At 42.7% G+C, this 72,089-nt stretch overlaps 2 protein-coding genes across 11 annotated transcripts; one reads left to right on the top strand and one right to left on the bottom strand.

Moving 5' to 3' along the window:
* Positions 1 to 13,031: 13,031 nt before the first annotated feature.
* Positions 13,032 to 39,175, top strand: phactr4a (phosphatase and actin regulator 4a). 9 transcript variants are annotated; one of them, XM_083680465.1, is made up of 15 exons: positions 13,045 to 13,062; positions 19,095 to 19,139; positions 23,521 to 23,643; positions 28,821 to 28,991; positions 29,096 to 29,176; positions 29,346 to 30,611; positions 30,932 to 31,297; positions 33,792 to 34,365; positions 34,508 to 34,758; positions 34,964 to 35,138; positions 35,752 to 35,807; positions 36,454 to 36,515; positions 36,793 to 36,930; positions 37,155 to 37,231; positions 37,485 to 39,175. In XM_083680465.1, exons 2-15 carry the CDS (start codon positions 19,127 to 19,129, stop codon positions 37,498 to 37,500), a joined length of 3,369 nt encoding a protein of 1,122 aa, XP_083536591.1. In that variant the 5' UTR covers positions 13,045 to 13,062; positions 19,095 to 19,126; the 3' UTR covers positions 37,501 to 39,175. The 9 variants fall into 9 exon arrangements, with proteins under 9 accessions (XP_083536596.1, XP_083536591.1, XP_083536595.1 ...); XM_083680464.1 differs by lacking the exon at positions 13,045 to 13,062 and adding an exon at positions 13,124 to 13,163; XM_083680463.1 differs by lacking the exon at positions 13,045 to 13,062 and adding an exon at positions 13,171 to 13,391.
* A 16,331-nt stretch (positions 39,176 to 55,506) lies between these two features.
* On the bottom strand, positions 55,507 to 63,638 carry oprd1a (opioid receptor, delta 1a; the record flags this gene model as incomplete). 2 transcript variants are annotated; one of them, XM_083679893.1, is made up of 3 exons in its annotated part: positions 55,507 to 56,036; positions 56,370 to 56,728; positions 63,406 to 63,638. In XM_083679893.1, the coding sequence occupies 3 exons, from the start codon at positions 63,636 to 63,638 to the stop codon at positions 55,507 to 55,509; spliced, it is 1,122 nt and encodes a 373-aa protein (XP_083536019.1). The 2 variants fall into 2 exon arrangements, with proteins under 2 accessions (XP_083536019.1, XP_083536020.1); XM_083679894.1 differs by having other exon boundaries at positions 56,373 to 56,728.
* Positions 63,639 to 72,089: the final 8,451 nt, after the last annotated feature.

Raw genomic sequence — 72,089 nt, 5'->3', positions numbered from 1 at the left:
GGGTAGCTGAGAGGGTAGCTGAGAGGGTAGCTGAGTTCAGAGATGGGATGATGGCATAGAGTCCCTTGCTCAATGACTGCCTTATGAACAACTTGTTTCTTAACACTTTACATGAATTTGCCTATTTGCCAATTTTTTTTTATTCCAACCTTTAGATGCCCACAGGTTAACCCATCTTTCCCAGTAAATGACCATTTTACATCCTGACACCCTTATCCTTATTTCCTTTTGCAATCCATCCTTCTATTTTACTGTGATGTTTTACAAAGGACTTGAACCTCTCTATTTGTTTAATTTCTGCTGCAATTTCCCTAAAAATACATATATTTCCTAAGAGTATAATAATATTTCCCAATGAATGAGCCTGGTCTATTGCAGGTCTATCTGCACACTGATATTACGCCTTAACAACCATTCCTGGACCTGAATCCACTTAGCTCTCTTCAATTCATATTTTTAACAGTAAGACACAACAAATTGTGGAATCTTGCATGCAACCTTCTGCATACTTCATAAATTCACCCAGCTGAGACCTATCTGCCATTAGGAACTGTGGATCAAAACAATAGACCTTTCAGTGCTGTCCTTCCGGGGCTTTGTGAGGTGAGGGTTCCATTGGGACAAACAATGAGTCGCACTGCACCTGGGTCGACACATTAGCAGTTTATTAAGTCATCTCCGTCCAAACATATTTACATGGACGTCATTAAGGATAAACAGACCATCGCACCAAGCACTAGTGCAGTAAATGGCTGACTAAGTGTACGAAATGAAAACAGGATGCTTTTTCACATTCCAGACACATTCCTATTGAACAGGGGAGAACAGGGGGGAAAAAACACTGGAAAAATGGGCGCATGTCTCCTCCCTGTGAGGGGAACTGATATGGAGTGGGTTGGAGACTGATTGTGGGCTGGTTAATCGTGCCGTTGTCATAACATTGCTCTATTGTTTAGTTTTATTTCTCACTCCCCTCTCTGTTTACCCTCTTTTTCTCTCTGCATGCTGTTGGTAAATTTTGATTAAGGCAAGTGTTCGTTATGTGATTATACTGTCGAAGCAATTATGTGTGCATGCATGCTTGTGTCTTTTCAGTGTGCGTGCGTGCGTGCGTGCGTGCGTGCGTGCGTGCGTGCGTGCGTGCGTACATACGCGCGTCTGAATGTTTGTATTTGCTGTTACTTGGTTCCAGTCAGAGGGTCCTACAGAGCTCAGAGGGCAGACTGAGATTACAGTAAAGACCGGTATCTGGACATTCCTGCTCTTCCTGGTTTTGTTTGCTGAGGTCTGTAGGTGGCTGTTGGGGACAGAGGAGCGGGACTATTGGGGACTGTCAGACAGGGCTACCGATGCTGTTTGAACTAGACACCGGCTCTCCTGATACTATGCAGTTGTGTGTCTGTGCTTACTTGAGAGGAACAGCAAGGAAGCAATGGTTAAGAATCAGGGGTTAAAGGTCAAGTTGGTTTAATGGATAAAAAAACCACCGCTATGTTGCGGGAAGAGCTTGCAGTACATTAGTGTTTAGAAATCCACCATGCAGTAGAATAAATAAACACTGTCAAATGTTGTTATGAATAAGGTCATGCTTTCCTGTATGTATACCTCAAAAGGGGACTCTCATTTACTGGCAGTTCGATCATTCCAAGCTCTCCATGTTTACCCATTCTTTGTTTGATTATTTAACTTTGCATATCTCTCCATAATGAAATTACCCAGATGATCATTGTAATTCCATGTAATGCTGGGCATGCACTTCACGATTTTGCCATGGTTTTGCTGTCCCAGACAAATGTTCATGATTGGGGTGAAATCCTATGTTCTGTTCTCCTGACACGGTTCGGAGGTGCCGATTCTGCCAATTATGTAAAAATGTTGGTTGTTGCTCATGTAGTGTGAGAGGGCCAACAAGGCGATTTCCATAGGAATACAGCCAAAGGCAATATAAACACATGACCAGCGGATAAATTGATGACAAAATACCGGGGGGGGGGGGGGGGATTTAGCTATAGGTAGCTGTAGGTAGCTTCTCTTGCCAGCTGAGGGAAACCAGAGAAAATAAGAAAATAATCAATAGTGTCTTTCATGTGCTACACAAAATTAAATAGCACAATAGACAGCTATTTGTATACCTTGTTATTCTTACAAAAACACATGCCTGTCATATTTGCCAATATCTCAATCCTCTATTTAACCACCTTTTAAACGTTATTTCTGTCTGTCATCTCTTGCTACTGTGAAAACATTCACACCTGATGATGACAGAGATCTTGATGATCTTTATGATGGAGAGAGTGACAGCAAGACACAAGGATTTGGGCAAGGGTGATCGCAAGGAAGAGGTGCTCCGGCATTGATATTTTGGACATCGGGTAGTGTATGCCCGGCATAACTCAGACCACCAGACATTCCTTCATTCTGTAATAAACAAACACCAGATTTTTTTACACAATGTTGATGACATGTCTGTACTGGATGGCATGTTTTTGAAATGAACGTTGAGATCAGTTATCTGGTGTTTCTCATGTGCCTGGGCACACGTACACCAGATGAGGTGATAGCTGTGCTCTGAGACGGTGGGACACAGTGTTGCAGTGTAAACAACCTGACAGACTCTGTAAACAGCCACTGTCCTCCATTTAAAAAAAAGGCAGATGATTATCTTAATTTCCCATTCAAACATTTGATGATGACCATCTCCTGTCATACTGGAGGATTAGGTGCAGACGAGGTAGCTGAGGTTCTGGTGGCCACACCTGCATTCCTCACCATGTGAATACTGTGGGTGCGCACGTACACTGTGTCCAGATGGACAGAGAGTACATACACACGACTGTGATTGAAGACTACACATTACCTGGTTCTATGTGCACGTGTGGTTTACAATGTAGCCACCGTCATGCAAATGCATGGTTACTGACAGTAGGTTGAAGGTCAGTTTTGTCCGTGCTTGGCCCAACGATGTATGTTTTGGAGAGTTGTCAAAGCTCACATTGATTTGTAATTTCCTCCACCTTTATCACAGAGTCAATGAGGAAGGGATGTGAAACAGCATTTGCTTTCTTTGGAGGACATTGGAAAATCCCTCCAAGAAAAATGTGAAAGTCACACAAAGGCCATGACACGTGTTTACGACTTTGATACCAACGTGCATTTTGCAGGACATAGCTGACTTTAGAGGACAGGGTTGGCATGGGAGACTTCATTTGTTCCTGTTTTGTGAGGACTACACTACCATCTGTAGAGCAGGAGCGGAAGAAGATGCTGCCAAGTACCAGGGATGTGAGCTGGACCTGCAACTCTTGACACTGTATTGCAGTCATAATCCACTTGATTGATATACTGCATTATTAAGTCACACTAAGCTTGGAGTTACATTTACGTAAAAAACGGGAAAGAAATACAAATGTTGAGTCAATTGTTATTGAAGGTCACACATACAGAACTATGTGTTCAGTATGAAGTGTTCATGTAGTCTTTGTTCAGCCATGTCTGTGGGGAACTGGAGCTCCCTCATAGGTCTACCATTCACTGGATCTATTGCAGGAAAAGGGCTGTTTCCTCACAGTGCCCAGACAAACAAGTAGCTCTCTCTCCCTCTCTTTCTTAATATCTCTCTCTCTCTCTCTCTCTCTCTCTCTCTCTCTCTCTCTCTCTCTCTCTCTCTCTCTCTCTCTCTCTCTCTCTCTCTCTTTCTCAATATCTTTCTCTCTGGCTAGGCGCAGGGCCAGGAGTTGGTTGTGTTTGTGTTGTGTCTGGAGGGCAAAAGAGCTGCTCCTGGCCTGGCACTCTGGAGGAAACGGATCAGAGGGGGAACATTCCATGTCCCCAGATGTTCGGAACACAGGGGAGATAGGTGCTATCAATAACAGGGTCAGGACAGGGGGGGACAAGTCTATTATAGTTCTTTCTCCACCGGGTATGTGATCATGATTTCTCTAATGTGAAATGTTTTGATTGGACGCTTCCAGTTAGCCAGAAACACTAAGACCACAATGCTTTAATGACACCTCAAATGAAGAGGTAATGGAGTCATGCCACTGTTGCAATTTCTCTACAGTAGTCAGTTACACTGTCAGCATTGCTAAGGCCCTATCTTACTCCCCAGGCTGCTGGGGGTCTTTACTAAGTAACGAATTAAGTATTTCTTCACCTTCTTCAGGCAGCAGGCAAGGGAATAAGCTCCTTAGAGTGAGAGAGGCATTCTCAGAATGTGTCCAACATTCATCATCTAAATTGTCTGCAGGCATGCAATCTGCCAAGCTTGTTTGATTTGCTAGGGAGAGTCACAGTTCTGAAGAACCTCTATGAAGTAGACAAGTCATGGCTGGCTCTTACAATATATGTTACAGTGTGTTGTTGCTTTCTTCAGTGGAAATAAACAACAACATTATTGATATAGCTGAAAATAACTGGCAAGTATATTCAAGTATACACATAACCGCAAAAAATCCCAAGAGGGATTCACCGAAAACATGCTTCTGGGAATCGCTGCTGGTTCAGGTAAAGACGATTTTGAAAGTAGAGGGAAACACATTTTTTGTAACAGAGATTGTGGGGATTTCCATGCTTGTCATAACTGCATTTAACTGCATTTAACTGAAGCCTGACTGGTTTCTGTATCTGCAAAATCAACTTTTCGACTATACAGTAGCTGGGTGTGCAAACCTTTTCTTGAACATGATAAAAATGCATTAAAGGACAAAGTGACAAACACAGAATGTAACATTACCAGAACTGTTACTGTACAGTACGTCATTTGTATTGTGTATTGTCACAGGGATATTATTTCTGAGAGTAGGCTTTGCTCACTGTCATATGTTAGCATACCATAACCTTTACACAGATACCCTGATTGTCTAAAGTTAATGGTGGACAACAAGCCTACCATGTATGAGAATTCATCACCTCTGACCACAGCTAATCCTAATAAAGGGGAAATGAGGGCAAAAGAGCCACGTTACATTAGCTGTCATCATTGGTGGCATTTTCCACTGAGGCCCAAAGGAATGTTTATGACTTGATGATTAACAGAGAGGTCAGACTCATTCTTTTTTTTATTTTGGCATTCCTGTGAAATACTGATGTTATGAATTGAAATCCAAATGGCATTTATGGCAGATGTACGTTGATTATCATGATTAACATAGTACAATTGTTATTGTTTGATAATCATTAGAGTAACTCATATACATTATCATAATGTTTGGATATGTGTTTATGTTGAAGGAATATTTCACGCTGGTAATCACCCTTGTTGTCTTGGTGAGGTCATTCAGCCCATGTTTGAAACTACTGACATTTCTGCAACTCTGTTCTCACCAAATCTCCCATCTCCCATGGGCTGAGGGCCTGGCTCTGGACACGTGACGTCAATGCTGGCAGCCTGATGGCACTATGCCCATGTCTTGGCAGGGCACAGTCTTCCTGCCCTGTCTCTCATCTCTGCCCAGCATTTAACCAGATCTAAGGGAATTTCTGAGCCTCAGCACAGACTCACCACTGTGTGCTAAGGTTTTTGATAACATCAGTGCTCGGCAACAAAGAAGATAGAGAGAAGTGAGTTCTACATGGATGCCTCATTAGATAGATTAGAACATCAACATGATTTGCATTCTAAGGACCCCTTTCATAGTGCCAACAAATCAAACAGGAGTCTTAGTAATTACACAGTTCATCTTCTTACATTAACATTGCTCTCATAAATGGCATTTTCATGACCTTCACCGTACCTGTGGCAAAGGTCTGCATCATTAGGGGCTAATCAAAGTCAAATCTCGGTCAGGGTTTCCTATGGGTTCTGTTTCCTGTTTCCTGATTGTGAAACACAAGTACGCACACACACGCACGCACACACACACACACACACACACACACACACACACATACACACACACACACACACTAGATAAGACGTATGATTGACATACTGTCATAAATCTTGATTTAGATTATGAGCGTTGGCATCTTGTTGTGCCACCTCTGTAAGGCCTGACCTGAAGACAAATTCCTGAAGGGATGATTAAATGTCACCATAACACTGAAATGTCATCATTGTGCATCAGGTTAAACTAATTTAATGCCTAAATGGAAAATCTTCATCCTCTTATTCACATTCCATTTACACACGTAGCACAGGATAAGTTAGACACTGGCCAAACTCCAAATTCAAACCCAAATGTAAATCAAGACTTAGCTGTGGCATTCACTGTGCACTCTGCTGGGTATCACCCAAATGCCAACAGCTTCAGACACATTGTTTTATTTTCCACTCTGAGTTTATCTGACATTTTCCAGGCATTTGGGTCTCCTAATTATAGGACTTTAGGACCTCAATTCAAAACAAAGACCCTTTCCTAAAATAGCCCTTTTATAATGGTTCCATGATGCTCAGGGGGGCACAGGATACATGTCCCCATCCCTCACATGCAGAGAAGAGGGAAAATGAGAACAGCGGCCATTGTTTATCACTGAATCGTGGGAGGGTGGTTGTGTAGCTATGGTGCCTTTTGGAGGGTTCGACCAGGTTTTGGGGTGAATGTTTAAAGGGGTATTCACCTCAAAATACAATTTCACATGATTTTAATTACTTGGCTGTAGTGGATTCACCCAGACAGCTTTTAGGTACAAAGAGTACAGCCCGCTACTGGGTGGTCTTATCTCCAGCAGTGGTGTCAGACTGAGGGTTCAGCTCCAAAGTAAGTGAGACCCTCCCCTGCCTGGCCCATGATGGTTGACAGAGAGCAGACCTATGGCGCTGGCAAGCTTGGGGGAGCAGGGCAAATAAATGCCCTCATCTCACAGCCAGACACCTACTGTATTGTAATGTCAAGGTAATGAGTCATCAATGACTGGGATGGGATTGATTACCTGAGAGCAGAAACTTGCCTGCCAGTCAGTCTGTCTGTGTTTGTGCAGAGTACGTCAGACCCACTCTCGTCTGTGACATGGGTGTAGTTGATCACATTCCGACCTGAGGTGTCTGGGACACGGGTCCATGAACAGACAATGTGTCATAATTACATATTAAATCATCACTGTCATAAGAAGCCATAACCATAGTCTCTACTTGTCTCTGGTTCTGATTGACATGCACTTAGTGTTACACGTTTTAAGATGAATAGATGTGGTGGGGTCTCATGTTTCATGAAACGTTTAAGATGTGTTGTAGATGGATAACAACAGTTGTACTGTTTTCAGGAAACATTTCTCACTGACACAGTCCACTGTTAGTCTGACAGAAAATGTGCTGGACTTTATTAAGGGAAAAAAAGCACACTGTAGTGTGTCCTCTGAAATAAGTTGTTAGGGCTTCATTGCAAACAGTTCCTGAGTTCAAAGAGAAGCAGCAATTCATTTGAACGTACTCATACACTTAGCCATAATGGACATAATATTACCCATACCCATACCCACAATATTATCCCTAGATCTTTAGGTAAGATTTTTAATCGATTGATATAGACAAATGTTCAGTGTTTTGCAGGGTTGAGGTTGTGTTCAATGCTACAGTGTGTGCTCTTTAATGTAATCCCAAGTCCCTTCTCTTACATCAGCAACATACTCTCAAAGAGCCATCTGATCCCTCAGTCAGAGCATACCACTATTACTAATGTCAAGTGGAGATAAAAACCTGCTCAGTGTTCCTGCTCAGGGATTCACCCTCTCTGCGTCTATGGTCATCTGGTAATCCTTCCTCATATGTCTATTCTTAGTGGTTCCAGCGGTTTGTCTTGGCAAATGATTAGGCGCCACTCTACGTAATACCTTGTTTGTGTGGGAGATAAAATTCCTGTTGATCTAACACTGAAGATAATGACTCAGAAGCGGATGTCCTCCATGGTACCACGTTCCATCGGCATTCCAAACCTGACATTTCCTGCTACTAAAATACTCAATGCAGTTATGCTATTATGGTGTCCCCCATTCGTACTTAGAGTAATCCTAATATTATTGTGTGTCATCATTGCTGATCTGGTTGATGGGTGGAATGACATAAAGGGTAATGATTCCATTAGACAAATGATGCCCAAATGATGCCCATAGGCCTATGAATCTCGAGTGGGGGCAACTGCCATTGATGGATCAGTAAAGAGTTTTGAATATGAAGCGGTGGACTGTAGCTCTATTGTTTATGATATCGCTCCAATCTGTCCTGACATGATGACATTGTCATGTGATTTTCTGAAGGACGGCCATTGTAGCCACAACTATGAGTCACTAAAGTCGTTTTTGGAGTACATAGTAATGGCTTATCTAAGGTTTCAAAGCCATCATATGTAAACATGCCCTGTTTCAACAATGATGGGTGTATTGTCTCTTGTCTATCTTAAGCTCGAGTTAAGGCATATTATCAGGACACTTGTTTCCCCCTCTCTAAATTTAACCTGTCCTAATCGTCTCATGAATTCATTTTTTCCACCCCTGTGTGGTCACAGTCCTTTGTGCGACAGTGAGTGGGCACTTGTTTGAGTTGAGGCTGATTTGAGCATTGTGGAACATGGTATCATCATTGACCTATAGGTGAAGGTCAACTGATCCAAGGGGCAGTCCCATTACGAAAAAATACTGTATGACAACTGTGATGAAAGACTTAAACTTAATCTAATTTGTTAAATAACACATGTGACATGAAATAACGTATTGTGTGTGTGTGTGTGTGTGTGTGTGTGCGTGTGTGTGTGTGTGTGTGTGTGTGTGTGTGTGTGTGTGTGTGTGTGTGTGCGTGTGCGCGTGCGTGTGTGTGAGTGTGCGTGTGTGTGCTAGATACAGTGACTGTGTACCTTGCAGTCTACATTCTGCAGTGAACGTAATGTGTATGTATTGTTGAAATGGTGAAATGGAGCACAGGGGGTTTGGAGAGTTTTGCGTTGAGGCGATTAACAATAACAATATCAGATAACGCCATTTAAGGTAAACAGCTAAATTCCTCTGTGTCACAATGTTCATAGTGACACAGAGGAATTTAGCTGTTTACCTTAAATGGCGTTATCTGATAAGACTGGTATGTTGCTCCAGCACTGTGACAGTAATGAGAAAGCATTTTCAATGTGCACTGATGGTGGAATATTGTAAACAGCATTGTTGTGGGTGTACTGTACTTGACCCTCTTGAGGTCAACAGCCTGTCTGGGATCCACTGGGTAAGCTGTTCATCATTAGTGTATTTCACTAATACAAATAGACCATATACAAATTAAAATCTAAAAAAGATTCAAACATCAGTATCTGAGTTCAAGAAAATACATACAAGATAAGAACATAATATACAGTAACATATACACTATATATGTAACTATACACTATACAGTATCTTGAAGAGGGTTTTAAGATCAATGTAGGTCAGCAAACAGATGTCAAGTTAGAAGAAAAAAAGAAAAGTGGCAGCACACAATGACAGCAGGGAGCCATGTATTAGGCAGGTGAACAGAATAGCTAATATGACCTCCTTTCTTGGCATATAGACAAATATCTCAGTAGAAAGTGACATATGAATAGCTTCAAGGTGTATATCAACAACGTTCTTGGACAACTCTGTGTATGCCTTAGGTTGCTGCCTGCTGATTGCGTGCTCTTGGGAGACATTTTACTGTGCTGGAAATATGATGAGATATTGGCCTGTTTGCTTTATGTTGCACAATGACACCTAGTGTATTGAAACAGGCTTGTCATTAAAAAAAGTGAGGACAAAAAAAGTCAATAGAGGAATCAGATAAAGGTCCTATTTGCCTTGGCCTGTAATTGTTTATTGGCTCCACGAGCGATGAACCGAAACTGATGGGACAACTCCATGGGAGAGGAAGACATGGCATCTCGCTAAACTAGAAAAATCCATATTAGGGCAATGTTTTTCTTCTAGACAGTTGTAGGTAAGTATCAGAAAAACTGATACTATGCATACTAGCGTCACTCATTCTTCCTCAAGCATAGCATGGCCAAATCATCCCAATTAGTTACAGGAAATGCATGTCTGTCCACATAAGACATGCCAACAGCTGTAATATAATCCCATAGACTATTTATAGTCTAAGACATTTGGCATACCCAGTCAAACATTACATGTATTGTGTTCACTCTAGGCACCGTGAAATGGGCTGAATATCAGACATATTTATAGTAAGTCTTTTTAAGGCCCGGTGGCAAAGATTTCCTCTGTTTGTTCACTGTTTCTAAATATGAGATTTGGTGGTTCTATACTTATTCACAATGCTGATTCACAAAATAAAAGTTTTTTAGAGGATTTAGCATGGTTCTTCACCCTCAAAGGACTGAATGGAAACATTCAGTTGGAAAAACACCACATAAAGTGTTATAGTTCATGGCTGTTGTGCAAAAGAGAGAGTCAAACATCTTTCCTGACTCATGTAAAGGTCTCTTTGGCCTTTTATGAGAGCAGTACAATTAGAATTAGGACAAATTAGGATTCCTATCATTGTTTTTTCTTTAGTAACAGGTTGTTTCAGGTTGACTTACAATGAAGAAAACAATGCTTTGTGTAATGTACAGTATCTGTGTTGTTTATGGTGTTCATTTGTATTATGATTATGTACAGTAAATTTCTTGTTATTATAAGTAAATTGTAAGTTGTACCTACAATTCAGTCTGTGGCTGCAATATGTACAATTACTTTGTGGACAATAACAAAACATTCTCATGATCTCCTTTCTCTCATGGTGAGAGGAATTTGAGGGGGGCAAAGGCAGACACAGCCATACAGTTGTAGTGTAGTGCACAGCTGTCAAAAATAGCGCAGCTGTCATCATAGCTGGTCTTGCTCAGTCCGCCCACCTGCAGGGTGCAACCACTGCCACTTCCCTTGGAATCCGAGCAGTTTATCAATAGGAGGCCAATCACGATTACACAGGGATGACCCTAACGTTTCTTAGCCCCCTCTGGCCATGGTCAAAGACCCTAAAAACACCCCCAGCTGACCAAGGGAGGGGATGCTTTTATTAGATCTGGGAACAAGAGGGCAACCAGGCTAAACTATGTCCACCTGAAGGTCAGAAATGTAAGTTCTCTTTGTGTGTCTCTTTGTATGTCTCTTTGTACCTTTTCATCCTGCTATTTAACAATCGAATTTAAAAGCAAAACTTGTAACTGGCAAGTCCTGCAAAGAGAAACACTTATGACTGGGAATGTCTGTGGCTGCCATTCTCACAACATGTTTTTTTGTCTTTACTTCCCTAATGCCAGTCAAACAAAGGGCACATAAATTGTATCACGGCTGGATGAATACAAACACTATTGCTCAACAACAGCCCTGCTATCAAGCTTGGCATCGATGCAGAATCAAATTTAAGATTACAGACATCAATCCAAAAGGGGAGTGTCTGGCAGAGGTCCACGTCACTGCCAAAGGAAAACAATGCGTTTTCATAAATTACTAGATGTCAAAGGCTAAAGCATTATTGTTATTGTTATACATTATATCATACAGTCAGTCTGCAGCTGTCAGTCTAGGGTCATCCTATAGAAAAGTATGACATTATATTGACAATCCCTTTGTTCCAAAGAAATGAAATGAAAACTATTCTCCCTTAGTAGAGACTATGGATACAGATAACGAGATGTGACTCATGCATTAACCTGGAAACTGGTTATCTTTAAGGCATGGATCTTTTCTTCAGATGCCCAGGGGAAACCCCTTAGGAGTTTATATTAGAATTATAAGTCATAATAATACTGATTAATTGGCTGGAATTGCTATACAATGAGTACACACAGTGAGTACACACAGTGTACACACACACGCACACGCACACACACACACGCACACACACACACACACACACACACACACACACACACACACACACACACACACACATACGTTATTTCATGTCACATATGTTATTTAACAAATTAGATGTAAAAGTCTTTCATCACAGTTGTCATACAGTATTAGCACTTATGAGCAAGACCATGAAAAAGTCTAATGCAATTTATTCTAATCATAACCAGAGCCCATAGTGCTGCAAAACAAGGTATGTTTCCAGCTGGCCAAGAGATGTGTTGTCTTGTGTCTATATTAAATATTCCAAAAAGTGTGGCCCTGCTGATATTATCAGACCTGCAGTTCAATATATGACCAGCAGAGATCACAGTACTCAAACTTTTGACACATAACAAAACACATTCAATTCTAGAGGGCAAATAAATCACATTCACTGCAGTGTTATATAGTGAAGGGTGCCGACTGTGCGGCCATCCCAGAAAAGCACTGACAGTGAATATCTGGTAGACCACAAACCCAGCAGAAAACACACATCTGTAGTAGGCATTTGTCCTGAGCAGTGAGGGACTTAACTTAGGCTTTTTAATTTGTACTATGTAGCAGTATGGTATGTACAGTAGTTTCAGCACAAGTGAATGCCAGAGTTGCCTACAGAATTGCATACTTACAGTACAATTACAATACAATTTGTATCATTATGTTTCCATGAGACAGTCTGGAGTTTGATCAAGATGTAATACAAATATATATACTTTACATTTACATTTTTGACATTTAGCAGACACCTTTATCCAAAGCGACTTACAACAAGTACATTTGTCTAAACGTAAGTGAATCATCTATAGATCAGTCGTCATAAGAATAGAAAAATCTATGCTAGGATCAGGGGCCTTTGGCAGTCACAATGCTAGAAGAAGGAAGGATTACTTTTTTTATTTTTTATTTTTTTTATTTACAGTAGAGGAACTGTACAGGGGGGTAGTGGGGGGTGAAAAGCTCTTTAGGAGGGACAGTCAAGATGTAGCCTGAAGAGATGGGTCTTCTTCAGTCTAGGGCAGAAGATCAGTAGTGACTCTGCAGTCCTGACAGCAGTGCTGTCACCGTTCCGCCACTGGGGCGCGAACATAGTGAAAAGCCGTGACCGAAATACTCTAGATTTGATATTACAGATCAGAGATCTCTGGCATTACTGAGTGTAGAAATTAACTTCAGTAATGTCCTTGGGAGAAGTGAATGCGTGTGCTAGCCTGGCGTTGTGACCAAGTTTCATTTAACTATTTTCTCTGTCAGATCCAAATGGTCAGATCCTGCCAGATCACTGCAAAGGTGAGGGGGAACGTTAGTGCGCATGCGCACACGTACTAATCTTCGTAACGTGAAGGTACACCTTTGACAGCAGCGAGTTAACCTGTCAGTATTTAAGAGAGGTACGTTATATGTTATCTATATGTAGCCTATTCACAAATTAAGAGAAATAGTTAATAGGAACTCCTCACTCGATTGAAGAAAGTGTTGTTTCTGTGGCACTACTGAGCTAAATTAGCTTGCTATCTGGTTAGCACAGCTAGTTCCGCGTTGAGTTTGCGGTGTTGTTTTGCACGGTGGAGGGGCCGGGTAGGTGACACGGGTCACCCATCTTTTGGAGCATATCAAATGTGAGTATTTTATAGCGTTCCCCGTTAATCGCTCAAGCGTTTTGACTATTTAATAGAATACTAGCTACATATACCAGGTTCAGAACTACTAAAACTACCTGTTGCTGCTAGAGTTAGCTTAGCTTGGCTAAGTTAGCTGACAGCTGAGCTTTGCAAATGATGTCTTTCGCCATCCGCGGGGTACCGGCCCGGTAGAGAGATGTCTGGTGACCAGACCAGAGCCAGACAAGACAGGTGCACAATGTAAGGGGCTTTTTGAAATCTGTTTTATTACATTTTTGATGGTTATCAGGGTGCCCTGTCTTGTCTTGTTGACTATACTTTTAGTTTTGTTGTACCCAGTCAGACAGTACCTCAAATGTAAATAGCCCAGCAGAAGCTCGCTACCCTGAAATCCAATACCTTTTGTAGCGACCCCCTGCTTTGACCCCCGTGGTTTGCCACAGAGAGCAACTTGCCAAGTACCTACCTAACCCTACCACAATGCATCTATCAATTAAAGGTAACTGAAGTCCATTCAAGCTCCCATTGCCCTGATAACTAGGTCCTTAAAATAGTTTTTAGTACATTGTGTGCCATTAATTCATTCAATGCGTCATCACTGTATCATGTCCCTCCACTAGCATATGTGGTAGGCGCAATATATTACATCTATTAGGGTTTATTCTTAGTTTCACTTGGTCTCTAGTTTCACCACATTGTACATAATTGGTAAACTTGGATTTACCCAGTTACAGGAGATGTTCAATACAGCAAACATAGTATGACCCTGGGCAGAATCACTGTGTTGCAATTTCTTAGATCTTGAGCAGTGTCTCAATCAGTGTAGAGACGTATAACACGTATAACACGTATCTTTCAAGTTTCATGCAGTCCATAGTGCTTTGAAAAGAGTGTGCAACTAAGCAATGTTATTGTTTCGATATAGGTTATGTTGACGTTGATAGTCATCTTGTTGGGTGTTTGTTTCCACTCCTTTAGAAAGCTACCTCTCTGGTATTTATCCAATGCATTCCTCTGCAGGCCCTTCTGCTTGTTTCAGCAAGTGCCCAATGCCTCTGGCACTGACAAAGTGGTAAAAGGGTATTTAGAATAGGACAGCCTAGGGTTTATTAGTATTGTCTAGAGAAGAAAAGGTGGGCTACTGCTCTATTGTGTTTTATCAGATCAAGCTATTCTGCATGCTATGCAAGTTAGTTGTTGTACGGTAAGGCTATTGTTGTTTTACTTTGGTTTGTGAGCAAATTGCCTCAACTCCCTGCTGCAAAAGGCCAAGATAGATGGGCTTCTGTTGTCTGTAGTGATGGATAAAGTGTAGACTTCTTCATCCACAATTAGAGAGGAGGTTAAAATATCCTTTCATTTATTTAACCAGGGAAAGTCTCACTGAGATTAAAATTCAGTTTTACAAGAGCGTCCTGGAACATTTTGTAGACTAAAAGACCCATGTCAAGAAAATTAACGTTAACAAAATGCCTTTGAAGTGATGGTACATTTGGCATGATTGGGCTATGATTAGTATTGTACCTCCAAATCACATTGTTCTAATGCCTCTTTTGGAGGTTTGGAGAAATTGTTATTAGCCGATTCCATTTGAATGGAGCATGAGCTGCAAGTGGTCTTGTTTTGTTTGGCTTTGAGCAGAAGTGATGTTTTGTGAACAGCAACCCCCTCCCCTTCTTCATGAAGCTAACCTTGCTATTGTTAGGCTATGAGAAGTGTATTCTAAAGTGTATACTGTTTGTGTAACTGGTTTTGTCAAGGAGCTCCCAACTGCACTTTAATTTCAGTGAAAGTAGGTAAATACTATGGCTGGATCATCTTACCAAACCTGAAAATCTGGCTTTATCTGTGTCATATTGTGTTGTGCTGTGGTTTTCTAATGCTGAGAGAGACCATGTGAGTTTTAAAACACACCAAAAACACACATATAGGCTTCTAGAGTAGCTAACTTATGCAAACGTAGCCTAAACATACAGTATACCCAGCGAGACAGAAGCATCAATAAAATGGCGTTAGAACAAGGTGTGCTTGAGTGCATTCTGTGTGCTTCTTGTTTGTTAACTTGTTGCCTTCAGGGCAGGACCCGTGTTGCATTGTGGGAGCTCTTTCTCCTGGCTATTCACTAGTTTACTCTGTGATCTGCACATAAAGCAGTGCACATTAACTCTAGAGGTCTGTTTGCTTTCCTGCCTGCCCATATCAGAAGTTTGTCGCTATTCAGTGCTAGGAGTAGAGATAGGCCTAGACTCTAATGCACAGCTAGGAAATTTGAGTACGAAACTGAGCAGCTAATGCGCTGATCTTCCTCTAGTGAATAATTTGTAGGAAGCCTCTCTTTGGTTTTACACCACTCATGGAAAGCTGGATAGCATTAAGAAAAACAGATGGGCATCGTCAAATTCGTTCTCTGCAATTCTCTTTCAACAAACTAGATTAGAGTACAAAAAAACGCTTGGTTTAATCGAAAATACCAGATCTCTCTAGAAGGGTTTTGCACTGTGAACCTAAAAAAGACTGGGTAAAACAAGATTCTAGACTACTTGATGGTGATGAATGCGGTGAGGAGATGTTTGGTAGGTTCCGCATAGTTTCATCAGATGCCAGTTACTGCTCTCACAATGTGAATTAGATAGGCCAATTAAAGTGGTGTTACAGCAGCTGTGGAGCATGACACAGCCTACAGTATGTGGGACTTACCAAACCAGTTGGACAAACAAAGCAAAGCTGAAGAGGTGTAAACTATGACTTCTGGCGTGATGTAAACACGACAGTTTAGAACTGGACTAACTGTACTATCAGGATTAATTGCATGAATGTGCTTGAATGAAATTATACATGTATGGGCCAGCAGCTCAATCTGTGTTTTTTATGTTGCTATATTCAGGGTTCTCCCCCAAAGAATGTAAGAGTGACACTGCACCACCTTGTTGACTTGGCTCTGCCACGACATAAACATTTCAGAGCAAATTAAACTGATATTAAGTAATGATAGAGTAATTATCTTTGTTAAAATCTAAAGTAAAAAGCGCCATCTTCCTCAGTGTTTTAGCAGTATTTTAGAGCATTGTGACATGAGTAAACACAAGTCTGTTTTGATATTGCAATCCAGCGCCACTGTGTACAAAAATCCTGAGGAGAAGCCTGATATTTATTAGGTCATTTAGTCTCTAATGATTGTTGTCTGTCTTTCTTGGCAAGGATATCGATCTGTATCAGTGCATTAGTGTTGTCAGCACTAAAGAAAGGAGTCTCTCTAGTACCACTTCACCTTAGCCAGGTCTGACTGTAGTAATAACACTACAAGAACATATGTGCTTTACCTTGGTTGTTGTTTTCAGAGGACTGTGTCTTTGTGTTGGTAATACCCATAAAGAGGGAGGAGAAAGAAACACAACCAGAAATCCAGCCTCAATTTAGTGGGCTGAACAACAACTATTGTTCTTTGACAGAGGAGTGAATACTTAATGAAGGCTATCTATCTATCTATCTATCTATCTATCTATCTATCTATCTATCAATTCATCCATCCAACCAACAAACAAACCAACCATTCACCCACCCAACCATCCAATCTATCTTTAACTTTTTCTGCTCCCATATTAAGACTCTCACTTTCAACTACTACCAAAATAAGACTTTGCAAGCCCACAATGTTTCTTTCAAACCCTTCTTCCATTATGACTCGACTGGTAGTTCTCACACTGCTCAGTCGAGCAAGATAGGCATAATGCCAAGGTTGCCTTGACTCATTTGATATATAGGTCAAAGGCTTCCATATTGAGCTTTGCTTTTTACTCTTCGCATGTTGGTCATATGGGCAAAGATCAACAAGCTTGTTTTGGTCAGGGGACTTTGATCAGAGTGAACATTACAACATTCAGGCCGATACTGTACCAGCTCCCCTCCCCTTTTGTGTCATGACACAGCCACACCTACTCCACATGGCCAATCACAAGCTGGGCTGCCTTCAAGTTGTTCCAGTTACCACTCAACTCACCAGCAATTGTGTAGGATTGCCTCTTTGTGGTGATTAACTTCGTCAGCCCTGATCCTGCCCTGGCTGCACCTCAGTGAACACTCCCTCCCTCCCTCCCTCTCTCTCTCTCTCAGTTCAAAGAGCACCTCTGAGCAGCTCTTGACACTCGCAAAGCTGTCTTTGATGTGACTAAGCTGCATTGGGAAGGCACCTGATAGCTCTACCTCTGCAGGAGACACAGTGAGCATACTTAAGATACAGTGCATTCGGAAAGTATTCAGACCTCTTAACGTTTTCAACGTTTTGTTACGTTACAGCCTTATTCTAAAATGGATTCAATTAATTGTTTCCCCATCAATCTACACACAATACCCCATAATGACAAAGCAAAAACACGTTTTTAAGAAATGTTTGCTAATTTATTAAAATTAAAAAACGGATATTACATTTGCATAAGTATTCAGACCCGTTGCTATGACACTCGAAACTGAGCTCAGGTGCACCCTGTTGCCATCTCACTGAAATAGACACTACGCAATTTCAGCCACAAATTTGCCACAACCTGAGTTCTCACGAATGTACATATGGGCTGTAAATGCGGGTCATCTGCGGTAAACTTGATGCCTGGACTTGAACATTTCAGGTTTTTCACACATTTTCTGTCCTAGACACGGATTTGATTAATGTACTGAACTGTAACGTCATAATAGCCCATTACAGAACAATACAGACATTTTGCTTATGCATCGATCCATTATTTGGACGAAGTCCAGGAATGAGGGAGTTGTCATAGGTACAGTATGTGGGACATGCATAGACTTGGATTTGCAATGGCTTGCAGGCTAATTAATGCTTAGTTATGTAATTGCTGGCACAGTCTTTCGAAGTCCTCCACCACCTCTATCTGCTTCTTTTTTTTCCTCATTTTCTCTTTTACTGATCTCAGCACTGGAGTGGTCTGGAAAGCTCAACATTGATTTACTGTGACCAGAGAGTCATTAACACAGTTCCACAGGTTGTGCTAAGTGCACACAAAGGATCAAGGGCCATGTGAGACTGCCGGAAAGAGATTGATTTCTAAGCTCCATGCTTTAGAGACGCTGATAAGCCATTTTGTATAGGCTAAAGCTATTCGTTTCACAAGAACTAATCTGCCTTATTTCCTCCTCCTGACACTGTTGGCCAGTGGGTTTAGGAAGGTCACATGAAGGCACTTTAGTACTCTCTTGTTGTCCTATTCCAGACTGTATGCCTGCTGAAACCTTTATCTAATGTTACGTGAATTCCTTACACCATGTTCTTCAACAGCGAAGGATAGGTTAGGTCTTCAGTGTTGATAGTCTACTGATCAGCATTTCTATTTTCTTTCAAATGTGATATAGGACCAGGTTAAAGCAAGAGAGCCTCCTACAGGTAGGGATGTTAATGATTAACCGTTAATCCGTTAACCGCAACTAATACTTTAACCGGTAATCCTTATTGGTTAAATGACTCATTTTGTGGAATTACATTGACTGATTTGTATTTTCGTGGTTAGAGAAAACATAACGGTTCTGGTTAATGTGGGTTGGTTAGTCGAAAGTGAAATTAACCAAAATGTCCCCACCTACAGTATAAGAAAATCTCATTTGTTTTAGTTAAGATGATGTCTAGTTTAATCAATTTCCATAGTAGTTTAAAATCTGCTAATCTTGTTTTGTCTCATCCTGTTTTGTCTCATTCAGAAGCTGCTGACTGCTGTGCTTTGGACACTGTGATGGAAAATCAGGGTAAGAGCAGAATTATTTTCCTTAAACTTTATTGTTTTATATTCAATTACATTACTCATTTATGCAATTGAATTGTCAAGGTTTTTTTGTTGTACAACTTTGGCATTCCCTCATGGAATAAGCTATTTATCAAATAATTAGAAAACCCACTCAAAACACTATTTTAGTTCTCATTTAGTTCTTTATATCAGTGTTTTTACTGTGGGGTTTTGTGCTTGGGAGAGTATCATCAGAAATAGTATCAGGAAATGCTCAATGAGTCAACAGTACTAATAGTGCTGAATTCTGGAGCTTTCCATTAAGCGTGAGCTATGTGACGCATGGTTGTGTTGACACGGGGGCTATCTGATTGGGCCTCTCCCAGAGGACACACCTGTAGGTTAGGGACAACACTGTTTCCCCTTCCACACTCGGCATTGAGTCTGGTTTCACTGCAGACCTCCCTCCATCTCTGTGGATTAGGAGACGGTGTCAGATACACACGTTCTGGCCAGTCCCGACTGATCTGTTGTCACTTTTTTGGAACTACTGATCTGTGAAAGACTGAAATGGCTGTACAGTCTGAACATATGTGTGAGTGTGCTCCTACTGTTAGTTATTTACTGGTTTATTTTAATTTTTTTGTGCGTAGATGTATTTTGTTCTGAAATCGGTGAAGGATCTGCTTTGTTGACATGACTTTATTTGTTTGTACTATGCCAATAGAAGCTATGCCTACATTACATGTATTTGTTAGGCTTTGGAAAGATTGAATTTGTGAATGGAATTGCATTGCTTGACTACTGCTCAGACATACTGTCCTGTGGGCCAAGATCATGTGTTAGGTGTGATGATTGACATGAGGCCATGACCTCCACTAGCGTTTCTAATGTACGTAGTGGAAGACATGGGTCTGGGGCTGGTCAGAACAGGCCAGTACAGTCCTTACTGCTCAACACAGAGGACCAAGGCTGGCCAGTGGCCACAGGCCAGAACAGATTAGATGGCTATATTTTCTCATCCCTGCCTGGCCTAGTGGCCCAGCTAAGTAAAAATAAACCTGACTTCCTCCCTGTCTGTCTTATTCTCTAAATGGTGGTGTTTGTCGTAGCGAGGAATGGCTGAGTCATTGACAGTGCTGTATTTGGCTGATGAGCTCTCTCTTTTTTTTTCCAGTCTCATGGACTGTGATTTGATCACAGATTGGTGTTGTGGAATTTGATTGAGTCATTTAGTATTTTCATTCAGTTTCTCATTTTCCCATTTTCCCAATCAAGCACAAGTGGTCTGTGGAAAAAGGGGACAAAGGAAAATAAATCTGATTATGAGAGAAGACTGATTCCTTTGACAATTGTCAGTTAGGGAAATATGGGAACAGTAGAGCAGCTGACAGCCAGCTACGGTTCCCAGGGTAGTAGTCCTAATTACTTTCCTTTTGTCAAAAAGCTGACCTATACCCTCACATTCCACAAATTCCTTTCTATCATGTTTTCAGTTTCCTGTCATTACTTGGTTTAGCCTCTAGAGGGAGATACAGTGTTGTGAACTGTGCCTTTTCATATTCAAATAGATCTCTGTTGTCCTGGAACCCATCAGTGTTGGGGAATCTAATCCGAAAATGTATTTAACTAAATTACCAATTCAAACTACACTAAAGCCACCCTTGAGAGAAATATAGCTTGTCAAACTAAAGCTACTTAAAAAAAAAAGTACTTAATCCAACACACAACAGTCAGTTACTTAATTTAACTGACTTAATATGTATAGACTCTGTCTATGTGACAGCAAGCGTGCCACGGAAATGATCCGAAATAACAGAGAGAAAAAAATGAGGTGGAGCGAAATAGGGAGACCGGAGGCAGTGAGTGAAGAAATAGTAGGGTCATTTGAAGTTCAAGAGTTGGAATAATAGTTAAATTATACCAAGGTTTCTTTTGGAAAATGTAGTGACAGTAGCTTACTACAGCTCTACATGGCAAAATAAGTAGTTAACTAATGGAAACACTACTAGCATTTGAATTTAGTTTAACTACCACCACTCTGATGCAAAATGTAGTTATACTGATAGTTGAAGTACATGTAGTGGAACGACTCCCCAACACTGGAACCCATTGAATTGTGTAACATTTAGAAAAGCTCACAGTACACTATCTTTTATTCAACAGAGTAAACTTAGTGTTCACATTCCTTATCTCAAGGTCACTCAGTGCAGCCATTCACACTGCCTGCTTCCCTCAGACTTTGTTTAGAGCGGTTGGCTACTGTCATGGCATTCAAACTTCTGTGCTTGAACCTAAATGTCACACTAAAATGGGCAGGTTAGTGAACCAAGAACCAAGGATCAGCCAGCAACTGAACAGTTGTAGGCACAGTTAACCTGATTGGCTAAGTGCTGTTGAGTCTCTTCACAGTGTAAACAAACCAGCACATTCCTACAGCCAATTTGTCTGCAACTCATTCATTGAGCTTTATTCACCTACAGTAGGGTAGCCTAGACGTGGGAAACTACTGTGTTAGTATTTTGGTTTTGTGGTTATGTCGTCATCATCTTCTCACATACTTGGAATATAGTCATCTCTAGACTCTAGTAAATGCATTTCTGTAACTAAGATAAAAAGCAGTTTCACATTGACTTACTGCACCTCTCTATTGGCATTGGTTAAAAACATTAAAAAAAAAAAGAAAAAGAAAAAAGGATTCCAGAGCCCATAGCTCTAGTAGAGTTTACCATCTTGGAAGGCTAATCCGATATTTATGTATTGGAACAGACTGGAATTGGGTGAAGACTTTCATGCAGCAGGTTTTCCTGTCCGGAATAATTTAAAAATCAAGCTGGTTTGTTTCATTGACAATTAGCCTAACAGTCAACCAGCCAAAGCTGGTCTGGCAACTGTCAAATCTGTAGGCTACTTGATAAAAATTCTCTGTAATGGAATGCATGGTGACTACTGTATCTGGACAGTGTCTTTCTTCAATCAAGCTTGGGGGTGTTGTTTTCCCCCCAGAAGACACCCATCCCAGTTAGGATTTAGGATTTCTTCAATGAATTAGGTTGGGTTTCCTGGCTTCGCCTGGCCTGGCCCATGCCTACAGTAGCCACCTACAATGTTCAGGCTAATGCTTCTGTCACTAAGGTCTCAGATCAGGTTGAATCTCTCCCAAGTCTAACAGCCCTGTTGTCTTTGGACTTGGCTGTGTGTATCAGTAGTGTGCAGCCCACTCTCCCTGTCTGGCAGTAGGAAAGACTTGCCTTCTCCTCTCCCCCTCTCTCCCTCCCTCCCTCCCTCCCTCCCTCCACTCCTACTACCTCCTTATCTCTCTCATCCCCCCACACGCTGATTACATGTAACCACTGCTCCGTAAAGTAGGACTGAAGAAAATGTCCACGCACAGGCAAGCTGCTAGTTCTCTCTGCCCCGGAGGGATTTATGGAAGATTGAACACTCGCTGAGATGTGTTGTTCTTTGTCAGTTCAGTTTCCATTATTCCCTGGGTGAAATAAGGAAAGAAAGAAAGCACAAACACCTCAGAGGGGGGAAATGTGTGCTCAGGTGGAGAATTCACTGTGCCTTGAAATAATGTGGTATTCATGATACTGGGTTGTGTTGATTTTGAGGCCTGTCATGTGAGCTCCTTGGCTCGAGGGTGTTCTCTCTCCTGTCCCCTCAAGTTAGACAGATGGATCTTACATTTTTGAGACTTCATGCTTTTTTCTTTTTGAAAATTGTACTTCGTTCTGTCTAAATGGAGTACAAAGAAAGAACATGTTTTTTTTGTTGTAAGCTCCTCTTACAACTATGGCAGAGCGCAACATTACATGCTAACATGGCGTTACTCATGCATGCACGTATATGGTTGACTCCCAGAGTGTTATTGAACACCTCTGTGATGTCACTTCCTCTTTCCCGGGGCTGAGCTCCACCTAGGCCCGGCTCACCTTGCACTTCTCGTGTTACCTCTCCCTGGTGAGCCCTCCCCTTGCCCTTGGGGGAGCGGTGTTGTGTCAGCCTGGGGCAGGGTGCTGGAGGGGGCCCACCGAAATCCCTCAGTGCTTCACGACTGCACTGGCTTACCCCCCCTGCTTGCCTCCTGTGAACTTTGCCCCCGAGAAATCTGCTCTCAGGAATGACAGGCATCTGAGGCTGCTGGTATGCCTCATTGGCGTACCTTATTTATGAAGTTAGAGATCCAGGAAGGGAGGGAGGGAGAGAGAGGGAGGGAGAGAGAGAGACCAAAACACACCGAGCGAAGGGAGGGGAGGGCGGAGAGTGAGTGAGTGAGTGAGAGAGAGAGAGAGAGAGACGACGCAAGCGAGCAGGAGAGTCTTGGGTTTCAGGAGCGCTAAGGCTGGTTAAAGAAGAGCAAAGCTAGCCGGGTCTATTTTTCCTTGTACTCCCTGTAGCCCTCCCTGCTGCGGGCCCCAGGAGAGGCAGGGGTCGGCAGGCCAGCAGGGACGGGAGCGGTAGCATGGGACAGAGTGCCAGCGCTGAGACAGTGGCCCAGCAACCAGCTCAACACAACACCGGTGAGTCCGAGGGCAGGCAGGGGCCCCTTAGTGGCTAGCCCACAGGATCTCAGGACCTGGGCTTGTTTGTGTGAGTTTGTTTGTGAAGTATGTTGGAGAGACGGGTACGTTAATGTTTGTACGTATGCAACAGAGAAACTACAGATGTGGGTTTGTGCAGATATTGTTGTGAACAGGAGAGACAGGGGAGAGTTGGGCAGGCACAGACAGGTGTGAGGGTTGCAGATGGAATGTGGTGATTGTGAAATTCACAAACCTCACCGACCCTGCTGTCTGTCTACGCTTCTCTCTCCCTCACCCTTTTTCTTTTTTTTTACCATGGAACATGGGAGTCTTTATTAAAAACAGAGGAGCAGGGAGTGCTAGGCACCAGCTGTCTCCTTATCTGTGCCTGTCTGTGTGTCTTGAAGGCTTGTACTGTCTGAATCCTACAATATCTCATTTGTACGTTGTAAAACACAGAATAAACAACAGAACCTGTTTTAGCAGTCTTGAGGCAGGAACGTCCTAACCCTGTAAACTCTACAGAAAGAGAGATTACCATTTTGCTGGAATAGTAGTGACTCAGACTAGCTTCAGTCTCCATTATGAGCTTGGACTCTGAATTCTAATCCAACAGTTCTATAATGTAGCCCCCCCCCCCCCACCATTTGTTTGCTGGATGGATAGTTGGAACCACATGACCTGGTCAGGTTTTGCTGTGTAATGTTGTGGACTTTGACTTGTATTGTTTTTTTGTGTTGGACTTTGTCTGCTGCCTGTTCTTTTTAAGTAGAATCATAGCTGTTTTAACTATGACTGAAATCTGGGTGTTAGCCTAGGCCTTGGCCTATACGGTTCATATGAGAGCCTTAGTTAGTAGCTATCATAATATACTGTAGTTATAGTGTACTTGAACCTGCCACATGGTGATCCACATGGTGATACATACCCCTCCTATGTATGTGTGGTATTTTACCAACTCGGAGCCACTCCATGCAGTTGTCAGAGAGGCTCTGTTGACTCACTGTGTGTTGTTCCATTGGCATGTGTGGCTCCTCATGATACTCTTGCTGCATTGCTACTCATTGTATCAGAGCAGGCAAAGAATCACTCCAGTTCTCAGTGCTCTGCTCGTCATGTTAATGGTAATGACAGTGGATGAATGAGCCTGGAAACAGTGGGTACATTGACTTTACTGTTAAAGTTCTCTCTGTAGACAGCCGTGTGAGTGAGTATGGGTGTTGTAATATAGGCTAGGCTTGTAGTCTGCATGTCTATGTTCAGCCAATGGCTCAATGTCAAGCTCTCTCTCTCTGGTAGCCTTGCCCCCCCCCCCCCCCCCCTCTCTCTCTCTCATGTCCCATCTCTCGCCTTTTCGGTGAGGGGTTGGTGCCTTTATTCTCCTGCTGTACTCTGATACTCGCATTGTCCCGTTCTATTGTAACACAACAAGGTCGCCGTGTCGTAGCAATCAACTGCACAGCTCCCCCCCCCCCCCCCCCCCATGACTCCCACCACCCATTGGTGTCTGGGGTAAGTGTCAGGAACAGCTGTGAGGCCAGTGTGTTTCACAGACAGCTCAATGCCCCCAGAGAGCTCAACACCCCCTGCATCACTGCCTTACAGTACACAACCCTCTGTGGTCAACAACAGGAGGATCTCATGGATAGGAGCAGAGAGGGCCAGACAGATCCAGTTATTCTAAAGAGATGAATGAAACCTCAGGGTCCTCCGCCAGATTTTCGAACAAGGTGGCGCCGGATCAAAACCGACTTGAATTTTATTCATGTCAAATGCGCCAACATACTGTTTCAAACACTGAATTAACTGAGGAACATAATGCTTTCACTATCGCTTTTAACAACAATGTCATTGGCGATCGAAGGTAATTACTCTGTCATTACTTAATTTCTGTTTAATTTGCTATGAAATGTTTACATAGTGGCAGAACCAAGTCGACAAGGTGGTGCAACGCCCCTCTTAAATTTTCTGAGGAGAACCCTGAACCTTAGTCAGGGGAATGGGGAGGAACACCCAAAAGAGCTTTAGTTTGTAGCAGTGTTGCACGATGTACCAGTTCTCAAAAGTATCACTAATACCCTGCCTTGAAAATGGTTCCATACGAAGAAAATTTAGAAAAGTTCCCTGATGCAGTATTTACTTTGAGCTGTGCGGAATATTATCTTAGAAGTGTAATTTGTCTACATGCTCATGGGGGGGGCCTGGGGGCTACAATCAATAGTTGAGACATGGCACTGTACAGTATGGGGATTGGGGATTGCTTATATGTTGCTTTTATTGACAGCTCCAGTGATGATGGACTGTATTATTATTATTATTGTTCCATTAAAGTGAGTAAGAACTGTCTGTTCCCGTATAAAGTATGATGATGTCCTGAGCTTTGTTGCTGACACTGGCTACATTCACTGTTGAATAGAGGGGAACTTCAATATCTTACTCCCAGATTGTGACTGTTTCCAACACCAGTGTAGGCCATTTTAGATATTGCACTATTTACAATTATGACAATTGCGTGCTTCAGGATACGCAAACATTTTCTAAAAGTTAAACACAGCTTCAAAGACTCTGGCTCTGAAGTGAGTTCCTGTTTTTTTTTTGCTGGCACTGGCTGGCCCCTTCTCTGTCAAATTGTGTTTAGTGGAAATGAGGTGCCCCTGGCGCCTGCCTGCCAAAGGGATATCAGCACTTCCATCTTTATGGCCCCGTCTCGCACGACTTGCCATGTCTTGTGTCTACTAACTTGTTCTACACACACACACACACACACACACACACACACACACCTAGTCCACCTCAAGCCCATGTATGAGCCTCTAGTCCAGCAGCACTCTGTGACCACTAGGACTGTGAGGAGATGGACACAGGAGGCTAATGAGGCTCTGTTTTGAGACAACGGACTGGGAAGTTCTCTGTGAGTCACAAGGGGAGGATATTGATGGTCTTTCACATTGCATCTCGGACTACATGAACTTTTGTGTGGAGAACACCGTACCTACTAGGAGGGTGCGGTGCTTCCCCAACAACAAGCCATGGATTACTCCTCAACGACAAGAAGAGCCTTCAGGTCTGATGACAAGGAAAAACAGAAGCAGGTGCAGAGGAGGCTCAAGGAGGAGCCGAAAGAGAGCAGGGACACCTACAGGCAGAAGATGGAGGACAGTCTGCAGGACACAAGAGGTGTGGAGCAGATTGAGGAAGATCACTGGCTACAAGGAGGCTAACGACCCGCAAGTGGCTGGAGATCTGGTCAGGGTCAATGAATTGAACCAGTTCTTCAACAGGTTTGACTCGGGCTCCTCCCCCCAGCTCCTCCAGCCCTGCTCAGCTACATGGATAGACTAGCTACACATGAGACCCCTGGTGAAGACATCCTAGGACCCCCTGCAGTTTGCCTACCAGGCAGACATTGAGCTCACTCCCATTTAGATAAGGCTGGCAGCACTGTGAGGGTCATGTTCTTTGACTTCTCCAGTGCATTTAACACCATACAGCCCTTACTACTTGCGGATAAGCAGCTGAGGATGCAGGTGGACTCCCCCATTGTTTCCTGGATTGTACGCCTGCTGTGTCGGACTGGGGGGGTGACAATAAAGTACCTATCTATCTATCACACTTTCACACACACACTCATACTCTCTCCTTTTATGGCGTTATGAATCCCTTCAGCAGACGCCCTATGCCACAGTGAATTGCACTGGTTATAATTGTTGACCTCTTTGCATTTCATGCAACTAGGCAAGGAGGAGTTCTTCATAATATGCCCTTTCTTTGTTCGTCTCTCTCCCTTGCTCACTCTCTCTTTCTTTTGCATCTGTCAAATCACCAGTGTGAAATCGATCTACAGCTTTCATTGCAGTTACAGCCTTTGCTTTCTGTCGTCCCTGTCTTCTTCACGCCACGAGAGCCAGTGCAAAGTGTGACCTCAGCAATCAGGAGGATGACTGTAGCATGTGTCGGGTGTTTAATATAGAGCTCCGGGTGGCTCAGAGTTAATGTGCGCCTCTTTAGGAAGTGCAAACCCATCGCTATTAAAATGGCTAGGCTGATTTAGGTAGTGCATCTATTCAATCAACCTGCTGACCAATAATGGACCGGAATGGGATCTGCATGGATTTGAGACATGCTGATTTTAATCCTGACACCCCTCTACTATGGAGGAGTAAAGTCCCCTCACTGGGGATTTCCTTTGCCGCCGGAGTGTTCATCCTGATACATTCCCCATGGAGACATACTACCCAAGCCTAATGTAACAGCTCAAATTAGATTTGTGAATAGCATCTCTCTCTGTCTCTCTCTTGCTCGCTCTCCCTTCCTCTCTCTCCCTCCATTGCAATTAAAAACGGACAGGTTGGGTCAGCTGGCTGGTGTTCTTAAACCCCAACCTCACAGAGAAGCATAGGTGTGGGGCAGCTCCTTTGGCCTTCACAGCAGCGTGTTGTGCAACAGGAGTGTGCGACTCATCACCTAAGAATTGATGGGTTTCACACCCAGCGTTGCCTCACTTAAATTGTTTGCAGCAACATAGAATTCCATCTGCTGATATAGTGAGTCACGGTTTCTGTTAAACTAATCTGATTGCTTGTTTTGCTCCTCTTTTGTCTATAGTTTCTTTGGGATTATTTGTTTGCACCATGTGATTGTAATGGTAGACTTATGATTCACCAGTAAGGAGAATATTCTACTCTGCCTCATTCTGGTGGGATAACCTAGTCTTCCTCAGCAAATGAAACATGTGAAAATGTACTTGAACATGTTGGCTACATAGTAGTACACAAACAAAACTATAGTATTTGAAACTATTGTTGATGTTGTTGGAGGAACACTAGTGCCTACAGATTGCCATGTCTTTTCATGTCTGACAGCTGGGACAACTCAGCAGGCAATAAGAGTGGAATTTCGCCCAGCCTTCACTCTGGCTCGCAGGGCCTGTACCCTAGTATGACAGAGGAATTTAGCACCAGCTCCAGCTTAGATTTAATTCCTACAGTACGCGTGGACATGTAGACTCCTGGAGTGTTGGTGTTAGTGTAACCCCATACCGTACTGTAGCACTGACTTGGCCTAGTCATCCATGGAGAGATTCCATGCTGTTTTCTCTCCATGCATGCTTCAATCAAATGACACTCTTTCCTTTTTTCTCTCATTCTCTCCCTCCCTCCCTCTATCTCTTCCAGACGATGAGGTTGACCTGCAGCGCAGCACGACGGGGAGTGAGGGGGGGAACTCTGGGGACGGCACCCCACCCTCCAAACGCAAGGGGAAGTTCTCCAGCTTCGGCAAAATCTTCAAGCCCTGGAAATGGAGGAAGAAGAAGACCAGTGAGAAGTTTACAGAAACTTCAATAGGTACACTTGATGTATAGGTTTTAGAAGCACAACATGTAGGAATGGTTGATGGTCATTGTTAATTTTTCTATGGGGAATGAACACATCTTTCTTTCCAATTTAAGTCTTGGAGAGGAAGATCTCCATGAGGAGACCCCGACAGGAACTCATCGAAAGAGGGGTGCTGAAAGAAATCCCTGAGAATGGTGGGTAGATTTAGACTTGCAATTTTTTAAGTATCATAGCACTAAACAGTAGGCAAAGAACTGGCACAGTTGATTTTATCAAGGGGAAAATGCACACGGTCAGTCAAAGTGTCACAAATATGCCTCAGATTACCTCTAATTCATTGTTTGTTTCTTCCCTGTGATGCAGAGACAAATGATGTGAATCGCTCCAAAGGGCCCCCAGTGAAGAATGGCCACCCAGTGCCCATGGATGTGGACAGGGTGTCAGAGTCTGGTGTCAGGGTTTCTCGAGGGGAGTCTGACGTCAGGGTGAACCCTTCCTGGCTGCCGCAGGGGGATGACCAGAGAAACAGCTTACTTCCTGACCCCGACCGGAGGAGCAGGGTACCGTCCGACGCCTCGCGTAGCAGCCGAGCCCCGTTGGATGTTGACTCTCATGCCCGCCTCTCAGTTGACATAGACCGGCGGAGCCGCCTGCCATCAGACGTAGAGAAGAGAGGAGGCTCACTCCCCAGAGGACCTGCCCCAGAGGAGGGCAGGCACAGGAGAGACGAGAGGAGAGATGGAAAAGAAGAGAGGAGAAATGGAAAAGAAGAGAGGAGAGATGGAAAAGACGAGAGGAGAGATGGGAAAGACGAGAGGAGAGATCAGCGCGATGAGAAGAGAGACCAGCGTGATGAGAGGGAGGACCGAGGCAGGAGGGATGAGAGGGAGGACCGAGGCAGGAGGGATGAGAGGGAGGACCGTGGCAGGAGGGATGAGAGGGAGGACCGTGGCAGGAGGGATGAGAGGGAGGACCGTGGCAGGAGGGATGAAAGAGAAGACAGAGAAAGAAGGGACCGGAGAGAGGAAAAGGAGAGGGAGGGAGGGGACCGGAGGGAGGAGAAAGAGACTAGAGAAAGGAGAGACATGGGGGATGAAAGGATAGAGAGAGAGGAGAGGGAGAAGAGAGAGGAAAGGGAGAGGAAAGATGGGAGAAGTGACAGAGATGACCGGCGAGAAGATCGAGAGAAAAGAGATGATCGAGACCGGAGAGATGACAGGCGAGAGGAGAGGGAGAAAAGAGATGATAGGGACCGGAGAGATGACAGGCGAGAGGAGAGGGAGAAAAGAGATGATAGGGACAGGAGAGACGAGAAGAGAGATGACAGAAAAAAGCGGGACGACCGTGACAGACGAGATGACCGGGACAAGAGAGAAGAGAGGGACAGGAGGAACGATCGGGAGGACAGGGACAGGGACAGGAGAGAGGGTCGGGATGGAAAGCCAGAGCCACAGAGGGCGGTTGAGGACAGTCGGCCCGTGGTCAGGCCCCACTCTGAGACGGAGTTCAAGCCCAGCCTGCAGAAGAGCTCCTCAGAGGACAGCTCCAAGGTCCGCCCTGCCTCCGAGGCTGACCGGAGGAGCACCCTGCCCAGATACACCCCACCTGAAGAGACCCGGGGACGCACAGGTAATACACCCTTCCTCAGGCCTTGTCTTCTACTGTACCTCTGCTTACTCAATGTCTGCTGGGTGTATATCTGCAAACTCTGTCAGAATCCCCTTGTTCTCAACGCAATGAAATACAATGGAGTCCTTCTCATTTCCGACTAAGCTCTTAACAAGCTCCTAAACAACGTTGAGTAACAGCTTAGCTCAGCTTTATGCTTTATGTGGTCAGCACTGTCAGGTTAGTTATGGTTGCACTTTGAGCTCCACAGTGATCAGGAGTGCTTATTGTCCTGACCCCCCCCCCCGTGTTTGTGTCCATGTCTCCTGTCCCTGTTGTAGAATCTACTGGTGTCCGCTTCGCCCCTGACCCTGACGCAGCACGTGACTCCCTGAGGGAGCCTCCTCCACCCAAACAGGCTATGCTACCCCCCAAGTGGCTCACAGCCCCCTCCACTGAGTCTGGAAGGACGTCCACCACCCCCTCTTCTTCTTCCTCCTCCTCTTCCTCTTCCTCCTCCACCTCCTCTGCTATTGCAGTAGCCAAGCCTCCAAGGACTGTGTCCCTGATCAGCGACGACCCTCCCCGCTCTAGCGCGCCCTCCTCGGGTGACGCAGACGCCCCGCCTCCCATCCCTCCACATGCCAAGCAGCCGCCCGTCCCCCCACCCAAGCCCACCAACCGCAACAGCAACCCCGCTCTGCTTGGTGAGTTCAGCTTGCTCTGCTTTAAAAAAAAATAATAATAATGTTTCACTGTTGTTAATTTCATCACATTTCACTTTTTTTTATCCCAAACCTAAAGCAAATGGTTCTTCGGTGGCCCCTGCTCCTAAGCCCAACATGATGTGTCCCCATAGAATGATAAACCGCAAAGAGGGAAACTTCTTTTAAGTGTCTACGGTCATGATAAAGGTGTTCAGTAGTATTTTTTTTTTAACAGAATATTCATTAACTACATATGTAGCTAATGTTTTATACAACCCATGACTGCCATTGCCATCCAACTCCCCAACCCCTCTCTTGTCAGCTCAGTCACCTTTGGTCACTTTCGATGCGTATTTAAATGCAGGGTGTTTTTTCTAAACCCTGTCTGCAATTTCAGTGCACAGTGAGCCGTCCCCCAGAGAGAGAAGGCAGGTACTGGCTTGTCTGTGCTCCGTTTGTGCAGCACAGTTTATTAACGCAACGCTGCGTGCTGGCACTCCTCGTACAGACCGGGAGTCACTCTAGAGCATATAGACCCTGATTGGCTGTCGCAGTGTTCCGTGTCCTTTGCGCCAGCATGCCCAAGCTGCCATAGTTTCGAGCCCCACCCAAATCACAAGGCACTGTGAGAACATGCACACACAAGCACACACACACACATAGCAGTTGTTGTGACAGAATTGCACATTCCTAAATCATTCTGAAACTGTGGTTCCCATCCATATGTTTCTCTGTTTCACAATCACACAGCCCTCATATAAACAGCTGAGCTCAACATTATTTTGTCCTCTGTGGTGTAGTAATAGCACCCAACACTGAGCTAACTTTCACATGCACCGTCTGCTCTGTCCTATGGCCCGTATCATATGTAAAAAGAGATGTTTCTGTTCTCTGTATCAGAGGGCGTGGTAATAGAGCGCCTCCCTGATTGGCTTACTGAGGCTGTATTATGATTGGCTATGCCGTTCCCAGACGGCCCTAGGGAGATGGGGGTTGTTGTGTTTTTCCACACTGTTTGTTAGTCTCTGTGCTGGTACACACACACACACACACACACACACACACACACACACACACAACGAGAACACTTCTACGTAGTCAGCAAGCCCCAAAGCCTGCATCTGCTGTTGTTTCCCCTCCATTTCTCCTGGCCCATCCCATCAGATACCTCTGTCATAATACTGTAGCATATAAACCATGGGCTCCTTTCATTCCACTTACTAGGATTCAAGAAATGACAAGGACAATATGAATGCCCTTGCTCTGCAAGAGAGCATTTGAATTATGAATGCTGATGCGATTCTTTTTGCATTTTCTATCTGCTGGTGGACTGTTCTTTTTGTTTTGAGCAGGACAAAAATAGGACTCTATGCATTTCCTCTTTGTATTTCCTCTTTGTATAGCACCATACTCACCTAAACAAGTGTCATTTGTAAAGGTGAAGTCTAGATTAAATAGTCGAGGTGAGCCAGACCTGGCCAAGTATAAACTATAGTCCAATCCAGGTTCCTCACATCACATCACACACAGCACAGCCCTGTTCAGGCTCAGACAGAACCTGCACCAGAACACCAGAGGGTGTGGAACTAGAGCCATGAGCCCAGCACCTGTCTGCCGAAGGCCTTGACGTCTCCACTCATTTCTGACAGCTTCCACATTGCACAGGGGCTCTAACGTCCAGCACCTCCCACGCTATTGGACCAGCTGGAGACGCCAGGGCGAGCTGGGGCTCTATCTGTCCCTGCCCATCTACCTGCGCCGTCGGGCCGGCGAACCCTCCTCAGGTACCCAGGGGGGTATCCAGTCTCGCCTGACGCCAAGCGGCGTCCCCAGCCACAGCACAGAATAGCCTTCTCCCCCCCATAGCACGTGATGCATCTCCATCTCCGTCCCCCCACTACCGCATTGCATGTCAGAATGTGACGCCGCTGAACTGACTAACTCAACAGGGCCGCCGAGATTCACAGTGCATGGAAGTTAACAGCCGCTGCGCCAGAGCTTATTGATCGTGTGTTGACCTCAACGCTTTTCAGGTTGTTCTCATGTGATGATTGCCTTGATTCTACACGGTTGTCCATGAGGTAGGGTCAGTATTAAGGAAAGTCAATCACAGGGTATATCTGGCGAAAGAGATCAGTTGCCTAATACCATGTCTGTCACCCTCATCTGCCTCAGTGCTATACAGAACAATAGTCTAATCCATTTGCTATTGAGCAATTGACCTGGCCTGATATTGCTCTTCCGCTTTGTTTGTTGTTTTTTGTCATTCCCATCCATTCCCAGGTTGACAGTGCATTGTGCCTTTAATTTAAATTGAACAACTCATAACCTTTTAACCCATTTGCTTGCAAGTCTAGAGATGAGTGTGAATTTGATGCTTGATGTATTTCATGTTTCAGATTATAAGGCTATACTTCTCCCTATTCCCTATCCATGCTTCTACATGACTTCATGTAATTTTTGGTCTTTTGTATGTTTGGTCTTTGTTCCGCAGCGGAGCTCTCTCAGGCAGGAGCTGGGGTCATCGTGGTGCCTGCACCTGCCAAGCGCTCTCCACCCACACCACCCAAGAGGATGACTCCCGTCACAAAACGCCATTCCGTAGACCCGTCCCCACCCGACCAGACCTCGGAGTCCCAAACCTCTGGCCCTACCTCGATCGCCGCCCCAGTACCCCCACCTGCTGCTCTCCCTGCATTGCCCAGCGCAGAAGACAACAGGGCCCCAGGGGTCCAGCCTCCCTCCTCTGACCCTGTATCTCCACCTCCATCTCACATACCCCCGTCCCCTACCTGTGCTCCAAACCTGTCCAACCCTGCCTCTGCCACGCTGCCCCTCCCTGTCCAGAAGGCTGACCCCCCCAGCCCCACTACAGAGCCGCCCAGTCACCTTCCAGCCATCCCCCTGCACATCCTTATTCAGCGGGCCCTGGCCAGCCCAGGGCCAACCCAGCCCAAAGCAGACAGCTCCCAGAGGGCCCACTCCCTGCTCTTTGAGTCCCCGCCAGAGTACCTCACTGAGGCAGGGGGCCGCCGCTCTCTCCCAGTCACCATCGAACCCCTAAGGCTGTGAGTGCGCTACTTCTGCAGTTCACTCACACATGCTCAAGTACATACTTACTTACATGAGTTGCAATTTACATGTCCTAAGTATGCACATCCCAATCATTGCCCGTCACTTTAAAAAGTGTCTCCTGCTCTCTCTCTCCAGGCCCGAGGATGATGACTTTGACATGGAGGAGGAGTTGCAGAAGCTGCACCCCAAGCCAAGGCTAACCTTCCTACAGCCTGAGCTGGAGCCCCGTAGCAGGAGGGGTCTGGTGGGAGACCCCCGCGTCTCTGTCATCCCCGAGGGGAGAGGACCAGGGGACAGTGAGGAAGATGACGACGAGGAGACCGACTCCGACGGACCCATCCTCTACAGAGATGACGATGAAGATGAGGATGAGGAAGGCCCGCTAAGTGAGTAGCTTGAAAGTCTATGCTCATATGTCTAGCAGGTTTTTCATCTGTAAACTACCAGCAGCTTTATTTTTAGTGTTACTTTATGACCAATACACTTGTTCTGGCAGAGGCTTTAGATTAGAATATGTAAACTGAATTTATCAGGCAAATGTATGGCCTCAGGTTAAACAGTATTGCTTGTGTGTTTGTCTGTTTGACTCAGGTGCTCTGGCTAACCGCGTGAAGAGGAAAGACACGTTGGCCCTGAAGCTGGAGAGACAGGAGCGGGAGGAGAGGGAGGAGCAGGAGGCAGAGGGAGAGAGCCAGGATGGGGTGGCCTGGCAGAGCAGGGAACAGTGGGAGGCACTGAGGTCGAAGATTGGCACCCAACTCAACCGGTAAATCACATGTGGAGCTCCTCTCCTTCCCTGGGTGTGTGTGTACAGTGGCTTCGAAAAGCATTCAGACCCCTTCACTTTTTCCACATGTTGTTGTGTTATAGACTCAATTTAAAATGGATTAATTTGTTTTGCCATCAATCCACACACAATACCCCATAATGACAAGGTGAAAACACGTTTGTAAATGTGTAATTGACTCCTATTCAAACCGGAGACTATAAAAACAAAACATATTCATTCTGAAATCACAAACTATTATCCTTGCACTCAGATGGACTCAGTTGGACAGAGTATCATAGCAAAGGTTCTGAATACGTATGTAAGTTAGGTATTTAAATTTTAATACATTTGCAAACATATCTAAACGTGTTTTCGCTTTGTCATTATGGGGTATTGTGTGTGGATTGATGGCAAAAAAATACATTTAATTCATTTTAAATTGAGTCTATAACACAACAAAATGTGTAAAAAGTTAAGGGGTCTCAATACTTTCTGAAGCCACTGTGTGGGTGGGTGTGCGCGTGAGTGTGGGTGGGTGTGCGCGTGAGTGTGTGTGCACGTGCGTGCGCGCACTTGTGCTTGAACATGTGTATTGTGTCTCTCTAATCAGGAGGTTGAGTCAAAGACCCTCAGCAGAGGAGTTGGAACAGAGGAACATCCTTCCAGGTAAGACTCTTTCTCTATCCCGCCTCCACCCCTCAGCTTTCTTTTACAGATCTCAGCAAGGTCAAATCTACACTCTTCAAACCAAAAGCTTAAAGCAGTATGTCATCCATTTCCCCCCCAAACTTGCTTTTGGCCATTCTAGGCAACCTTGTCTCTCTCATTCGTTCTTTCTGCTGTTCTACCACTATAACTAACGTTTTCTAATGCAGTCTGAGATGTACAGAACTGTCATACTCTGTCTGTTTTGTAGACGCCACCTTGTGGGCTGTTTAATACTTTTAAATTAGTATTTAATGAATACTATTGCCCTGTTTAGTATGTTATTTACATTCATTACATTTGAGTTTACCAGTGGGTAGCAACAGTTTAAGAATAAAGTGATCTGATTGCGCTTGCTATAAGAAATTCTTATCAGTTATCCGAAATGCATGTGTTGCAGATATATTGTGTACAGCTTGTCCTCAGACAGAGGACTGAGAAGTCCACAGTGCAGAGTGTCTCTAAACAAAGCGGTGCCTTGTGCAGAGGGAGGCTGTGATTAAAAAGACTCCTGTTACCCCTGTGTGCCAGCAGAGGCTCAGCTCAAGTCTACCTTTGACTAGCAGCAGTGTTTTTCCCTCTGATGGAATGTCTTTTCCTATTCTAGCCAAGACTGAATCGGATCGACGGTTCGAGAGGAGCGAGATCAAACGAAGACTCACCAGAAAGGTTAGGCTGAAAAACACACACAAACACACACACACACATGCATGCACATGCATGCACACACACACTTACCTGTTACATAACAAGTGCACGCACACACACATTTACCTGGTATATAACAAGCACACACACACACACACACTCATAGACAAATTCTTGCAATGTGCGCAAACTCACACACTCATCTAGGACGTTGCTTACTTGCAACACAGATACAAAACCATAACCCTCAAACAAATGAATTTGAATGAATTTGTGTGTTTTCTCTTTCTGCCCTCAGCTGTCACAGAGACCCACAGTGGCAGAGCTTCAGGCCAGGAAGATCCTGCGCTTCCATGAGTATGTGGAGTGTACTCACGCCCATGATTACGACCGCCGTGCAGACAAGCCCTGGACCAAGCTCACTCCGGCTGACAAGGTGAGACTTGACGCTCACCCTTATGGTGCTTTAACTACTCCAGTGTCTTTTGGGGTCTAAGCATTGTTGTTTTTTTGGGGGAAGGTTGTATTTATCGAGTCTGTTTTGTCAGTCGTTCAATCTATTCCCGCTTCTGACCATAGTGTAGATTTTCTGGAGGATTTTTATGCTACAGTGGTAAAAGTGTCTAACAACTTTCTGAATCGATCTTCCCACTTCCACAGGCTGCCATCCGTAAGGAACTCAACGAGTTCAAGAGCTCTGAAATGGAGGTTCACGAGGAGAGCAGGATCTATACCAGGTCAGTGTCAAGAGCATCAATTATTCAACATGGTCCCCCAGATGTTACTCAGCAATTCAAGAGAGAATATTCAATTTCTCAACTTTATGATGAATATTTCATTTGATACTGTGCAAGGAAAGCAAAGTTCCTCACTCAACCAGATAGGGAATATCTTGTAATGTGTAGGAGATGTGAATACTGTGTGTTTGCACCCACCAAGTCAGTGCACTGACTCTTAACATCCATGTTCTTTCCATTCTCCGTCTCTCAGATTCCACCGGCCTTAGCTGTCTGGAGAAGCTTGGGCTGGAGAAGAAGCACTTAGAACAATGGCAGGGGGAAATGTAAGACTGCAGTACGGAACACAGCCAAGCCCCCTGGAACGAGCCTATTCCTCTCCCCCAAGGCACCCACGCTACTGACGACCACAACTGTAACCATGGACTAGGGTTGTGGCCCATCGAAGGTCCAACCACTCACTGCCTTCAGTGCTACTCCACCGTAGGGCTACTACGCTACTGATGGCCACATATGGAACTATGGATGTGGCCCATTGGACCATCCACTGACAGCCCACAGTGCAACTCCAGCTTGAGTCTGGCGAGTCGCAGGGGAGGTGGAGTAGAAGCGCGAGCTGTTGGTGGGATGTTATTATTTCACTTGGGCCATTTTGGAGGTTCCCTGTGCCAACACTGTGAGGGGGGGGGGGGGGGGGGGGGGGGGGGATTCCATGGCCAGTTGCCCATGCTCTTCAGAAGGTCCTGTTGTGACAGAAGAAGACACATTCAGAGGACAGTTGTGAAAGGACAGAGACAGAGATTGAGTGTGATGGTTGTCCTGTCCTGTTTATTGCAGCATCTCCTTTCTTTTCTCTCCCTCTCTCTCCCTCTCTCTCCCTCTCTCCCTCTCTCCCTCCCCCTCAGGGAAGACTGTTCCGATGAGGCCTTTACCTGCTTTAGAGTTGGTTAACACTTTACTACTCTCTCTAATTTGAGATCAGGAAGATTATTTACAGAATTTGATCATGATAACCCTTCAAATTATATTAGTTATGGTGGAACTAATGACGATTGTCAAACTAAATGTGATAGAGTAAAAAACAGAGCTTCATTAGACCCCATGACATTTACAGTATGAAGTCCTCCAATGCGTGCACATGACCTCTCAAGGGTGACCACTGTTATCAGCCTTATTTCTGATGTGACCATATATGTGCATATCATTTATTTTAAGGTGTACTACAGTATGTGTTAAGCCTCCATAAGGGGTGTGGTACATAACGAAATGTGAAGTGGCTAGCTACATACAGGAACAGGGTTTATTTTTCTTTCAACCACGAAATGGAAAACTCAAATGTAGCCTGTTCTACTGGTACACCACCAGAGCTTGTTCATAAGTACCATTTTCCTCATACAGGTACATGCATTTTTTTACTGTATTTTTTTGATTATTTAAGTAATTCTCTCACAGCAGATAAATTGAATAATCTCAAATAAGGCACCTTACTATTAACATGGGAATTAAAAGAAAAATTGTACAATGTAAAGGGTTTCGCAAATAAACTTAAGAACCCAATCTTAAGCTTAAACAATACAGTTCTTTCATGGTTGGCATAGAACAACAGCGGCAGGAATATGGATGTTGTTTTATGGTACTTTGTGTATGTCGGCCAGTGGTTGGCCTCTACTGTATAGATTTATCCTGTAGATTTAATTGACTTTATATTATATATGTCTTCCTAATGTTAACAAATAAGTTTTAAATGTAATTAAAGTATTATACAGTGCTATTTTCTAAGCAGTATAAACTAATGATGTTACAGAAATTGGTACAGAAAAGAGTTCCCTTATTTTACAAATGTATAGTTTTGTTTTTTATAAAGAGATCTTTAAAGCTGACTTGCAACCTACTGTATGAATGAATCGTCAACTCACTCAAATTAAAAGTAATATTTGTTTGTTATCTTGAAGTATGTTGTCATTATTCCAACCACTTGAACTAAAAGTCTGTTCATCATTCAGGACTTGGACAATTTCAAAACCTGTATTCTTCTTTTGTATTTTTCTTTTGTTCTCTACTTTGGGATGTAAAGCCACTTGGTGGATATTGACAGGAACACATTCTTGGCTCCCACCACTTACCACTTGCATTGTCTGTTCTACACTGAAAATCGTTCCACCAAACAGCCTCCATTTCCATTATACTGAATATTGGTGTTGGATTAGTTTTGTTTTCGTTAGCTCACATAACTTTCTACTTTTTTATATAGTTTGTTTATTTTCTCATGACATTTCACTGAATATACAGTTTTTGTTTTAAATCAAACAGTCCAGCTGAGGGCAGTGTTGTACAATGTTGTTGGGCCATGTCTTGCAATTCTGATAAGTGGAAAACAAAGGCAATTGAGTTTTGAGGCTAACGATAACCTTGGAACAATTATGAATCTTCACTATTTTCATACAGTATACACCAATCAGAAGTGCACTGTTGCTGCCTGAAAAAAATACCTTGTCGGTTGCATCAGACAAGGGTCATTTCATACATCAGTGCCAAGCCCCAAGTTAAATCTGGTCATATTTGATCCCCTTCGCAGCCTTTGAAATGCTAATTAACAAGGCACATAATAGAAATGCATTTATTTTGTCTCCTCTCCTTGTGTTATTTTTTTCTAAACCAATTAGCCATGGCATATTGAAGTAATTGTTAGCAAAGTAAATGGATGGCAAATGCCCAACTCTGCCTTAGTTCCTTGCCTTTCATCTTTGCTCATTAATTCTGGTTTTATTAGAGGTGTAAGCAGTGAAGCTGCGCAGAACACGATTGTAATTGTTGTTGTCTAAGCAAATCATCTGAATTTGAAAATGGTACACAATAGCCATTTTCCCCACAATAGCCATTTGTGTGTCTTCCACAAAATTTATCAAGTCAATCAAGGCACTTCACTTGGAGAGAGAAGTGCTCAAATCATGAGATACTGTAAGTCAGCAACTTGACTTAGGATTCCATCCCTAGTCAATGGACTGTCAGACAAGAGATCTGTGTAAACTGAGCAGTCTAATCAAGATGTCAAATGAAGATGGAGTCTGACAAACAAATGTTCTGGAGACTGATGACAGTTATTCTGTAGTGTCTTTCAAACTGTATTCCAGTAGTCACATGATCACACAACACCCACTTGAGTGATTTTCAAATGTCTTCCTACTGTATCTGATTTTTGATCAAACCACACAGGGAAATACAAAGGTCCAGTTTTGGGGAGAATACTTTCTTGTTTTTTGTCAGATAACAATTGAGTTACTGAGCTGAAGCATTGTACTTACCTTAAGAGATATGAACATTGAATATTTATAATTATGCTGAAGAAATTTGATATAATATTTGTCTTTATCCTTCATTCAACACGACTCAACAGGGCTCAGTTTATTCACTTGAGCCACAACCTCAGACCACAGTCCTATAATTCTTATTTTGCCATACAATTGTAATTATTTTGCCCCCTGAGGTTTAAGTCTGGGCTATTTATCCAAGGAGAGATTGAATTGCCGACTGTTGATTTATGGCTCGGCTCCAGGGTTACAATAGCGGAATTTCAGGCTTCCAAGATTTGTGCCCAACGTCCAACAGGCAGCTCATACTGCTGTCCATGCATTTAATGAAGACATTGCTGCAATCCTGCCTCCAATAAGACCTGCCCATGGGATATGGAAGCCACTGTTTAGGAGGGGAACAGATGGATCGTAGAGAAGAGGACGTTCTTCATTGGATCATCGGGGAGGCTGGGACACTCAAACAATGCCTCCCTTAGGAGAAGTTCTGGGATTGGGTCACTGATGCAAGACAGTAATTACAATGTGTGGGGCCTAACAGGGCACTCTCTCTCTCTCTCTCTCCCAGGCATGGCTGTCTAATGGTGGCTGCTGCTCTCCCCTCGTGGTGCCTGTGTGTTCCAGACTGGGCTCAAGAGGAGGCTGTGGGGACATATCTCTTGAAAGGGTATAATGAACAATACGCCACTAAAAAGAAAAATATTCTGTTTGCCCACATGCCTCCAAAGAGAATTGTAATATATTTTGCAGGAGCATGGGGAATAAGGGATTTGAATGGGTCCTCCACACCACCAGTTATTTCCAATGTGGCATAACTTATTTCATGATTCTGAGCACACTTCAACTCTTTTCCTGAACTGCCTCAACTATAAACCTTGCTTTAAGTGCTCTTATGGATTTATTCTGAGTGTGTTGAGGACAGCCCTGACCTGGATTCTGGATCTCACAGTGACAGACCAGAAGCGTACAGTAGGCATCACTCAGAGAAGACCCTGCAGTAAAAATAAACATGATGGTAAAATTGGAAAAAAGATACAGAGATAATTATTTAATCTCAGAATAAAGATTTAAATGTAAATGACCAACGGGTGGTGATTGTATCCTGCTAACAGGGAAGGAAGGCCTCAGGCATCCCTCTGATCTCCAATGTCAGAGAGCCACCAGAACCAACCACACATTTTAAGCATTCTATTTTCCGTCTTCGTGAAAGGTCCATTCGCCCCAGTGTCTGAAAAACTCCCTCCCTAAAGTGCACCAGGGCTGATTCAGTCCTCTACGTACTCAAGAGCCGAGGTGAAGAAATGACTGTATAATACGGATAATGAGAACTGTGCTGAACGGGAGAGGGGGAGAGAGGGGAGGCATAAATATAAGGCTTCCTCCCAGGAAATGGTAAAATGCATTGGAAGCATATTGAAGGTCATTGCGTTTAGATTAATTCCGTCCCCAAAAGGCTTGTTATGGCTTTGCCTGATGAGAACACGATGGATCTCCCAAGTCCTTCCTTCAGCTTCTAAATGAAGGGAGAGATGTTGTGGGTTTTATTCACAGCACACATTTATTGCATCAGAGAGAACAAGAGATGATTCTTTTTTTTCGCCACTAGTACAAGATAAATTCAAGGAACATTGCATTTTGCCTGTGTAAATAAAGGGAAAATATTCACTATCCACCATTGACAGTGACAGATTAGGCTAATTGAGAATTTTCCCTTTTTTCTTATAGCTCTTGGCTTAAATACAACAGTTACCTTTTTTATGCTAATGTTTTTATGATTACTCCTCACATTCAAAATATTTTACCCCTGACACCTCCTGTGTCTGCTAATTGGTGGTGCCACTTCTACTTTGCCATTGTTGACAAGCCCCTGGTCCCCCTTCTGGTACTTGTGGGAATCTCCAGTGATGTGTCATGCCACACTCCAACAGGCGCCATCATGCTTGGCAATCTAGGGCTAATTAACAGATCTGCGTCGAGTTCCCTATTCACAACAACCCCATCACGCCCAGTCAATCCTGTAGTCTGTTAGTTTGAGAAATTGTGGTTAGCCAAAAAGCTACTTGTTGCTTCTTTTTGACCATTTTCATTGTAAACAATTAAAGTAGCTAACCTAACATGTACCCCGAAATTATTTGATATGGATATCAAAGTCACTTTAGTGGGATTTTAAAGCTGTTAATTTACTGTCATTATTAGGACTGGGGGTGCTGGTGCCTCTGGAGTGGAGCCGGGGTAAAATAACAGAAGAAATGTAGCTGGCACCATACTGTGAAAATAGCACACTGTGGTGACATCTACACTGTAGTTCTTCTAAAACTGTGTTCTGTGATCTGTATAGTGATACTGAAGCATTGATATGACATAATAAAACACTGTGTTTGTAGTCAGGCTGGATTCCATCCTTTCCCTCTTTAGTTACTATGAACCTGTATCTGGTGACAGTCCTGAAACCAGACTCTGAAAACCAATCTATCAACAAGACAATACCTTTCCACAAAATCCCATCTAGACAAATAGATTTTTTCAACATACACAAATGTATTTCATGCTATCTAACGTCACTCTGAGCTGTATGTGCATATTTTATTTGTCAGGAACCGACCACTCTGAGCCTCTTCTAGCCTAAATGTATTGATGTCTTGCAGAATGGCGTTATAGCTGGTATTGGCAGGATCTGAGAAGAAAAATAAACTTTGAAGACACCATGTTTGGTGTGTGAAATTATAGGTCACATAACATGCCAACCTGTATAATGCACCTCTATCAACCACAAGATGGTAGAAATCTTGAGATTACCCCTTTCTCTGACTTTTTCTCCCAGCAATTGCCACAGATCTACCTAAAGTAGCCATTCAGTGATAAAACTACATGTATGTGTCACCATAAAAAATATGTTATTTTCTATTTACCTTCCCTTTTCAGTACCCAGCTCAATATGGGAATATTGAGCGCTTCACAGTATATGGTAGCAGGCAGAAAAATCACCAATTACAAGCACTCAAGCAGTGAGAGAAAGAGGCTTGCAGATTTTCCAATTACCACTTAGAAAATTGACCTAGAAGAAAAACGTTCATGCCTTACACAACCCATCACATGTATAAAAAAAAGAAATAAGAAAAAAAAATGTTTTCAGATTGTTCGGAAGTTATTTTGAATTGTGATCTTTTAGTGCGTTACCCTCTAGTATATATTGGACACTAGCCTACGCAGAGAGGCGTCACAGGCTCGTTGGTCTGTTGCATTATTATTCTGCTGCAGCCAGCTTGTTTGGGTTGGGTTGCTTATTGTCTGTGTTGTTGGCTACAAAGAAGTATGTGTGCCAATATATTGCTTTAGGGCCGTTGTGCAAGCTTTGTATCTTCAGGGTTAGTGTTTATCTGAAGTCTTGTTTTCTGAAGGTTCAGAGGTGGTATTGGGGTGAAAGGAGAAAAACAATTTAGTGGGAAATTGTTCCATTCTGACACTGGTTGAATGGGTCCAAACCTCTGGGATAGGCACACAGAAAACGCTGGTTATGTGTGCTGTGAATGTCCTTCCTGCGTCCCGCAAAAATGCATGACTTCTACCTGAGTCACTGCACTTTCATCAAGCCATTCTGATGATCTCTACTATCTGCCTCTTCCCCATGATGTGAGATGGAAAATAGACAGACAAAAGTGAGAGAGAGAGAGAGAGAGAGAGAGAGATTTCCAAGTTGTCATAAGACTAGTCAATGATTAGCATAATTCCCCTCTCTGAGGTCATCTGTATCAACAGACCACAGTCCTATAATCCTAAATGGGAACATGTGTGACAACACTGGCAGCCATCCTTTTCTAACAGGAAGGACACAGAAACTCTTCCTCAAGTTCAGCTGAGTCCATAATCCACACCATTTGTTATGTAGATCCCCCTGCATTATGGGCTAAATCCTAACTGAGAAAAAATTGTATGTATATTCAAGTTTTTGTAATATAATCTTCTGATATCATCAACGGGAGATTTTTTTTCTCTGTCATATTTCTCTACAGTGTGGCAAGTTTCTGGAGTCTTGACATCTGTTAAGCCGATGGCAGGAGAGGGGGAGCTGTGGATTGTCTTGAAGTATTATCACATATGTGACAGACTCTAGCAAGGCAGGGGATGGATGAGACTAAGCAGATCCCTGGTGTAAGTGTTTGTCTCCTCACAGCAGAGATCGATCATCACCCCGCCTAGCACTATATGCCACTCCACCCGTCCCAAACGCATCTCCACAGCTCCCAATCAATTCCCTAAGCAGCCACCTTAAGGTCTTCATTATCAATCCTATCACACAGTTTACCTGACAGGAGACAGGGGACACCGGTAATGAACAGCAACGCCAGACATCTGACATGTAATTAAAAACTGCCTGCCAGAAACAACGTCAACCACGGGAGGCCCAGACCGTCAGCCCTCTAGTGAACCTCTGGTCAGCATAATGAGAACTGCAGACAAGCCTCTTTCTCAGTGATCAGTTATTTTGCCACGTCATTATGTTTTGCTGCCCTCAGATGTTGCTGAGGGAGGAATATTTACCCCCTGCAGCCTGTGTTGATTGGCCAGGGAGCCTGCAGACAGGTCACTTTCTCCCCTGCCTCATTCAGCTCGCATCTTTGTCTCCTGAGACATTTCTCATCGCTTCATTGGAACCTTCCATCTCCTATCATACAGAAAAAATGTCAGTGGATGAGACTGAGCGCATCATATGTTTCGAAAAATCATATTTGGATTAAATTTTTTGGGAGAATGAGTGATATTTGATTTTGAGTTAAAGGTGCATTGTTTGTGTGGCTACAGTGCATATGCATGACATAGTGGTAAATACTCTCTTTTAGGTGTGTTTGCAAGGAAAAGGAGGAGGAGGTTGTAAGATGGAGGGGTGGAACTGGAGCTGAGAGATTGATTAAGGCATCAGAAACCTTTTAAAGTTCAGAGGTTTTTGTACGAAAACTCATTTCATATCCAGTATTTACAGTCATAAAGAGAGATATTGTAGTCTGCATTTAATTACCCTGAGTCATGAAAATAATTTGTGTCTCTTTGAAGGGGTCCATTAACTCCTCTTTTCAGAAGCTGGAGGGAGGGGAGAATAATCAGATATCCTGCCAAGCTAATGCTAATTTGATGTCAACGAATGAGGGGCTTTCAGGTAGAGTGCTTTGAAGTACACCAGCATCTATTAAGTCTTTGGTTTAGGGCATACATCATGGCTGATAATAGCACTGAAATGTAAACAAACAGAAAACAACAAATTCTCAGAAAATTGGTAGGGAGAGAATTGTAGGCCTAATTGGTTGGCTGGAAATCGAACCCATAGTCATTATGAACTCTCTACATAGAGTACTCTCTTTCCTTCATTGCTTTTACAGTTGCCCATCAATGCAGAGCAACCACCCAATATACCTGGTGTTGCACGGTTGTTATAGTGGCATATGAAATTGCGATTTTGCTTTCAATACAAGATTTGCCAAACGTGTGCTACCATTCACATATGAATCTTACAGTATTCGTGTTTTAGGTGAATATGATGCCCCACGGTCATTAATATTGAACACATCTAATGTGTTGTACATTATGATTGTATGGTTGAATGCAGTCCAGCAGATATGGCATGCCAAAGGTTTGACCTAAAAAATATGTAAATAATATAAAAATAAATTGATGAGATCACTATTTATGGTTTTTATTTATGTTAATTACAAGCCCCTCAATTACTACCACTTGACATGTGTTAATGTGTACACAAGTTTAATAAGTGTTAGATGATATGCATATGCTATATATAAATCTGACATACATTTGACATGCATGTAGAGAGTCATGCTGTTGTAACAAGCAGACTAATTAGGATCCTTGTCCTGACGAGATTCAGCTGGGGTCAAAGCAGTAGCTCACGCTGCCATCCATTTACATTCACCAGGTGTTTGCAAGTAAGCCATGGGTTATTAGTTGCATTAGTTGCCAGGAGCAACACACCTTTTAATTAGTCTCAGTAATAAGTGTGATCTTTATGGAGGCATGTGCCCCTCTTTTTAATGCACTGGACGGATATGATTTGGAATGGCCATCAACTTTGGTGCATTTAATTCTGTGTCAGAGGATATTATGTAGGGGCATATGTTTGAATACTGTTATGGGCAATCTAAAGCTAATTGCATTTCCTGCATTTCAACTCAATTTAACAAGACTCATAGCAGCCCTAGCAGATCATTTAGAGGACAGCAAAAACAATCCAATAATTGGTCAGTCATTTTTTATCTGACATGAAAGGTATGAATTCCAGATGATGTGGGGTAGCAAGAGTGATAACACATAGAAATCTATGAGTGCTGCAATGCTCACACACATAACACATTTTCCAACTATAGGGGCATAGACCTTTCAAAAAATCACTATGCATCGTACCTCCAAATGCTACCGACTGAGCCCCTGGGCCGCTTGGAGTAAGATTACAATCAAATTGATAAGGTGATGCATACTTTGCGGCACTTAAATGGGGCATATCTGTCTGCCAGAGAAATAAATAAAGAAGAGAAAAATTCTAGAGCCACTTCAGAGTCGGGTATGCAGAGTCAGGTATTCTCAATACAGAAATACAAATGACGGAGAAACGCGATGAGAAATGGTGAGAAATGTTTAAAATGTCTTCATGATGATAAGAAGATCAGTATTTATTTGTTTGGTGTTTGTAATACAAGCAGTAGGGCGGTGATCATTGATGTAATTTGCAAAGACCTCACGCTAAGTACTTATAGTGGCTGTTTGTCACAATTAGGTCAATCAGCAAGGAGTTGGCCATTTTTTACATTAAGGTTTAGTGATTAGCTGAGTCAGCTTGAAGCTTTTAGGTTTAACATTCCCAAAATAATCAGAGATTAGACAATCAAGGTTAAAATCCCCTTCGGACCACCAATTCAGATGACAAAAAAGGTATTAGACATTCAGAAATATTATCAACATAAAAGTGTGGGGGACAAAAATGCCATTTTCAAAAAGTGAGTGGGACATCCGCTCATGCTTAATGAAACCTACGGCCCTGATAGGAACTATAAAATGAGTCAACATTGCATAACAAAGACGGTGCCAGCTGAGAGTCTTTAAAGCCATGTTAAAGTCCCTTTTAGCAGCTAATGCCATTGAGATAAGTTCTCCTTCTGGTCCATCTGTGCTGACTAAGACAGACCTATCTGAAATGCCAAAAATGATGCCATTTAATGTCACAACATGTGAAGCACTTTTATTGTTTTAATTTTTTTTTTTTTTTTTGTTTGTTTACATTTTTTATTTTATAGTTGATTTAAGAGAAGATATGAGTAAATGTCTGATGTTTTCAACCTACACGAGTGAAACCAAGCCCTTTTGACCTTTGAACCTTCAGATGTACTGCAGCTAGAAAATGTAAGCTAAAAAGGAAGATGGCAAACACTTTTTTTGCCTCACCCATATTGTCCTTATGATTACACTCTAACAAGATTTTGGCATTTCATTCAGACAATGCTAACTGTTAGCCTATGCTGAGGGTAGCAAAGCAGAGAAATCGATACCGGAGAGGATTTCACTACTGGCCTATGAGGACCAATGCAACTCATTTGCAATTTGCATGACCCCTAGTGCAAGTGAAGTGATTTCTGAGTGAGTACATAGCAACTGACTTCAAGGTAGACATAAGCGTGCTCTAAACCGCAGGTGCCGAGGTCACAGCAGTCACATTTACGCCGCTGTCAGTCTACATTCTGTACACTCAGTTGGGTTTAGATGGCATAACTATGCAACGCTAGCTGACACAGCAGTAGCCCGCATGTGTCCAACTAACTGGATTCATCACACCTATTAAACAATGTTAGCACAGAATGTAACAAGACAGATCTACATGGGGGATCGTCTGCAGTTCAGCAAAAGGGATAAACATTCCCACTTTCAGGTTTGCAGAACTTCTCTGAATATGACATGTCAGGTTAATTCATTCCAAATCTTTCAGACTTCTCAGACTTAAAAAGTTTGGTGTTGGCATTACCGAAAGCTCCTGCTTTGGCCAACTTGAGCATCTTTGCATTCTGTGTTTTTTTTTCCACAGCTCAATGCCGTCATGCTGTCCTGGCCTCTAATGTGGGTGAAGGTTAATTAATGCTATCTAATGGGCCCTCCCCTCCCGTTGTGAATAATAAAGGAAGATCTAAATGTTACTGCAACAGTCATGTCTGCCCTTCAATCTGTTTTCTTTTTCTTTTATCTATCTATCTATATATATATACACTGATGAAAATTCAGCTTTGAAGATCCGCCACTTACTGCTAGCTCTGCTTCGGTGTCAAGCGTGGGCTTTGGCATTTCAGACAAATAGTGGTCTGCCTCCCGACTCTCTCTTTTGTCACCTCTTTCATTCCCTGTCTCCACCATCTCAGGTCATTCATTTGTTATGTGAATGTCAAGTCTGTGTTGGCTACTTAGATATATTATTGCCGGCACGTTAATAATGAGGCCCTTTCTTTGAACTGCAGGATAATGGGATCAATGCCCACTTTAGGTATAATCTGTCGAGTTCAGCAAAGGCTTCTTTCATGTTGCCTTGGCTGAGTGGAGTTTGAAACACAGAGATGTGACAGATGGCTCAAAGTTAGACTGTCACGGCTGACAGATGTCAAGTAGTAAAAGCATGCCCCTAATGGAGTGTGTGAAGGTGGAGTGAAGAATGCACCCTGCTGCTTTCACCATGCGTGGCTAAAAAAGATCAAAACCAACCCAAGGGATCATACAGTAGACCTATAGAACATTCATGTCATATCAGGCAACAGAACAGCTATTTATTTGACATACATCACAATCCTCCAATTGTGATAGAGACTGGTGGAGGGGCTCTATGATTGAATGGCAGAGGCTGTGTGTTCATCAGACTGTCTCACCCTTAAAAACAGTGCAGATTAAAGGCCAGTGCTAGAACCAGAAACATATACTACAAATGTTGCATGTTTTGATGACATCATGAGCATAGCACTCTTGCAAAAGCAATTTTAAACATTTTCTGTCTGTTCTCTTCATCTTTCCCCGCTCTCTAACTCTGATAAGTGGATGATGATGATGGAAAGACTTTCATTAGGGAGGAAATAGATGTGTATAATAAGTATGTGCACATTAGCCTGTTTTTGTGTTTGCCCATAGCTAGTTTTCCATGATTACTCAACCACTGCAGCTTTACCCTTTCTGCTGAATTTCATCCATGTATTATAGGTGGCAAGGAGGCCATAAATGACTCATTCCTCCTCCTGCAACAGCATTTGAATTGCAGCATCATCCCCCATCTGCTTTACTACACACCTGTAATTTATTTGAACAGTTTGGCAAGACTCACAGAGTGTTTGTATTCAACTGGTGTGGACTACAGCCACAGATAATCAATTGGGGGATGATGCTGCAATTCAAATGCTGTTGCTTGGCTATCCCCATGTTGAGGAGGCTGGTGGTGGTTGCTGGCATTCATTGTCTCTCTTCATGCCCAGTAGGCTATTCACTCTGTCCCACCAGGCTCCCTCTATCAGCGCCTGATGAAGCACACAGCCCATGAATGCCAGACACACTGATGAGGAGGCCTGCGCCTCAAATGTGCACCGTTAAAACAGAGGGAGACCATATCTTTAAATCCTGTGATACTCTAGAGTTTTTACATGCATTTGTGTTTCTCATGTACTGTAAGTTATTCTCTTTTTCTTTTTCAAATCTCTCAACCCATGTCCTTTTGCTTCTCACCCACTCCTTCCTTTCTCTATTGCCCTCTCTCCATCTCGCTCTTTATGCATAAACTTAAAAGAGCAAGATAGTATAATTTCTATTTCATTGCATTGACCTCATTCATTGCATTACAAGTTCTATTCCAAAAAGGAACGTGTGCGGAAGCTCAAAGAGGCATGCACATCAAATTCCCTCAGTTGAAGTGAAAACAACACAATTATGTGTTCTATTAGCTGACCACAGGAGGATTTTGTGTGGCCTACATTCCTCTTTTAGTGCTGTGCAGGAAATTGGAAACCCAAAATCTGAACCCCTTTGCAGTGTGGTTGTTATTGTGGCCTGCTTTATCGAGTTAAAGTTAATACATGACTTTTCTGTTGTCCCTGATACACCACCGAGGGTAATTAATAAGCAGCTGCAGGAAAGAAAACTAGAGTTAAACTAGGTTAGAATGTAATCCAGCTTTTCTGAAGGAGATGAGGGAGACCTCACTATCGCAGGCTTTGCAAAGAAGACAATCAACTCGTCACAAACTCTGAACAAAGCCATCCTGGCCATGTAAACATGCAGAGAGCATAGTGGACAGAGGGTGTGCATACACTTCTGCATACACTTCTGCATACACTTCTGCATACACTTCTGCTCCAGGGCAGGGAATGGAAAGAGAGCAGGATGGTAGCTTGGCTGCAGTACGCCATGGAGATGACATTGGAAACAAACTTGGTATTGGCATAGATTTGTGTGTCAGTGGAAGTCTAGGTTGAAGTTGTGGAGGATCTGCACTACCTGTATATATTGTTCACACTGCACTTTTCTGCTTTTTTGCACTTCTGGTTAGATGCTAACTGCATTTCGTTGTCTCTGTACTTGTACTCTGCACAATGACAATAAAGTTGAATCTAGTCTAATCTAATCTGTCCAAGGGGGAGTATGTAGATAGTGAAGAGTAAGGGGCCTATGACAGAGCCTTGGGGGACACCCTATGTGACAGTGGCAGAGTCGGTGGTCCTGCCCTTTAGGTGGATGAAGTGCTTTCTATTGGTGAGGTAGGAGGGGAGCCAGCGGAGTGTGGTGCCCTCAACACCCAGATTCCGCAGCCTGGTCAGTAGGATTTCATGACTTACTGTGTCAAATGCAGCAATGAGTTTTAGCAGAATAAGGATGTTGTGAGGCACCAGTTAGCTGATGAGAGGAGGTCATTAACAACTTTGATGAGGGCAGTTTCAGCACTGTGGAGTGGGTGGAATCTTTCATGGCTGACTTCTTGTGTAGCCTGCTAACTCAGAGAGAAACAGGTGCACACAAGGTGAACACCCTCAAACTTGGTTTACCAAATTCGTAATTCACAAATTCACAAATTCTTTAGTGAATGTTGAGTTGAAACCGCAGTGTTCGGGTAGAGACAACCTAACGCCCAAGAGAAACGCCTAAGAGAAACATGATTCTCAGTGGAACAGTTAAGTTAAGTTGGGTTAGGGTTAAGTTAAGTTAAGTAGTTAAGGATACAATCGAAGAGCTTGTGGCGACCTTTATAAGCTGGACAGTAGGCTGGGCTACCTGATTGCAAGCGTCCTCAGAAAAATAACCTCCTTCATTAAAAATAAACACAACTCCACTGGAGCACACTGTAGATTGTGTTTCTTGTCTCCATAGTGACTGTAGTTGATGTTGCTTTATCTGCAGATGATGCAGAGTTGGAAGGTTAATTTTCTGATAGCGGCTGATGGTACACGCTAGAACACAGGGAAGCCTTGGGCCATCTCTGGCTCTATTTTGAAATCCATTGGAAATGCTATTTCAATTTGATTCCATGACTGAGTTCTAAAATTGAAGACTTTTAAATTAATTCATGGTCATGGAGGATGAATTGATTATTTCACTCTAAGGGCAATGAAAAATGTCAATATATAGTCTTCCAAATGCTGTTTTACTTGTTGAAGCTGATATAGTACTGTTTTACTTGTTGAAGCTGAAGTAGGACCATGATAGGATAGTTTGCATTAACTTCTAGTTCAAGGTTGAAGTTTTTTTTTTCAGATTTGTATGCTTTTGAGTGGTATCAGGAGAGCAAATATTTGCTTTTTTTTGTCTTTTCTCTCATGTTTTCAACAAATTAGAAAATCACACTTTACTACCATGTTCATTTTATTGATTTTCTTTATTTCTTTGTTTCACTCAATAATCAGAAATAGGCTTGAGGCATCTTGTCTTGCTGTTGATTCAGAGATGCATTTCACCGAAGATAGCGTAAACTAAGGATTACTGCAATGACACTGCAAGATTACCATGATGGTTTCATGTATGAACAGCACAAATGACTTACAGTCAGTGGCAACACAACACATTTCTATCTGAAGCACACATACAGATATTCATGTTACAGAAAATGTTCAGTATTTAGTATACAGTTTTTCAGCAGTTACATATTCAATGAATAGGCTATTTATTAAAATGACAAACATTGGTAGCTGCAATATAAAAGCAAGGCTGAACAGTTATAGAAAAAGAACAATATAATACATAAATGCAATATTTTAAAACAGGTAGATTGGAGATTCAACACACAGGGCATCTCTCACACGAGCATGAGAGCATGAGAAGATACATTAATGCAATATAGTAGACAGCAGTTCTCCTCCTTCTAACAAATATACCATGTGAGAGTAGTTTATATTCATCAAAACAGAATCTGTCCTCCAAAACCAAACATTCAAAGGCATGAAGTAACTGTCGCTGTGGGTGTTTCCCTTCTTATGTGACATTACTGTAGCTCACCATCTCCAGTGTGTTCCCTCTCAATGACTATGGCCGTTTGTCCATCTTGATCCCACTCTTGTGAAGTGGCACTAAGATTATGTACTTACTTGATCATATATTTGCCTGCACAGTGCATCTTGGGTGACATAGTGACAACTGTTGTACCTACAGATGTTATACCTGTTGTTTCACAATTTTAAATTTCCCCCAAAATAAGAGGAGATTATTGAAAATTTTATTTGAGTTTATTACATCCATACATTTATATATACAATAGCAGGTTGTTATTGTAAAATATACACTCAGAGAACACTTTATTTGGAACACCTGTACACCTTCTCATGGTGGAGGTGGTGTAATGGTGTGGGGAATGTTTTCTTGGCACACTTTGGGCCTGTTAATACCAATCAATCATCGCTTGAATGCCGCAGCCTATTTGAGTATTGTTGCTGACCATGTGCATCCCTTCATGGCCACAATTTACCCATCTTCTAATGGCTACGTCCAGCATGATAATGCACCATGTCACAAAGCAAAAGTCGTCTCAAACTGGTTTCATGAACATGACAATGAGTTCAGTGTTCTTCAGTGGCCTTCCCAGTCACCGGATCTGAATCCAATAGGACACCTTTGGGATGTGGTAGAACGGGAGATTCACAGCTTGAAAGTGCACCTGAAAAATCTGCAGGAATTGCGTGATGCAATCATGTCATCATGGACCAGAATCTCAAAGGAATGTTTACAACATCTTGTGGAATCAATGCCACGAAGAATTGAGGCTGTTTTGAGAGCAGTACTACCCAGTATTAGTATAGTGTTCCTAATAAAGTGTTTGGTGAGTGTATATTTCTCATTAACCTACTAGGATCAATACAGGTGATAAATAAACAATAACTAAGTAATACATGACAATGTGGACCTACATTGTAACTGCACTGTACCTGCATACGAACTGTAGCTACCATGTAAATGCATGGTTTTAGAAAAATCAATTTACCTTGACATTTTCAATTTTCCATCCACACCAATCAGTGTAAAATAGTTGTATTTTCTGTCAAGAGAGTTATATTCCCACAAGCAGTCAAAAAGCAATTTGTTTATATTGTTATTTAAGCAGTACACAAATAGAGCATAAAGCTATGTTATGAAATACTGATATGAAATAGAAAAATGGAATTGAAATACACACATTTTTCTAGTGTATATAAACTGAAGTGATTTTTGTTCGGCACTCATTTCTCTATCCCAGTGAACCACATTATTTTGGCAACGTTTTCTGTATTCCTCTGACGAAGTCCACAGCTAAAAGCAGTGGGTCTACCTATTCTCTAATCATGGGTCAGATTTGTGAATGTCTGTCTTGAATGTCGAAAACACGAAAAGCCATTAAAGTCACATTAGTAGAGTTGCTTTTATTCGTCATCTCGCCGTCATATTTGTTTTGTATTGAATTTGTATTCTAAACATGGCACACCTGTGAAAGAGATGTAGTCTCTTCAGTGTGTTTCCCTTGATAAATAAAGGTTAAAAAAAAAAATCTTAAAAAGTTATGCCCTTCTTCTGCAGTGCTTCTTTTGTTTATACTTTGCTCTGAAGTAGATGAAATGCGGGAAGTAAATGTTTTCTCTTAGATGTTGTTATGTCTCCTTGAAAATAATTCTTTAAGATAGATGAAACAAAAGTCTGCCCACTCTTCTTTTATCTTCCTCACTACTGTCAGTTTGAAGGTTAAGAGCTTGGCTGCCCAGAGAATAGAAGGGCCAGTCAATGTAGATAGACATTCTTTACCTTTTGTCTCAGTTTGTGAAAGCACAGGATGTGTATATTGTGTGGGTATTGACTTTCTTTCATTTTGGCGTGCAATGCACTCTCTACACAAACTTTTCTCTTCACACTACTTTCAGATGGACGATGCAGTCTATGTCACTCTCACTGAATAAAGTTGTGTCTCCACTTCCTCCTGACTTCTCCACATTTTACATGTCCGCATTTCAGTTATCTAGGCCTACTCATTCAGTCTCCTCCTTACCCTGCTGGCTTTATAAAAAACAATGCCAGTTTCAGGTCAGTGTAGCGTCCCATCAGAGAAGATAAGTCACAAACAGAGTGGGTGACTTTGTTGCTTAAAGAAACTATGAAATCATGTTGTTTCCTTTGGACCAGTGTCCTTGACAACATCATCTGTTTCTCTGCTGTCATCTTTTCATTTGCAAGTAAAAATTACACTGCACTTAAAATCCCTGCCACCATCTTAGATACTGAATCTCTCTCCTCCTTAACTACATTTGTATATTTACATTCCTCATTTGGAGGAATATAAATGTATGGTGTGAAAACCCCCTCTACTTATATGTAGCTGTTTGAGTTTGGCCTGTCCTGCAAGGTCCCTCAGAACTCAGTGGTGGAGATCTGGGTGACCTCAGACTGCAGTTCCTGCTGGACCCTCCTGGAACGGGAGCTACAAGGGTTCTGGTCCATGCCTAGTCATACAGGCTTCTTCCCAGCTTCTGAGGGGGCGCAGACGGACAGAGGCTCCCGGGTGGCCTTCCGGGGCCTGGACAGGTTGTTCCTCTCCACCCTAGTCCGGCATGGTAGGCAGAAGTCCCGGAAGCACCTTTTGAAGTTCTCATCCAGGAAGGCGTAAAGGACGGGGTTGAGGCTGCTGTTGGTGTAGCCCAGGGCGATGCACAGGTGCCAGCTGGCCACCACATAGGGGTTCCTGGTGTCGACATCCACCAGGGTTCTGATGATGATGAAGATGTGGATGGGTGTCCAGCAGATGATGAAAGCTGCTACAATCACCAGGACCATGCGTGTAATGCGGCGCATGTTGCGGTCCTTTTCCTTGGAGCCGGAGAGAAGGCGGACACTCCTCAGACGCAGGATCATCAGGCCGTAGCAGATGGTGATGACCAGGACAGGCACCACGAAGGCAAAGATGAACACGCAGATCTTAGTCACGGTATCCCAGTACCAGTTAGGGTCGGGGAACATCAGTATACAGATGGTTTGACCTGAGGTGGAATTGGGCAGTTTGAGAGAACAGGAAAAAAATAACCCATTTGTTAGTGCATTTATTAAAGGCTTTGCATGAATAAGGCTTTGCAAATGCATTCATTCATGTTTACTATGGCATAAATTCATGTTTATTCATGTATCCTTATTGTAAAGTGTTACTCAGTGTTTTCTCGTAGTATGACTCAATGACTCAATCTCAATTTGATACTAAACTGCGTTTAGTAACACTATTTTATCGAATTGTGAAAACCATGATTTATCATACTGTACAATGACCAGAAATGATTAGAAAGATGCTATTTAAAAAGATGTTAACGCAGCTGCCTCACCACTATCTGCCACTTCTTTGGTGACAGCCATGATCATGATAGGCACTCCGATGGCAGAGGACAGGACCCAGATGAGAACGTTGATCAACTTGGCCTTGGCGGGCGTGCGGAATTCAAGGGCACGTACGGGGTGGCACACAGCAATGTAGCGGTCCACACTCATCATGGTCAAGGTGAAGATGCTGGTGAACATGTTGTAGTAGTCAATGGCGATGACCACCTTGCAGAGGAGCTCTCCAAAGGGCCAGGTCTTCATCAGGTACTTGGCGCTCTGGAACGGCAGTGTGCTGGTGGCCAGGGCGTCAGCCAGGGCCAGGTTAAAGATGTAGATATTGGTGGCCGTCTTCATTTTGGTGTATCTAGTTAAGAGAGAAATTAGTTATAGATTTTTTACTGGAAGTAATAAAAGCAGTGGTGTGTAGAACCTGCTGGTAAGTACTGTAGGGATTTAAATGCCATACTCAAAATCAGATGGGCTGGGTCCCATATGGAAGGCTAATTGCTTTATGCTACATATGTGGAACAGTGTAACAATGTAATTCTAATTCATTTTTTCATTTTTTTTTTTTTACCGTACTAAAGTGTTTGACAGAATACTATTTGAAGATACTATTTGTAACCAGGCCTATTAGACAGCACAGGATGTATTCATCTAATGAGAGAGGCTAGGAGACTACTGGTGGCTGATTATTTCCCCACAACTCTCACAGGAGTGTAAAATCCCAAAGTGTCTGCACTTTCCCTTCTATTAATTCCAAATACCACTCCTAGCAGCTCCAATTAACAGGCCTGAGGATGCTCTCTTACTCCAGGGAGAGCTCTTAATCATGGGGAGGTTTATGAAGATCAGAAGACTTTTCTCAGTAATGGATTGTCTGCTGTAGTGAGAGTTAGTGAGGCGTATTTCTCTTTGGGATCCTTGATAAAATGGCTCCTCAGATAAAAATCCATTATAATATATCCATTATAACAAGAGCGCTCTTACGTTTCAGAGTAGACAATGTGAGTTTCACATCAGACGATTTCCAACATGTGAGAGCCCTTATGAATATCATTTGGCAAGATGAGAGACATTCTGCCTAATGTCTGGGAGTAATAAATCGAGACAATCAGGACGTCTGATTAAATGTGTAATCTTTTTACCCTGAGGGAAAGGAATATATAACGTAATTCATTGCAATGGCTGAGGATGGTCTATTATCACACAGAATGGAAAAAAGACTTATCAGTCAAGTTTAGCTTATAACATGAACATAATAACATATCATGACACATACAGGTACATTCAATTGAAATCATTCTTTGCTAACTGTATTACAATACTGTAGCTATGTCATATAGATCAGACTTTGCGATGTGGGTTAGGGTGGTGATTGGCATAGTAATAAACTACTGTATGTTACTCTTTTTTTTTAATTCATTTTTTTATTGTGCTGTGATGTTATGGTCAGGCTCTCTCTCAGGGGTCTCACTCACAATCCCGACATCATATAAGCTGCCTGGACAATCACACACATACTGGTGGTAGCTGAAGTGATTGATGAACATCATAAATCAAAATCAATAACAAACAGCATCAAGATAGGCTCTAGTACAGTCTACATAGGGGCGCCGACACTGAAACACTCAGCTTTGTAGTTTCATGCCTACAGTATGTTGTAAAGCTCCACTTGAAACATGTGTTAGTGTGACTGTAATGTGTCACTGCTGATGGAGTATTTAGCTTTGAGTGGCTATCGTTGGGCAAACAAGTTAGTGAACCAGTGCATTATCAAAACAACTTCTCACAGGCTGAGGGAAAGGGTTTGAGGAAAAACTGCGTCATAGAGAGGGAGAGAGACTAAAACTGCTGGGCATTTTGGGGCTCAGCCTCAGTCAGCCATAATATGGTGCAGGCTCAAACACTTCTGTAGAGGAAAGAAGATTGTTCTTTATGGGGGTTTTCCTCCTCCGTCGGCTAGGAGCCTTTGATTCAGCGTAACTGCGTAGATTAATCAGTCTCCTGCTCTATTGTCAGCAGTAGAGAATTGGATGCATATTAATTCTCAAATGTATACTCATAATTCAACTGTTAATCAGACAGCATCCCCTCAGCAGGTTCTTCTCTGCCTATGTAGAACCATCACCCTGATTTGTGCTGGCTTTGTTGGGCCCACCCACAACGCCAAGCTGGGTTCCAGTTCCTTCCTGTCCAGGCTACAGTGTGGGCGGTCATGCAATGTGGGGGTGGATGTACATAGGCCTACTGTATGCTAGATACTATACCATATTATATTCCCCTCTCAGCATTACCATGGATTTGAATAAGTGGGATTTGGCAACTTTTAAGATGATTCTAACAACCATTTAGTTTGTGTGTAAAGGCTCTCCATATGTATTTTCTATGAAGTAGGTATGCATATTTTCCTATCATCTACAGTATACAATGTCCGATTTGATTTGATACAAAGACATGCACGGTTCCATGATTCAGTTAGTCATTTGACACAGAGAGCGCAGAGGCGATTGATGTATGCAACATTGGTCAATCGATGTTTTAAACTTACAGAATGTAGTAATGCTAGAATTTATACTAGGCCTGCTCTATTTATAGAGGATGTACTGGTATGAGGGATTATCCCCGGCAGGCGACACCTGCTTCCCATTATGATCAAATAAGTGTCTATTTTTGCCTATTGGTAATTATTGAATGTAAACCGTCATAAGTGTTTGAATTGGCCAACTCCCCTTGACAAGTCCACCAACACTCCCATTTTTGGTCCACGCAAACACACTTTGCTGTGATACTAAACAACCAAAACGGTCTATGCACTTGGTTTGCGCTGTGCTCTTTAGTGGAAGCAAATTGGAGCCCATTATTTTACATGCAGGGTAGCACACTTGAGCATAGTACTCATCAGCAAATGGCAGGATGGCATAAAGTACACTTCACTAGTTTCACTGGGTGCTAGCCGTGAGAGTGGGGGCGTGGGGATGCCGCTTACAGCCTGCCATCCCCTCAGCAGGTACAGCACAAGCCAGGCTGTGACAAGATGTTATGTTCCATTTCCCACCGAGTATGACAGCTGTGCATGCATAAATCATAGAAGCCTTGACAGACATTAGCTTACTGTATGTGCCTTCCGTTTTGCCATCAGTTTCAATTAACTGATCTTAAAGCTATACGGTAGTTAATGCCATCTGGCCTGTGTTGCTGTTGTGCGCCAGTCCTCCTCGTTTGAAGCTTGTAAAACTCAGCACCGTGGTGGGATATCATGTTCAATTATTGTATTTGTAACGGGAAACATGAACTGTAATAGAAGGCCTTCGAGGGGGAGACTCCCTGCTCTGTAGCTGTCACGGCTATCCGATCCCCTCCTCTTCACATGTTCCTTTGGAATACCGTCCCTTGGGGGAGCCTTCGCATAGAGGTGCATCCTTGTCAATCTCACTGCTGCATGCAGAAGGGGGTCATTCTAGAAGCATCAGTCAGTGGCGTTCATTCCAGAACAAACAATACGGAATGCCATACTGTTCCTCATGGGAGGGGTGAATATTGATTATTGTCTTATTGACCTCTGCCATTTATCACATAGACCACAGGAATAATCGATGTTTTCGCCACATAGACCAAAACTCATTGATCACATTTAGTCACTATTGGCTAATCACTCTGTTAACCCTATTGACCAGGTTTGGTTAGCTCTACAGTGTGGAATGTGAATCAGTTTACTGGCAGAAATCCTGAAAATATAGCTACTGTATCTGGCACAGGTGAGACACCCAAACAGCTTCTGCTATGAGGGCAGTGTATTTAGATTAGCCATTTTTTCTAGGAATTGGAAGCATTAGCATTTAGACAGGTCCTGATCCTCTGTCGTTCTCTCTGATGATGCCCTCCACACCTCACTGCTTCCCTGACCAAACACACAAGTCATCCCAGACTCCACTGTGTCTTCTAAACGCCAAGGCCAAAAGCCTAACACACCCACTGTTGAGTAAGAGAGGGGACATGCGGTGGGGCACGGAGGCCATGTTGACTCAGACCCCACCCCCCCCCCCCCCCCCCTACACACACACACACACACACACACACACACACACACACACACACACACACACTCACACATACACACACAATGCCACGCTGGTCTTCAGTTCCTTCCTGTCCCCCCCCCCTCCAAAAAAAAAAAAAAAGAACATGCATGCAGTGATGTAGTATATTAACCAGTAATGACTAAAAATGGTCTGTACACTTGGGTAATCCCTTTTATGATTCAGTAGTTTCCTTTTTGATCCAGACTTATTAGAATGTCAGCTGATATACAATATATCAGTGGAAATAATTCTCTCTACTTTTGGAAACAAATGCTGACATTTTCCACATGAGACAGCTAATTCATGGATAAACCAAGGACACAGGTAACACAGGATCCAATAGGCCCTCTCATCACAGTACGCCTCAAACATGATTTCATTTTTGGCCACTCAAAAGTGCAGCGTATACTGTAGTGTTGTCTCTGCACTGGAGCTGATTATTCTTACACAACGCCAGCAGTGAATGCAGTATAGGCGTCGGGGAGGACTGGGATGGATGTCAAGAGGTGCGGAGAGCTGCTGATCTGTGCTCTGTACCAGTATGGATTATCCCCAGCTGTGGTGGTGTGAGCCTCCCCTCAGTAATACACTAACGACCTTTCATTTCCCCAGCAGTTCTCTGAAGTAGGCTCAGATTAATGGACATTCAGAATTCAGGAAATGTGGGTGAATGATGCATCTTGCCATACAGATGCGGCATTTACAAAATTACACTTGATCGGCAAAAATGTTGATGAAACTTGGTTGAATGATGCGTCGTGATGCATCGTGAACGATGCGTTTGTGACAAGACATTGAATGTAATGTAAATATCTTGCTATAGAGATTGTTTCGGAGTTTTGAGGTGATGCCGATTCATCTTGTGATGCAGGTGCAGGAAGAAGTCATTAAAAACACCACAATAGGGTGCAAAGAGGGGAGCGCACCTCAGGCCGCACCTTTTGCCACTGTGTCGTCCTGCATTTGTGACACACAAGAGTGCATAGAAGCCAATTTGCAGTCTTTTCCACACTCCATCCACCTCTCAGCCTGTCTCTTCTCCCTCGCTCTCTCTCTCACTCACTCTATCTCCTCTCTCTCTCACTCACTCCGTCCCCTCTTTCTCTCTCTCTTTCTCTCTCTCGTTCTCTCTCTCTCTCTGGTCTCTTTTGCTCTATCCCTATTATTCAGCCATACAATGACTGCCTTCCGGTCACTACTGCAAATGGTTGGAAAAGTGGCTTTGAATTGCAGTATCTTCAGCAGCCCTATTTTTTTAAATTACCACTTACTAAAGTTTTTAATCAATAAAACATTACTCTCTTGCCGTTGTTGAAATAGCTACGCTGGTTAGTACATTCTCCATTAGAGATGGACCACTATTGTTGGCTCTGGATACATGTTACTTTGGTTACTTTGGTTAATTTGGTTACTTGAAATACACTTTAAGTATCTATTCCTATTAGTTCCTCCCTATTATGCAGTTAAACATCTTGAATTCATCCAACCTATACATTATTTTTAATAGCCCGGTAATTAGTGTTTAAGCTTAGGTTTAGGAAACAGGCGAAGTGTGAGAGATTAGCAGCCAATTAGTGTGTTGATTAAAGAACAAGCAGATACGGCAAGGAAGCGCCTCCACAGGGAGACAACTAATGTCCATTGTCATGACAACCCAGTCCTCTGACAGGAAAAAGCCACAGCAGCTACACACTTGTGTTTCCCTGACAACCAGTGGTGTAGATGATACTTGTTCTTTGCGCTCTTCATATCAAGAGCCAGGGGCAGGTAGACATATACCTATTAGTGGACTCCAGATGTGAAGCCAATGTTACAGGACATTGTTTCAGAGTTGATAACACAGTTGTGTCCAGTTTGGCAGTGCTGCACTTACTGTAGACCATGCCAGTCGATGTCACCCTCTTGTGCAGTGGTCAGAGGACTGATGGGACTATACTCCTTATTACATTTATATCATAGTCATTTACTGCCTGTAAATTAAATGTCATCTCATTCTAACACTCATGTTGCAAGATGTAGGCTATGCACCACTCTATACGTCTAAACATGTAGGAGAAGAGCTGTACCACTTGACCGATTTAGACTGTATTGATGTAGAACAATGTTCAACCTGATGTTAACATTGACACGTCACCAAAACCATGCTCAGACTAGTAATTCTCCCCAAGTTTAATTTGCCAGTCCAATTGAAGAACTCTTTTCATCTTGAGAGGTCCTTTCAGTTCAAACCAAATGAACTGACAGTTGGGATATTCAGCCTATCTTGAGGAGGTAAAAGACCCCCTGCTTGACCAAGCTTTTTTGCCCTGAGCACCATTGAGTTGGACTAAATTGATGACTGCAAATGAAAGAGGGCCTGATGCAATCTTACCGAAAATGTGTTTTTTATGGGAGAGATGATGAAGGGGAATGTATGAATTATGCAACAGCTTGGGTCATTGGTTTCTCTCTCTCTCTCTCCCCCTCCCTGTCTGTCTGTCTGTCTGTCTGTGTCTCTCTCTCTCTCACACACACACACACACACACACACACACACACACACACACACACACACACACACACACACACACACATTATTGACTGGCTGTTTGTCCAGTAAAAACAAATCTTCAAAATATCATGGACACTTGTTGGAAGGGTTTAACCCTCATGCTCTGAACAATTAATCATTCATAGAGATATGATTCTGATGAATTAGGCTCATCATACTATTGACAAATAGGCGACTTGTGATCCTTCACACAACTGAAACAGGCACTGTGTGGCCATATAGACTTTCTCATCTCATAGTAATTCAAACATTATTTCTTGTGTTTTTTTAAAATAGATAGTATTGGCTAACTTTGTAAGTTTTCTTACAATATGTCACTACATGCACAGCAAAATCACTTAAGCTATTTAGGAAGTTGTCACCCAGTAAATAAAAAGGCTACCAATGGCTCGCAAAGACAACGCTTACCTCACCACCCCGTACATCACCAGAATGTTCCCCAGCAGTCCCACCACACAAATGACGGAGTAGAGAGCCGTGATGGATATGGCCATTATAATATCCGCGGCACTCCTAACCGGACTCTGTTCCGTGTAGTTGCCGCTGGGCTCGAATCCCGCGTCGTCCGGAAAGGTGACATTGAAAGGGATCACCGAATAAAGGTCGGCGAGATCAGCACCAGGCTCAGTGGACGGCTCCATGTCCAGGAGTTGCGCGACTGTGTTCGCTCTCCTTTTTGTCTGTGGTGCTGAAAACTTAACCCAACGCCAGTCGGGAGGAGGCACTCTTTTGTTGAGGCAACTTGGCTTTATCGTGCGTAATGATCCTCGCACTGCAAAAGGCGAGGTGGAGTTGATTTAACAGATGGGTGATCTCAGAAGAAAGAAGAGTGAACGACTTTTATCTTTTGAAATTGCAAAGATTAATACTTTTCTGTTAGATTTCAGAAAATGTAGATGGAATTAAGCAGCGTTCTTCTGGTGTCCAGTTCCCCCGTTCTCCTGACCGGTCGATAGTGACTGTACCCGTTTTTGCAATAGGTGCAGGCAGTGATTTGCTATGGCTCTTGTAACGGCTGTTACCCCTCGCTTTCTGCTTGTGGTTTATAACCAACGTTATACGTCGACGTCAAAGCTGCGTAGTTGGCTGAGAAAATGCAACTGAACTGTATGCACTGATTGATTAGCACACTTGTATTTTGATTGATTAGGCTACCTGTATACCCAGGTTTTAAACGTGTACAGTAGGCTGCTTTATAAATTAAAGAGGCAATCTGCGATTCAAACACAAAGCGGTCATCCGCTACTTTTTTTGGTAAACAGCTGAGAAATGGGGCTGGAGAAATGTAATCACGCCCAAATTCATAGACAGAGCTATGCATACAAGGACTGACCATCCATGAGATGAGTTTTAAAACAAGCTTATATTTTGGGTTCTGATGGGAACAGTTTAACTCAGCTCATGAGGCATGTATACTTTATATTGTTCAAGAATCAATGGCTATATCATTCATTTAAAAGTCAAAAAAAAAAAAGATGTACCAATCCCAGACTGCTCATTTAACAGTAGGCTAATGTTTTGCATAATTATCAAGCTACTGATCACATTATGTGTAGATGCGTAGGTGGTGAGTTGCAAGCGCACACAGAAAATGTAGCCTATGCCTTAATTACTTGGTGCCTCAGCTGGTTTTGATGGAGCATTATCCAAAGCACATTATGTAAGGCTCAAATTAAAATCAAAATGGAAAATGTGGACAGCACACAGTAGGCCATACATCATATTAATGATCAAGAACAATGTTTTAAGGGAGAAGTTATGGCTTGTCAAAAGACAGGAAATTTAAAATGACCACATAACTTCACCTATGCACCAGTAGAGGACCATCATACTCAGTGATTTCAGAACAATACCAAATATATATATATATATATATATATATATATATATATATATATATATATATATATATATATATATATATATATATATATACTGTACACGTATATATATATATATATATATATATATATATATATAGTACCAGTCAAAAGTTTGGACACACCTTCTCATTCAGTGGTTTTTCTTTATTTTTATTATTTTCTACATTGTAGATTAATATTGAAGACATCGAAACTATGAAGGAACACATATGGAATTATGTAGTAAAAAAAAAAGTGTTAAACAAACCAGAATATGTTTTAGATTTTAGATTCTTCAAAGTAGCCACCTTTTGCTTTGATGACAGCTTTGCACACTCTTGGCATTCTCTCAATCAGCTTCATGAGGTAGTCACCTGGAATGGTTTTCAATTAACAGGTGTGCCTTGTCAAGAGTTAATTTGTGGAATTTCTTGCCTTCTTAATGTGTTTGAGACCATCAGTTGTGTTGTGCAGAGGTAGGGTTGGTACACAGTTCTATGCAGTGAATATCCCTATTCGACTACTGTTCTAATCCATATTATGGCAAGAACCACTCAACTAAGTAAAGAGAAATGACAGTCCATCATTACTTTAAGACATGAAGGTCAGTCAATCCGGAACATTTCAAGAACTTTGAATGTATCCTCAAGTCCTCAAACATGTTTTGCTACATAAAAAGAATGTTGGCATTTGACTATGTACTGTAGAATACTACAGTATAGATACTACATTTGATTAAGAAGGGCTCTCGGACATGGCCCAATATGTAGTTTGTCCCCACTCTGCTATGACTGCACAATGCCATAATACCCCCCGGCGTTATTTGTGCTGTCCATCTCTGCGATTGACCATGGCAAGCCAGAACTCCAGAAACATGGCAATTACAGCTGGGTCTCGTAGATGGAGCATGATCGATCTGGAAGATGTTCTGCTTGCTCATCATCAGTGATCTGAAAGCTCTGATATGTCCCCTGGGAAATGAATGTTTCGAAGGTATACTACATGTGATTGGATATCAACATTTTTTAGAAGGGTCATTAAGCCTAACATCCATCACTCCCTCTCCATCTCTCTCTCTCTCTCTCTCTCTCTCTCTCTCTCTCTCTCTCTCTCTCTCTCTCTCTATCATTCTCTATCCTTCTCTTTCTCTTTTATCTCAGAAACAAATTGATTTCCCTCCTATGCTGTGTTGATCAGTCTCTGTGTCCCTGTACTCACCCTGTACTCACTTTGGCACTTTGAGTGGCCCTTGAGTGTCCTACAGTTAACAACAGTCCATCCTCAACAGAAGTGCTGGGGGTCAAGGTCATTTTGTTCTCATTCAGTGCAGTTTTTAGTGACATCCATATGTGTTAATTATCTCTAGTTGAGATTGTCTGAAGTGTCACACACCCATTGATTAATGGGGTTGACACATCCTTATGGTAATTTGTTTGAGAACAGTCCAGACACAATTTAAATGTATTTCCTTCTCACTGTATCTGACAACCTATTGAGAGGCCTATGTTAAAGCTCCTCCATCGGGTCTTGGCTAAGGGGAGAGGCTTTCCCATGAGAGACAGAGAGAGAGAGAGAGAGCCAGGCAGGCCACCGTGAGAGAGGGAAGCAGTGAGAGATTACCACAATGTGCTCTTACAGTCAAGATCATTAAATGAAGACATTCAGTGTGCGGCTGCAGGATGCTGATTGGAAATAGTTGATCAGATCCCAAAAATGAATGAGGTTTCCAGTCCCCAAAATCTGACATCAGCGAAACAAATTAATTCTGTTTGATTTCAATGATTTGATTTGTTGTCAGTAAAGACTATAGCTATACAGGCATATACTAACTTGTTGTTTTTTGATTGTTAGTGTCCCTTTGCAAATATATTCACATTCATTTTGGTGATGGGAGCAGGAAGGTTCAGTGCTTAGCGCATATGTGCAACTATTACTTCTGTGCCAATGTGTTCCCTTTGCCCAGTGGTAACAGGTGACAGTTGAGTGGCTCATGTAAAGTGTATTAAATCCCTCTTTGTCACAGACGGAGCAGATGGGGGCAGAGATGAGCGAGATGTCAAGACACATTAGCTGTTTCTCCCATTCCACTCACACTTTTGGACACAGATATAAGACGCGAGCAGAATGTGATCTGACACACAGGGAAGGTCTTTGTCCACCATATGGTCACCCTTGGTTCTCCTCCCACTCCCAAACAGTGACTTTTTTCTTTTTTACTGGGCTGTGGCTTCTTAGGGAGATGTCAGAATTAGAAATATATTCTATTTGTGAGATCGTTAGTTAAACATTGAGAGTACTGTGTTTCATCACGGTTCAGTGAATTTGCAGACCAAGCACAATATAATATTAGGAGATGTTTATTGGCCTGAGCTGACGAGCAGAAGAAACTGCAGTATCTACAAAAAACTGCTATCTCACCTCCACACTTCACAGATGTTCTCCTTCACCGGGACTCAGTTGAGTCATCAATGTTTTTTGATTGGCTTTCTCTATTTTTAGAAAACCTTTCTCCCTGCTTTGACTCTTCTTGCCTTCTATATCATCTCTGTAAGTTTGGGTGCATGGCAGTCAGTCAGTTGCATTGAGAATGTGCATTACAAGGCATGCCACTCATTCCTTGATGTAACAGACTAAGCAGTAATTAATGACTATTACAGTTATGCTCTTGGTGATGCGAAAACCGTAACTATCACTGCACGGTCATTAGGCAACATCCATCACAGGGCCGTAACTGTGGCAACAGCAGTCTTAGCTCAAGATGTTGTGAAGACTCTGCTGTTGCAGTGGTGAGGTGAACATATGCTGTTGTTGTGGCATCATTGCTTTCCATGATGTCCCAAAGCTGTTGTTCACAAATTGTTTTTTGACCAGAGATGATAGCAGTGAACCAGCCGTTTGATTTAAAACACCCCCAAAAGGAAAGTTATTCTGTTGAAAAGCAGGACGTCAACAGAACTGCAAAGCATTACTAAGTTACAGACTTAGACAGAGTTATAAACCATCTTCTGTTTGGCCTCAACAGTTGTAAGGGGTGTGTGTGTGTGTGTGTGTGTGTGTGTGTGTGTGTGTGTGTGTGTGTGTGTGTGTGTGTGTGTGTGTGTGTGTGTGTGTGTGTGTGTGTGTGTGTGTGTGTGTGTGTGTGTGTGTGTGTGTGTGTGTGTGTGTGTGTGTGTGTGTGTGTGTGTTCAAGGCTTGCAAGATGACAGGTTGTGAGCAGAAGGCAAGCGAAAGATTTGGAGGGAAAAACAGCCATATTGTTACTGATCTTGTTACCAGCCAACAATTCACTCTCCTAACCTACAGCACTCCTAAAATCTGCTGAAGCAGGGAGAAGCGGTGGGTGAAGAGGCAATGTTGTTTAAGCAGGACAGACTCCAAAAATACAAGGTTATCAGTGTTTCACAGAATAATTGAGTCACAGTTCCTAGAAAGGTGAAGGTAATTCTGAAAGGAAACCACTAGGCTTCCAACACGACCAACAAAACATCAAGGAATCATCATTATCATCATTATTATTATCATCATCATCATAAAAATAGCTGTGATGTTTTTTTACAGACTCAGAGGCTGAATACGACTGCAAGGCTGTAACTGTGCCAAGCATGTGTCTTACCCCTCTGTATGTACAGTAGTGCTCCTCTGTTGCCAGTATGAAACACCTAAGTGTTATTTATTTCTCTGGCTGATCCTCTATCATTCAGCCTGGCATTCCAATCAGCAGAGAGCCAACTGTTTGACTTTAGGGCTTTTTTTCCCCATGGAAACTGTATATGGTGCTTCAATAGGAATTTCTAGACAAAAGAAGAGAGGAATGATTGTAAGGACAGATACAACAAGAGGAAGTAATGACATGTACACTCACCAAACACTTTATTAGGAACACTATACTAATACTGGGTAGGGTCACCCTTTGCCCTCAAAACAGCCTCAATTCTTTGTGGCATTGATTCCACAAGATGTTGGAAATATTCCTTTGAGATTCTGGTCCATGATGACATGATTGCATCGCACAATTCCTGCAGATTTTTCAGGTGTACTTTCAAGCTGTGAATCTACCACATCCCAAAGGTGTCCTATTGGATTCGGTTCCGGTGACTGGGAAGGCCAGTCTGAAACCAGTTTGAGACAACTTTTGCTTTGTGACGTGGTGCATTATCATGCTGGAAGTAGCCATTAGAAGATGGATAAATTGTGGCCATGAAGGAATGCACATGGTCAGCAACAACACTCAAATAGGCTGTGGCATTCAAGCGATGATTGATTTGTATTAATGAGGCCAAAGGTGTGTTGATTATCTTTTGTGAAAGGGAGAATAATTGTGCAGTGGCGTAATTGTTTGGTTTAGTGACTCTTGCCTTTGAAGCTGATTGTTACCATCCATTTCACCATGGTGGAGATAAGTCAAGTCAAGTATATCTTTGTATTTTTTTTAAAGAGGCCGTCATGCAACAAACATCAGAAATTCCCTTTTATTACAATGCAATTGGCTTGAACATGGCAAACTGTCAGCAACTACACAGAGATGTTTTCGTTGCTCAAAGTGATGTAATTGTAGGTAATGGTGATGCAAAAACATCAAGGAAGATGTCAGAGAGCCAGAGAGAGTTGAACTGTACACTGTTTTATCACTGCTGCACTTTTCTCTCTGTTTGACACACCTCGAGGCAACAGTAGAGCTGAAGGTGTGCTTGTTTATGTATTGTTGGGAGTTCGATGCTCCATGTTTGCTAGTTAGTGGTTACTAGTGTAACTAGTGCAACACATGTGGTCCTCTGTGGCTCAGTGTGGTCCTCTGTGGCTCAGTTGGTAGAGCATGGCGCTAACAACGCTTAGGTTGTGGGTTTTATTCCTGCTGGGAACATACATACTGAAATGTAAGCACTCACTGCAATGTAAGTCGCTTTGGATAAAAGCGTCAGCTAAATGGCATATATATTTTTAACACATAAAATAGAGACTTGTTTCAATGGGGTAGAAGCACCAAGCTCTCTTAATTGTAAGACTGATTAACAAACATGGCTCTTATCAGTAATAACCATTTACAATATACTTAAGGGAGTAGAATACAATAAGCTATAATAAATTGCCTTGGGAAATACTTCCTCAGTTGCAATTATAATACCTAAAGTGCAATTATGCTTTTGTATTCTGTGCAGATGCATTCACCCTTTAGTTTTTCTTAAATAAATTCAAATAAATTAACTCCACATTTACACACATACATACTCAACCCATAGCTGCAGTATACAGAAGCTAACTTTAAAACACACAAAGGTGTGGTGATGGTCTGCGGTTCTGTCTTTTCACTGATCGAAGTCTACAGAGAACCATGTTTCATCTCCTCACATCCACACCCACACAGATCTTCACTCATGTCAGAACTCCATAAAATGTATGATCTGCAACCTCTGGAGTCCAGCTACTATTTGTGCTATAATTTTTCATACGTTGCGTCTGGAAATGAAGCATCAGCCATTCCTCTTTTTGAGGCAGTTGAATGCCCATCCAAATCCCAGGCACGTCTGGACCTCTTAGGCCAGACACTTGGCAAGCCTAGCAGCAGTCTGTCTCTCACCCTGCCTGGGGGACAGAGGGCAGGACGGAGACCCTCCTGGAATAGTCTTCAAACACTGCAGGTGGCAGGGATAACCATGGATAAATGTCCAGCTGCCATCTGGGCAGGGCACCACACTATATGCCACACGGCTGTCTGACTCAAACCCCTCTGCACGTAGAGGGGTTAACCGAGCACAGCTAAATGCTAAAGGAGTGACTGTGGCCAAAGGCCGGTTTGACTCATAGAATGATTAGAGGTCTCCATAGCAACATATGATCAACTGGACCTTGGGCAAAACGTTGACTTTATAGTACAGAAGAAGTTCAGAAGTGTGTCTGTTTTTGCAGTGGTTTGAATCATGCTCTGTTTCAGCCTATGAAATAAGCCTCTATATTCTTGTTTTTAAACTTTGTAGTGATGTAAGATCATAATTAAGCATGTCGTCTGCCAGTGCTTAGGCTATGATAACAACTTGAAATGGTGTGTCTTTGCTTCTCCATCACATTTCATGGCTGATTTCTGACTCACCATGTCTGGCCCTGATAAATACAGTTTTCTTTATCTCCCCATTACTACCCTTATTTGACAGGTGACGGTGACAGTCACATCATTTAATCAAATTCTTCCCCATGGTTTTACATAACTTGGAATTGACACTTCTCAATCAAGACGCTTATCTCATTATTTTTGCTGCGATCCATTTTCTCTCTTCAGACTTGTGAAGCCATTCTACTGTACCTTTATGTTCCAGAGGAGTATCTATCTTATAGATGAAACAGCATCCTTCACTCAAAGAGAGACAATGTTGATGAGAAAGCTTAGTATGAGTAGAGTGGAAAGAAAATGGTAAAATGCAACACTAGTTTTAAGGAATAAATCTATACTAAACTGTTTATAGCTAACCCAGATATGTTTGTAAAAAGCAGCAAAAAATTGTTTTCCTCCCTTCAGTGCTTAATTGAAGTCATTAGCATACCTGCATAAGGAATAAATCTCTGGCTAAAAGCCCCATTATATTATTCTCATTGCTGGTGGTGGCGAAGTTCAGCACCCCGTACCCCAAGGAAGCTTAATTATGAGCCTGGTTTTCCTGTGTGGCCGGCTGATGTTTCTGTCTATGTCTTTGAACAGCTGGAGGTCTCTCCACTGGCTTAATTACTCTGACCCCTCCACCTCTATCAAAGTAATGGCCTTTTCATTTCAACCCCATCATCCCCTTGTTTGCTTCTCACCATTTAGCTGTTAATGCCAGCGGAATGATGGCTGTGCTTCTCAGTGTTTGTTTTTTCCTGTTTTGTTTTTCTCGTTTCTATCTTTACTGGAGTGAAACGTAGCTAATTAGCGACAGTGGCACACAGAGCTAGAGCTCCCAGAACAACCACCACCATGGAAGATGAAAGCTGACATCACTACCCCTGCCTATCACCTCCTGATGAAAGGCACCATTACCTTCTTTAGCTCACATTTCAGACCTAACAACTTAAGTACAGCTGTAACGTTTGGGAAGTTGAGAGGAAGTGGAAGTTCACATTTAAGGTGGGTGCTGGGTGCTGCTGAAACTAATGAGGGTGAACTGTGATACTGAAATATGTAAGTAAATCAACAGATTTATCAACAAGATCAACAGATCTACAGATTCCCATGAAACAAATAATGTTCTTATGATTGATAAT

Source organism: Argentina silus (genome assembly GCF_951799395.1).
Source record: "Argentina silus genome assembly, chromosome: 11".
In the NCBI taxonomy this organism is placed as follows: Eukaryota; Metazoa; Chordata; class Actinopteri; order Argentiniformes; family Argentinidae; genus Argentina; species Argentina silus.
This window is presented reverse-complemented; position numbering and strand designations above follow the sequence as displayed.

What these genes read in the sequence shown, in the direction of transcription:
- phactr4a (XM_083680462.1), top strand. Translation starts at nt 19,688, where the DNA reads ATGGCTGTACAGTCTGAACATATGT. An exon ending in TGTACAGTCTGAACATATGT is followed by an intron (nt 19,713 to 23,520) that starts GTGAGTGTGCTC and finishes TACTCCCTGTAG; the next exon opens with CCCTCCCTGCTGCGGGCCCC. An exon ending in GTTTACAGAAACTTCAATAG is followed by an intron (nt 28,992 to 29,095) that starts GTACACTTGATG and finishes TTCCAATTTAAG; the next exon opens with TCTTGGAGAGGAAGATCTCC.